The 69,884-nt window shown below is 51.0% G+C and overlaps 1 protein-coding gene across 1 annotated transcript; it reads left to right on the top strand.

The window, feature by feature from the left end:
- The first annotated feature begins 31,242 nt into the window (after window positions 1–31,242).
- On the top strand, window positions 31,243–69,396 carry SMAD6 (SMAD family member 6). The gene is made up of 4 exons (XM_058846764.1): window positions 31,243–32,269; window positions 34,778–34,834; window positions 36,525–36,602; window positions 68,586–69,396. Exons 1-4 carry the CDS (start codon window positions 31,513–31,515, stop codon window positions 69,125–69,127), a joined length of 1,434 nt encoding a protein of 477 aa, XP_058702747.1. The 5' UTR covers window positions 31,243–31,512; the 3' UTR covers window positions 69,128–69,396.
- The last annotated feature ends 488 nt before the right edge of the window (window positions 69,397–69,884 follow it).

Genomic DNA, 69,884 nt, shown 5'->3' with positions numbered 1-69,884 from the left:
GACAGAGCAGCACTTATCAACTCAGGCTTGTTGTTGAGACAGAAGGGTTTTTTTCATTGTCATTAAACCCCTGTGAGTGTGAGTGTGTGTGAGGGTAAAATCCCGTGTGTGGAGCTTTGAAATCCGAGTGGGCTCCTCCAGGCCGTGTTTACGCTACGGCGTAATTCGTAATTCGTGTGTGTGTGAAAGAGCCTCCACTTCTGTTTCAGCAACATTGCAAGGATGGAGGTAACACCCTGTGACAGCCTCTCTGCCTGCTCACAGACACCTTTGGGGTGTTTGTTCAGGAGAGACTCCTGCCTGAGCAAAACCATCCCAAAAACTGCCCCAAACTCACACATCAAACCCCTTGTGTGGGCATCGCCCTGCCAGAGCCTTCACTTGGTGAAAGCTTTGGATCCTTTCCTGCTCAATTCTCTCCAAAAAGCGTCCTCATGTCCCTTGACCGCTCAAACACGGAGCACACCACACTGTCAGGGATGTTGGGGTGTCTTGGGGCAGGAATGTTGCTGGAATTCCCGGCACCTGCCTTCCTCTCTGAAATATCCTCATGGGAAAAGAGAATCTCCTTGATACAAATGACCCATTATCTCCAGCAGAGCTTTATAGAGCTATAAAGCAATTTCTGCCCTTTCCAAAGTGACGCGTCAGTTGTGAAATGGAAGTTCTGTAATGGTGTAAGAGAGACCTGAAAACACAGGAACAACCATCCTGACGCCACCAACAATTTTGCTAATGGTCAGTTGTGCAAGCAGGAGAGAGGCAAAATTACATCTGACTCCAAATCCGAGCCATCTCAAAATCTCTGCCTCCCCCACCTCCTTGAAAGAGCATCCTTAAGTGGGTGTTTAAATAGATTTAATTGGAATGATTTGAAATTGCTTGGAAAAAATCACCCTGCAAGAGCTCCAGATCCCAGTGGAATTGTATCCTTAAGAGTGGAAAAGAACAGAAATTCCCCGAATGCCATGAAAGGTTTGGGAGCTCTCTGATATGGGGAAGGGATTTGGGCAAACTGTGAAAACCTAAGATGGGTGGACAGCTTAAAATCCTTTTATATTTGGGATCAGCCATGGAAGTCAGCTCCCATTCAGCAGTGACTGCCTTCCCTTTCCTCTTCCACTTACATTAATGGATTTGAGGGTTTCCAAGTGTCCTGCGCTATTGATTGCAGATTTTAACGAGCTTTAAATTACCAAAGGGATTTATGGGTCAGGTGCCTTTGGTGGAGGAATTGTTCACAGGCTTCAGGAGCTTCAGGAGCTGCTCCCAAAGCCACACAGGCAGGACTCAGGAGCCTCTGGCTGCCAAGTGCCCGAGTGCCCTTGCCTTGCCCTACTTATCTGAAGAGGCTGTCAGCATGTTCTATAACCAGTGGAAACCACTTTAGAGCTGGAGCCAGACACCGAGGTGCCGGGGTCCACATTTCATTTCTGTGCCTGGGAAAGTTGGGAAGCAGATACGGCCAGAGCCTTCTCCCAGCAACATTTTTCTGCCTATCTGGTTCTCAGCCCTGAGCTGGCATGTCTGGAGATTGACACAGGCCCTGCTGTTTGTAGATACCAAGGTTTTTTCCTAGGAAAGAGAAAACTGTGGCTGTCAGAAATTGCTGCAGAAGATGAAGCTGTAGCAGTTTTTAGTGCAATCTGAGAATTTTAATTGTATGTTTGCAGAGAATTTCAGCTCTGCTGTGGGAAGCATGTCCCAGCACACTCGAAACCCCAAAATCCAGCTAAACTTCTGCTTGAAATTCATCCCATTAGCAGCTATTTGGGTGAAATGACATCCAGGAAGCATACTGGAAAGCTGTTCCACGCTGGTTCCTTTTGGACTGTGTAATTAAACCGCTTGTTCATTAAGAAGTGGCGCTAACAAAGCTTGGTTTTGTTGGGATTTGTAGTCTCTGGCCCTATAATAATCCCATGTGGATGATTTCCCATGGCTTGCCCATCACAGTCCCTGCTGCTCCCATGGAAGGTGCTGGTCACTGCCTGAGTGCCCTGCTCACATTTTTGGGGGAACAAATCCCTGGCTTGTCCCACCACAGGGCAGCTGCTGTGAAATTTGGGGTCTCAGCATCTCTGTTCCTCCCAGTGCTGGAAATTTGGCTCAGGAGGTGAGGAGGAGGCACCAAGAGCCTTGCAAGTGACCCAGCAGGGTGATGGATTCTCTGGCAGGAGAGGTGAAACCTGCTTCCCTATAGATATTCCCAGTTATTTATGGCTGTCTGGGAAGAGCTTTTCCTCCTCCCTCTGTGCTGATCTGAGCGTTCTTGGCTGGGATTAGTGGGATTCAGAGGTGCAGGGTAACAGGAGCCCACCAGGAATGTTGTGTGAGCGAGGGATCCTACACAGATACAGACATCTCACCTAAAGATGGAAAAACAGAGCTTTGAGCTCTGAATGCTCTGTAATTCCAGATATTTGGACTTCCTTTGTCAGGCAAAGTGATATTATTTTAAAGGAGGGAGAATGTTTTCCTAGGGACAGGTTATGCTCCTTAAAAAACACTTCAGATATTATTACTTTACACAGATTCTTGCTGGGGAATAAACAGAGTTTAAAAACAGCCAGAGCTGTTAAAATTTATGGTATCAAAATATATTCTGTCAAAATATTTATACCATAAACTAGAATCATTAACTGTCCCCTCATCCTGCTCCTGGGAAAGGAGGGAGAGGAATCTGAGATGTCTGATGTGTAAATTCCTTCATTTATCGCCGCTTTATTGCCTGGCAGAGCAACAACAAGTGGCTTCAGAGTTTGAATGGATATGGATCTGAAGGAATTCCTGTTGCTGAGCAGTGCTTCTGTGGGCTAAAGGGGTGTTTTCCAAGTGACATATTTCCAGAGGCACCTACACACATACTTCACATCCCAGCCCACATGCCAGCGCATGTTATTAGCCTGCAATTACTCTCCAGGAGTTGAGCAAGCAGATTCTGCTCCCATCGAGTTGTGTGGCAGCAGGAAGGGACTTTCTGAAGCTTTTGTTTGTGGAAATAGAGGCTGGAATATGGATTTGCTGAGCCTCTGATGCTCTGATCTCCTTGGTTCTGCTTTTCCTATGAGGAAAAGCTGAGCAAAGTCCTAAAGCCGGGGACAGATCCTCGAGACCAGCACGTCTGTGAAATCTCCTCTCCACTTTTTTGTCCTACAGCATTTAATTAGAAGGTCCCAGGGGTGTGTTCTTTAATTCAGAAGCCCTGACTGTGTGATGCTGATGTGTCAAACACAGATGGAGATGGAGGGACAGATACCCTGAGCTCTGCACCCTCCACAGCCCTTTTCCCATGGGCTGCAGCAGGTCTGCAACAGAGGGACCACTTTAATTCCCACTGCCACCACCAGCAGTTAATTTTCTTTTGCCACCAGAAAAAAAAGCAAACAGTACCTCAATCCTTCATAAAAATTAATTGTCTTATTTCCTGGAATTATTACTTTCTCTCTTAACACTTATCTATTCATTGCTTTTGGATGGAAAGCAGCAGATGGACAGGAGTGCATTACACACATGATTTAATGCCCAGGGTTACAGTGTCACCTCCTTTTATTATTTCACAGGAGTTGGGGTCTAATTGTTAATATTTGTGTTGGTTTGCCTGCCAGTGCCTGGAAAAAAAAGGCATCTCTGGAGTTTATTTTTCTTGGCAGAGGCAGTCTGTACATACAATGCATCTTTAGTTTTTGTAGGCAGTTGAGAAGCAGCCTGGAAAGGGTGATGCTGAGTCCTTGGTGAAGGACTGCCCAGGGTGAGAGCCCCCAGCAGGGTGTTGCTCTGGACCCCATTTCCAGAGGAGGTGTTGGAGCAGGGTCCTGTGCTGTGCTCCCAAACCCCTGCCAACCCCAACTCACAAGATTCCCTTAAAACTCCAGCAAATGTACATCCTTTGAAATTGTAACAAGGGAGTTCATTTCTCTGCCTTCTACCTTTGGCATTATTTGGGTTCCTGGGGTTTTTGCTTTTCTCTGGAACCACCAAGGCCAGAAAATGACTGGTGAAAAAAAGAGGAAAATCGAGATTGTGGTACATTCACAGGTCTCCCAGGACTGAGGCCTTACAAACCCCATCAGCTATGAGGATATGTTTGTAAGAGTTGGCAATGACCAGCTTTTCATGGCCAAGTGTTTGTGCAAGTGAAAGCCCAGATTTTCATTCGTCTGAAAATTATATGGTGCGATAAGGAAACGAAGTGCATGAAAAATATGGCCAAGCAAAAGCAGCCTCCAGCTTCAGAGCTGGGGTGAAGGCATGTGAAAATGTGTTCCATTAAGTGAGTGAAATGATGGGTTTCATGTAATGCAGGGGGGGTTTTATCCCTTTCTATTTTTTGGGGACATAAACATGGAGGAGACGTCAGTGCAGTCAGGGTGTGCAAGGGAGGTACCTGTCAATAAATAAAACTTAATATCTCAGAGCAGTGGGTGATCTACCTCGTTTGTCCATGTTATTAAATGAAAGCAGAAAAAAAAAATAATCTGCTGTTTCTGTATGAAATCCTGTAGATTTTAAGGGATTATTCAGGGCTGCAACCTGCAGCAGCGCCGCGTTCCTGAGGGTCACAGCAAGGTGACAGCAACAAGTGTCCCAGCAGAAAATGCCACCACTGGAGTGGCTAACCCCAGGAATATTGGGAGAGGGGCTTTTTGTCAAAGGACAAAGGTAGAAGGAGTGCTGGGGGGAGACAACTCCTAAACAGAGCTGATGGAAAATGCTCTCCGGGCTCGGGGCCAAGGGCAGTGGGCCTGGCTCCTCACTATCTGTTTGACCATTTGCACCAGTCCTGGGGGGATAAATGAAACCACTGAGGTTTGATAGTGTGCTGCAAACATTCTGTTCCTATTTTGCAATGTGTCAGCCTTTAAAGACACCAGCGTGGAGCTCAGGGCAGTGGAAACATCCCCACAACACCAGAGCTGTGGGCTCCAAACAGCAGCGCCGGTGACCCTGAGGCCATGGGAAGGAGCCTGCAGCTCATCTGGAGATGTCTGCAAGGGGCTCCTGATGCTCCACAGCTCAGGAGATTTGGGAGCCATCAGACAAAGCATGAGGCAGAGGAACTGGGAGCCATCAGACAAAGCATGAGGCAGAGGAACTGGGAGCCATCAGGAATGAGTTGTTCCCATCTGTGCCACGAACAGCGCAAGAGAGGGGAAGGGACATGAGGAGCTCTGCCTCTCTTCTTGTCCCCTTTTCCACCCTGCAGGCATCTCTTTTGCCCTGGGGCAGCCCTGCTTGCTCCTTTGCCATGGGAACAAGCCTGGGACAGGCTGGGGATGAGCCTGGGAGAAGCAGGTGAGGATGGGAGCTCGCCAATGTGCTCCCATCGCTCCCTCTCCTCCCATACTGGGAGAGGAAATCCTGGGGCTCACAGAGACAGGAGCCAAGACAAAGCCCAAATCAGCAGCTCCCACCAAGCCTGGACTGCTGAGAGTCACCCAGACCCAGCTGGCAGCCAGCAGCCGTCCCTGCCAGCTCCCAGAGCCCCTTTGCAGAGGTGTGGGGAGCAGGTTTGGCTGGCACGGAGGGAAGGAGCAGAGAGGTGTGCTGGGATTTCACTGTCACTGCTGTGCAAAGCCAAACTCTTTTGTTTTTTACCCCTCAGAAATATATAAATAATGCTCTAGGCACCCAGGGTGTGAGTGTCCTCGGGCAGCAGATGTGTCAGGAGTTAGGGATGGCTCCTCTGTAGCAGCAGCAGTGCCAAGGCTGTGGTTGTGAAATCCAAACTCACATGAGCCGAGTGTCACCTCTGTGAGAGGGAGGTCAGGTTCAGGAACTGCCAGAGCACAGGGGCTGCAGGATGGCCCAGACAGCCTTGAGCTCTTCCAGCCCAGGTTTCAACTTGCCCGCGTTTCCGAACCGCTCCCGCTTTCAGCAATTGATACAAGCCCGACTTGTTTCCAGCTGAGCCCGTGCCTGGGTTAGAGGAACCATAAAAAATGTCAAGCATGTGAAAAACAAGGGGTCTCAAGGGAGCTGTCTTGGGTAACAGGAGCACTCCAGGCAGGAGATAAACTGGGGCTGTGCTGAGGGTGCAGCATCACCTCACCATGACCATGGGCAGGGCAAAACCCTCAGGGACATCCTGTTCAGGAGCCCCCAAAATGTGTGGGCAGGTTCCTTCCAGGGTGGATGGTTTATAAAAGGCTTCCCCTGCACAGGGATGTTCCTCCCTCTGGGTTTGTGGGATGTTGGTGTTAAGAGGAAAGCAAATCTCCTTGACAAGATCTGGTTGTGGGCTGAGCTCCCATTTTTCATATGAGGAGGCTTTGTGGTCCCAGGACAGCCCTGTGCAGGCTGATACATTTTCTGAAAGGATGTTTGAGCACAGATAAGAGTGTTTCCAAAGCTATTTGTGTCCCAGCCAAAGAACTCTGCAATGGGAGCAGACCTGCATTTTATCTCCCAGTGGGAAATGAGTAAAATTAGTTTTCTGGAGGGACAGGGTGAGGCTGGATGTTTAGAAGTCCAACCCCTAAGTTACACATGGAGATAGCTGGAAGCTGGACTCCACTGGCCAAACTTTGTCTTTCCTCTGCCCTAAACCATCCCAAAGTGAATCAGTAGTTTCAAACACGATGGAGGTAAGCAGAGATCACAAAGCAAGGTTTGGACAGCTCAGGGTGGTGCTGGGATGCAGCAGGTGGGAACTAAATCACTGCAATATAAAACAATCCTCTGAACATTTATCCAGGGTTTTCAGTGGACTAAAACCAGATTTTAATGAAGGATTTGTCTCATTTTTCTGTTATTATTTTCCTTGCTCAGCACAAGAGGGATCTGCGTGGCAGTGCAGGGCACTGGCAGGGTTCCAGCTCACCTGCAGAAGGTGAGGGGTGCAGGAGACACAAAAGCATTTATTTAAGTGTAGGATGAACCAACTGACCTCCAAAAGAAAATCTTTCTTTTCAGAAGCACTGCAGGGAACTGTGTGTCCAGATCTCTGGTCAGGAGAATTTGAGCTTCTGATTCCAGCTTGGAGAGCTGAGTCATGTGAAGGCTGCAAATCTGATTCTCCATCCGTGACCAGACTTCCAGGCTTCAGTGGCAGGCAGGGTTTGGCCTGCTCCAGTCATCCCAAATCCATCTGCTTGTCTCAAGTGAAATCTAATTTGGCACTTTTGTGAGATTTGGCCATCGTTAATTATGCCCTCAATTAATGGCATAATGTAGGCTCCGAGAGCTTCTGAACTTGAGTCTGCTCTGCCGAGTCAGGGCTTGGCTTGGAAAAATGTTGTGAGATGCCATTCCTGGAGAGGATGTTTCAGCGGGCACTTCATTTAGGACAAGTCCTAATGTGCATTTGGCTCACAGAAGAGCTAATGGTTGCACAGACTATTTAAACATGACCCCAGAGATTATAGGTTGGCAATGTGTGCTGAGCACAACTATCTCCTTCTGCAAAATGAAACTTAATCACGCACCCAAAAGCAGAGAAACATCAAGTTTGCCCTCCCGTTATTAACTCGGATTTGTTACTTTAAAAAACTGCCTCTTACTTGATTTTTCTAGTGGGATTTACGAAGCAAAGTCCTCCTACTCCCCTTGGAAAAGCAGGAAAGCATATTAAGAGCACTGATAAAAGGTAAACAAAGCAGGAGACACAAAGTTTCTTGATATGCTCTAATTGAGCTGGTTTCCTTACTTCTGCTTTGAAAAGGAACAGCCATGAGGCATTCTTGAGAGAGCCAAGTGAACTGCTGTTATCTCAGAAAGGTCTCCTTAATGTCTCGCTCGTGGGGGCTCCAAGTCTGCTCCGGCCATTGCCTGGAAGTCTAAGAAAAGAAGTCTACTGGCCTCTGTGATAAAGCTCCCATTTTTAGGCCTTGGGAAGGATGGGGTTGTTGACAGTTCATTCCTGTGAAAATTCAGCGCGGGCCCGGTCTCGGGATTGTAAATGGAAGGAATATATGGCAGCACTAATGCAAAAGGTATGTGATTAGATAGTCCTGGCTGCTATCTGCCCCAGCGTCCTGCTGATAGGCAGCTCTCTGCTGGTGCTAAATGGGAGCCATCAGAGTTGCCAGACTGACGCCAGGCCCTTCATCAGCTGCCTCCCAGATAAGGGGGGGAGGCCGCAATCTTCACGTAGCGCCACGTTTCCCCAGTGGGTGAACTTGAGCGTTCCTGGCTGCATCTTTCACAGGCATCTTGAGGGGCCAGGAGAGGGATAATTTCTAGTTTCATACTGCAAGGAGTCCAGAAGCTCAGCGTGAGGGATCCTGTGGCGGCCGCACACGGCTCCCGCTGCCTGCTCGGGCCGGAAGCGTCTCCTGAGCGGTTCTAGACACGGTGGCAGCAGAAGACCTTGGATGGTGCTGGTGTTCCTCGAGGTGGGAGCCTGGCTGGTCACAGCACACCCCATGGGATAACCCCCTCAAACCCCTGCTCACAGTAGAGATGAAAACATGAAAACGACCTGCGGTGAAGGACCCACCCAGGGGTGCTCCAGGAGGGCATCACCGGGTCCCTGCTGGAGCCCTGGCAGGTCAGCAGCCCCCAGCACTGGTGGGCTGAGCCCTCCAAGGTCTCTGCAGGGCACAGTGAAGGTGGCTTCAGCACGGACCTGATGGAGCTCCAGGCTGCTCCAGTTTGAGCTCTGTGGTGGCAGTGGAGCAGGTCCTTGCTTACCTGTAGTGCTGGAAGGGTCTGGTCCACAAACCTCTTGCACAGAGCCAGAGATGCCCTTCCATGGCCTCCCACCCACACAACACCCAAACCTCTGCAGGGCTAAGCCAGCAGAATCAGCTGCCTCACCCTGTGTGCCCACCACTGCTTTCTGCTGCTGCTGGAGAGCTGGGACAGAGTCCCAGCCTGTCCCTGCCCTTTGCTTGGGGCACGTGGGAGATGCTCCTGGTGCTCCAGCTGTCTCTGCACATTTCCAGGGATCTAGGCAGGCTCAGCAGAGTTTTTCCCACCTTTAGCTTCCCTGCGTGCCGTAGCTCAAGTGAATGATCCTTCTAAAGTCTTTTAGCACTTGGCAGTGGGTGATGACCTTCCTAAACCCCCCCAGTGAAATGCACTGCAACCAGGATCTCAGCTACACTGGTTCCAGTTAGTCCAGAACACGATCCAAAGGCACCCATGATTTATAGGATTAAATGCCAGCTGTTTCTAGGAACGTGCTGGAAGCACTTGGTAGACCTGAAGGCTCCACAGACAATTGCATTTCCTCCTTAAGCCTTATCTTTTTCCACACCCTAGAAAAGCCTTAGAGCTTATTCATTCATTAAAACAGAGGAGAACTTTCCTCTAATCTGTTCTGGGTGACTCACAGGCTGTCAGAGCTGCCATCGGGGGCGTGACCAGACCGTGGGGATGTTGACCCAAGTTTCCTCTGGGCTTTACAGCTTGAGTGCCCCAAACAGTGTTCCCATGGCAGGGTGCACTGCCACGTGTGTGCTAAGCAGGGGCTGACAGCAGAATGGGAGTTCTTTGGGTTTGAAGGAACCGTGGGCATCCTCCTGTTGGTCCCGATGGTCTCTCAACCCCACATGTGTGACACAGCCCAGCTGGAGAGCTCAGCTCCCTCAGAACCATGTGTGGGCTCCTGTTAGTCATTGTTTGCAAGGATTTGAGTGATGGCCAGCACTGATAGAAATGTCTACACAGCCCTGGAGATTCATAACTGTCGGCACAGAAGAGCCTCCTACAGAAAATCCTTAGCCTTAAATCCCTAAATCCAGGTGCCAGGCCTTTATTGGCAGCTGGGGCAGGGATGCCAGCGCTCTCCTGTCTGGCAGCTGGAAGGCTGGACAAGACACAAAGTCAGATGTTGCATCAGGTGTGAAATTCAGTTTAACTGAAGTGATCTTCAAACAGAAAATAAAAATAGGGGTGACATTTGCAGCAAATACTGCACTCATGACATCCCTGGGCTCACTGCGGTGCATTTACGTGAGCATTGTTTAGTTCTTCTCATCCTTTGTGCTTCCTCTGTCTCTTTTTAAAACTGTCTTGGTTTTCTTGTCTTTTCCATGGAGGAACTACAGCAGTAATTTTGCAGTGAGGTGACTGTCAGATTTCACATTCAGTCTGTTTCTGATTTCTTTGAGCTGCCAATTTAACGAGGTGTGTGCAGCTAGAGGTGTTGGAGAGGGTTCTCCAGTGGGTACAGCTCAGCTGCAATGCATTGCTTAATGTAAAAAGGAAAGAAAGGAACATAATTTGGGGGATCTGATGGGAGGCACTAGCTCTGACATTCCATGCATCACCTCCTCCAGCCAAAAAGCCAAAAGAGAAAGGAAAAAGAGATACAAATTCATTTTTTGCACTCCTGCTGAGAGCTGCATTTCTACATGTGCTAAACCAGGCTTTAGAAGCAAGTTTAGAATTTCAGCTTTCATTTTGAAGGAGGTTCCAACCACCTCTGTGAGGGACATCCTGTTGGATGCTTTTTCTGCTGCAGGGAGCTTGAGTCCTTCATTTCTGGGAGCCAATTTGAAATCCAAGTTTAAACATGCAGACCACTGTTTATTTCAGTGAATCATGCATGCTTAGGACCTGATCCTGCGAGCTCCAGAACATCTCCTGGGAGATCTTGAGAGCTCTCCTTGATACTGCAATTATCCCTTTTCAACTGGAAGACTAAGGCAGCAACTGTGTTGCTTGGAGAATTGCAAGGGAGGGCTCGGTGGTTTGGGTTCTGCTGATGAAAAAACCCATTAGGGGCGAGCTCACCCCGTTAATTGTCCCGGTAGCATCTTGCAGCGTGGACAAACAAGTGGTTACATGAACAGCAGAGGCAGCTGGACACACAGCCATGGGTTGTTGCTGCTTGTTTGCTCACTGTTTATATCACAGGCCAGTTTAAGGAGCTGACTTGAAGACCGTCACCTTTTCCATCAGCAGAACCCACCCACGGTGGGGATGATCACATCCACATTTTCTCCCATCACACTGTCCATTTTCTGCCCAGTGTGAAGCTCAGGGCTGCCAGTAGGAGGGATTTCTATGAGGTTTGAATCCATATTTACTTCAAATCATCACCTTTCCCTTTTCATTCAGACAGAGCAGATCTTGGTCTTACCCAAGATTGGATAAACCCAGCACAATCAAGGGAAATAAAGGTTGGATATTGGAAAAAGGTTTTTTCAGGAAGGGTGATAAAGGACTGGAGTTGTCTGCCCAGGGAGGTGGTGGAGTCGCCATCCCTGGCTGTGTTTAAAGGAAGACTGGATGTGGCACTCGGTGCAGGGTTTAGTTGAGGTGTTAGGGGTGGGTTGGACTCGATGGTCTCAAAGGTCTCCTCCAATCTGGTGATCCTGTGATTCTGTGATTGGATAAACCCTCCCATATGGAGGAATGAAGCTGAGGCTGCCCCGTCCCTGGGAACGTCCAAGGCCAGGTTGGACAGGGCTTGGAGCACCCTGAGACAGAAGAAGTCCCTGCCCATGAGGACAAGATGAGCTTTGAGATCCTTTCCAACCCAAAGCCTTCCAGGATTCAGTGATTCTGAGAGCTCACATGGGTTTATCTCTTTCCTTTACTGCACCTCCTGTTTGCTGCTTGGCAACTGGAATAATATTATTGCACACAGACATTAAATGAGGTCTTACCTGCAGTTAGGGTTTATTTCTCATTCCAGGTGAGCAGATCCAAGCCCTGCCATTTTGAAGGCTGCTCTCATTGCTGTACAGAGCAGCTGCCAAAAAGGAGGCAGCTTACAGCGCTGAGGGAATGAGTCACATTCTTACACACTCGACAGGATTAGACATTTCACTCCTTAATGCTTAAATGGAAGGTCATTAAAACAACCCTGTGGTTTGGGGAGGATAGCAATTCCATAAGTGGCTTATTTTGGTGGCAAGTGAAAAGCTTGGTTTGAATCTAAATTGGTTCTCAGTGTCGTGGCAGAGCGGAGCAGCACGGACGGGCTCCTCTGTGCTGGGAGGAACTGGCTCTGTTCTGGCTTTGTTGTGTCCAGGAAAGTGGGAACTTCCCTGGATTATAGCAGGGTCCTGCTGGAGCTCAGGAGCTGCAGTGCCCCAGGCACTGAGAGCCCTCCTCCAAGAGCACATCATCGAGGGATTGGGCAAAACAAGGGATATGGGAAATCCTGGGGAGAGATCAAGGCTGGAGGGAGACTGTTACGTTTTACCTGGGTTAGTGGTCACCACCCTTTCCAGAGAGAGCTTTTAGAAAGCCAGTGGTACCTCCCCAAACCTCTCAAGGCAGAATCTTTTTTTATTGTGATAATAAAAATAACTTGCCCCACAAGGGGCAGAAATACTGAAGCTCTGGTTTCTTCCCTATTTTTACCTTGTGATGGGATTTCTGGGTGACAACAACTTCCAATTCCAGCTTTTTCTGACGCAGTATTTCCATCCTGCCAGTAAATTCTTTGGTGTCACATCTTCTGGGCTGTAGATTTGTCCTTCCCCAGCAGTGGTGCTCAGAGGCTGCTCTCCTGCCAGCTGGAATGTTCATGGAGCCCCTCACCTGTGGCACAGATAAATTAGGTGGTGACTGACCCATGACTTTAGAAGCCCCTGCCATAGCTGGGGAACGTGTGCAGGTGGTCACAGCCACTGAGAGCAGCTACACAAGCTTAGAAGACCAGGTTAAAACATGGGAAGTGTGTTCTGGATAAGGCCATGCTGGGTATGATCTGGATTTCCAGCCTGAGCCCAGGGAGGAGGCAGGACAGCAGCTCTGGGTGACAGCTGAGCCAGCATGGAAAGCCTTGGGAAGTGTCTGGAAGCAGCAGCGCTTCAGGCTGGGCTCACCCAAGGTACAAAACACCTGCAGCAGGTTGAGGTAAAGCACCATGAAAATCATTTTCACAGCCAGACATCCCCGTGGAGCTGAGATCTGTCAGGCTGTGTCTCCATCACGGTCACTCCACTGGGATGGAGCTGTGAGCAATTCCCAAACCCAAATGCATTTCTCCTTCTAATGGAGTGGTTGAAGCTGAGGGCTGGATGATGAAACGTGTTTCTCTTTAATCTGCCTGGATTAGGAATGTTTCATTGCTCACTGGGAAGAAGCTGCAGCAGGATAAGTGATGTTAACAGCAGCTAATCAGATGGTGCCAAAGCAAGTCCCTGCACATCAGGCAAGAGAGGGGAACACGCTCCCAGTCTGCCAGGGGAAGCACAAGGTGTTCTGAGGGCCAGGAGAAGTACAGGTGATCATGGGGAAAGTGCCAGCCCTCATCCTGTGATTTATTTAAACAGTGATTTATTCCAGGATAGGCAGGGAAACAGAGGTGACCTCTCAGAGTTGTTTGGGGGCAGGTTAATGCCAAGGAGAGGCAGTTGTTATAGGGAAGGGAAGCTGCCAGGCTTTCTTGATGCTGGAGATAATGAAAGAAAGTTATTTCTTCTATTTAGTTATTTGGAGATTTTGAGTGAAAGACCTGCTGTTTTTAAAATTAATGAATTTTAGGCTCAAGTTTATTTTGGGAGTTGGGTGGGGGGAGGTTCTGGTTTGTGGTTTTTGAGTGCAAGTTGAACACTTGACTTGTGTTGTTTCTTGTTTCAGATCTCTATTAATTTTATAAATTTTTAAAAGGAAAGTAATTAAACCCCCCTGATCTCTGGGAGATCCATACCAGTGTGGCACCTGGGCTCAGTGTTCAACCTTCTCTGTCAGTCTTACAACCATGTGTCAGTTTTGTGTGCATCCCATTCCAGAACTGGTGCTAAAATCTGGTTTTGGCTTCTCTAACACAGATCCAGAGCAACTCCATTGGCTTCAAGTATCACTTGGAGAAAGATCTGGCACATGGTCTTCTTCCTTTTGTGTTTCCACGGGACTTCTGGTCCCATCTCTAGGTTGGATGCTGTTCTCATGTATTTTAAATATCCTCTCACCCCCCACCAAAGCAGCTCAGCCTCTTCCTGTGATCCCTGACTGTTTCCTGCTGCTGGACACCCTTGGTTTTATCCAAAGTGGCCTGAGAGTCTGATCTTGTGCCTGGAATAAGATTTAACATTGAATGGGGAGCACAGATTTAATTGTGTTTTTATCCCCATTGGCTGCTTGAACTGGGCCTCGGATATTATGCTCCCAAATAATGGAGCTGGTTTTCTTTTTAAAACCTAAAGTTTACATTCTGCAGAACCTGGTGAGTCCAGCAGAGAAACCCTTGATACCAAAGCACTGTCTTCTCCTCCTGCTGAGCTCCCTGTGCCTTAACCACCCTTGTCCCCTTTGTAGGACCATTTATTCATGAAACAAAACTGATGGAAGCCACCAAAGAGCCCCAGCTTAGAGAAATTCAGCCAGGGCCAGCACGGGCAGGCGGGGCTGTGGTGGCTCCCAGAGCCAGCAGTGACGTGGTGACGTGGTGGATAATCACCACATGTCCCTCAGAAGGTTCACAGGGATGAAAAGGCTCTGTGCAATTGTAGATTTTATTTTTTCCCCTCTAAGGGCAGCGTTTGGCGTGGGCTCCCCCAAGCAGTTCAGTTTATTAATAGTCTGTTTCTGGAGCCCAAGTGACTCCATAGAGGGGAGTTATTCCATGCAAAACAAAACAGGAAAAGAAAACAATGTCCAACTCCTCCGTGCTGGAGGGGTGCTCAGAGAGCTGCATTGTTCCACCTTCTCACATGAAGCAGAGGAGACCCAGGACAGAGCAGCCCTGGCAGGAGGAGGGTGCTGAGGTCAAGCCCAGGGACAGAGGGAGCATTTGGGGACGAAATGTGACTGACTGCTGAAAATGAGTCTGTTCCTGGCCAAGTCACTGCTGCCAGTGTTCAGAGAGAATCCGAGGGGAGCTTCCCAGGCAGAGCACAGTCTGTTACTGGTGGGATCCCAGTGCTCATTCCCTCGGAGGGAGCGGGATCTGTGAATTCCCATCGCCTCTGGCCGGCTGTGTGCTGGGCACTGAGGCTTGCCCCAGGTCCAGCAGTGCAGGGGAACATTTCCCTGTCTCTTAAACCTGAGGTTTTATGGGGCTCCCCATTTTGGAGCCAGTGCACTCCTTCTGCTCCCCTCTGCTGTTGGTTTGATCAGCACTGCTGGTTCCTCACCTCAGCCAGAGCTCAGCTGCTTCAGACACAGGGAGAAGGTGGAGCAGGGGCACAGGAGGGACAGAAGATCCAGGTGGAAACAACACCCAGGAACAGGCAGACAGGAACAGGCTCTTCTTCCAGGGACTGTGAAGGTTAAAGGAGACCTCTCACCTCAGGGAGGATGAGGTTGGAATTGTTTACCATCACAGAATCCCACAATGGTCTGGGTTGGAAAGGACCTTAAAGCTCGTCCCATTCCACTCCTGCCAGGGGTGGGGACACTTTCCACTGTCCCAGGTTGCTCCAGCCTGGCCTTGGACACTCTCAGGAATGGGGCAGCCCCAGCTTCTCTGGGCACCCTGTGCCAAGGGCCTCCCCACCCTCACAGCCAGGAATTCCTTCCCAATCCAATCCAATTCCTTCCCAATCCAATCCAAAGTCCATTCATCAAGTACAGCCATTAAGCCAGTTGTTCCTTTTTGCAGCTGATGTTGTGGGGTTTTGTTTATGCTTTCCAAGTCTTCTTCCCTGGCAAATAAAGCCACGTGGGATGGCAAGGACATGGAGAGGGGAAGTAGGATTGCTCCAGCTTTGTATCATGAGCAACCTGGTGGGAAACACAGGAGACAGTTGTTCCTCAGGAAAATACAACATGGAACTTTTCCCATGGCAGGGAGAAATGTCCTTTATCGTGAAAAGCCCAGCATCATCCAGCTCCTGCCTTCCCCCTCCTCTGCCTAAATATAAAATATCCCTCACGTGCCTCGTTCCGCTGGGATTCTGCAGCTCTCTGAGCGCTGCTGCCTTTTCTCACTGCCATATTTCAGCATGTGCCCCTGTGACAGACAGCAAAGCTCCTCCCAGCAGCTTTAGAGCTTGGGATCGTTTTCCTACAAGAGGAGAATAAGCTGTAAACACCCCCTGAACAAGGCTGCTGAAACCTGGGATGAGTTTGGGGAATTCCATGAATCTTGGTGACAGTACAAGGTATCTGCTTAATGACATCTTTGACTTCCAGCAGTTCCAGAAAGTTTATTGCATTAAATCTGGGATGAAAGTGGATCATTGGCAGCTGCAAATTTTTGTTCTAGTTCTGAATAAACCAAATTATTTTCTGGGAAATGAAGACTTGAACAAAAATGTTGGTTGAACGGATGGGTGGATTTGCTCTCCAAATTTTAGTTTTAAAATTAGAATGAAGTGTCAGTTAGAAATGGAGATGATTTCAACTCAAAGTCAAAATGCTTCATTCTGAAATTCTTTTCATTTCTTCTCATTGAAATTCCACATCCATATTGAAATGAAGTGACCAACCTTGTGCTGGGGCACGTCTGAGACAGCTAATTTTGAATTTTTGGTTTAAAATCACTCATCTGGGTGGAGGAGCACAGGGCCCATCACAGCCAGGTCTGAGGGAGGGTGAGCTGGGCACCAGGTAGGCTGGAGTTAAATTAACTCATTACCCCACAGCTCCTCTCCCTCCCTTTGAACAGCACAGAATTCCTCCTTGTTAGTCACTATTTATACAGTTGCACACAGATTCTTTCTTAAGCATTCACATATTTTTATGAAGTCAGAAAACACTTTTAAGATGCAAAACCCCCGATGGTTTTAATGAGTTTAACAATAAACAGGCAGAGACTAAAGCGTGGCACAGTGCTGGGGTCAAACCCACACTGAATTTCCACTGGCCTCAGCTCAGAGGAGCTTCAAGCCTGTGCTTTCACTTCCAAATCACGCTGGGCTGGTGAAAACAGAGTTTTACTCATGCTTCACACATAAATGGGGAATTTTGGAGCGCTGGGGGTCACTCAGAGCCCCGTGCTGGGTGCTGGGTGCTGCTTTGGCTGAGTTTTTGCAGAGGAACCCATCAGCTGAGGTTGCTGCTGGCACCCAGCACTGATCTGGCAGCAGAAAAGTTTCTTCACATGCCTTTACATTTAACTGGGGCAGCTTAATTGTTACTCAATGAAAGCCCAAATCTGCAGCAGAGGCATCGCTCCACGCCAGGGAGAGGAGCTGGGATTGAAGAGCTGGCAGGGAGAGACCCTTCTGCAAGGGCAGGAAGATCATTCAGAAATACCCATAAAACACGAGACAACTCTTTAAATATTTATTAAAAACAAAGTTTGACTGTTAATTCCCCCTCACACATGACCCGTGAAAGAGATTGTAGAGATGGGGAAATGAAACCACAAAGCCAGTAAGGGATTTGCCTGAGGCCTCAGCCATAAATCAGGCTCTCAACTGGAGAGCAGCTCTTCCTGCTCCCTCCTGACTCCATCTCCTCTCCCAAAAAACCACAAAGGGCCGAGCCTTGGGCTGTGTCCCCTGGCTGCCACCTGGGAGTGGTGGCAGAGCTCAGAGATGAACCCTGCAGCCACACAGGGAGCACGAGGGAGTGCCTGGCATCTCCTGGTTTATTCCCAAATCCTGCCATCAGGAGACACCCAGCCTTCTCCAGCTGTGATGAAACAACTGGGAGATGTTGTCTCCAGCTTGGGAGTGCTTTCCTGGCCTTATCAATGAGAACACACCTGAATTTTATCCAGTGTTCTAGATTATTAGTGGGAGAAATGATAGGTGTTGGCAGGTTTTTGTTTAAAAAGAGCGTTAAAGTTTCTTTTTGGAGTCTTTCTGATTTTTCCCATCTGTTCTGTGATTTTTTATTTGGGTGGCTCAGTCCCTACCTGTGCAACCACGAGGCCACCTGTGGACCAGGAGCCCTGGATCCTCTCCTGGAGACAAATCCATCTCTCTCCATCACCTTTGGCAAGTTGGCTGAGCCTTACCCCCAGCACCCCCAGCATTCATGAGCAGCCAGGCTCCCCAAACCTCTCTGAATTCCCCAAACACCTCTGGGGTCCCCAAACCTCTCTGAGCTCCCCAAACACCTCTGGGGTCCCCAAACCCCTCTGAGTTCCCCAAACCTCTCTGGGGTCCCCAAACCTCTCTGAGCTCCTCAAACCCCTCTGGGGTCCCCAAAACCTCTCTGAGTTCCCCAAACCTCTTTGAGTTCCCCAAACCCCTCTGAGTTCCCCAAACCTCTCTGAGTTCCCCAAACCCCTCTGGGCTCCCCAAACACCTCTGGGGTCCCCAAAACCTCTCTGAGCTCCCCAAACCTCTCTGGGGTCCCCAAAACCTCTCTGGACTCCCCAAACCTCTCTGAGCTCCCCAAACCCCTCTGGGCTCCCCAAACCCCTCTGAGCTCCCCAAACCTCTCTGGGCTCCCCAAACCCCTCTGAGTTCCACAAACCTTTCTGAGTTCCCCAAACCTCTCTGAGCTCCCCAAACACCTCTGGGCTCCCCAAACCCCCCTGGGTTCCACAAACCTCTCTGAGTTCCCCAAACCTTTCTGAGCTCCCCAAACCCCTCTGGGGTCCCCAAACACCTCTGGGCTCCCCAAACCTCTCTGGGGTCCCCAAACCCCTCTGAGCTCCCCAAACCCCTCTGGGTTTCACAAACCCCCCTGGGCTCCCCAAACCTCTCTGAGTTCCCCAAACCTCTCTGAGCTCCCCAAACCTCTCTGAGTTCCCCAAACCCCCCTGGGCTCCCCAAACCTCTCTGAGTTCCCCAAACCTCTCTGAGTTCCCCAAACCTCTCTGAGCTCCCCAAACCCCTCTGAGCTCCCCAAACCCCCCTGGGCTCCCCAAACCCCCCTGGGCTCCCCAAACCCCTCTGGGATCCCCAAACCCCTCTGAGCTCCCCAAACCCCTCTGAGTTCCCCAAACCTCTCTGGGCTCCCCAAACCTTCCTGAGCTCCCCAAACCCCTCTGAGCTCCCCAAACCCCTCTGAGCTCCCCAAACCTCTCTGAGTTCCCCAAACCCCTCTGAGCTCCCCAAACCCCTCTGAGCTCCCCAAACCCCTCTGAGCTCCCCAAACCCCTCTGGGCTCCCCAAACCCCTCTGGGTTTCACAAACCCCCCTGGGCTCCCCAAACCCCTCTGAGCTCCCCAAACCCCTCTGGGCTCCCCAAACCTCTCTGAGCTCCCCAAACACCTCTGAGTTCCACAAACCTCTCTGAGTTCCCCAAACCCCTCTGAGTTCCCCAAACCTCTCTGAGTTCCCCAAACCTCTCTGGGCTCCCCAAACCCCTCTGGGCTCCCCAAACCCCTCTGGGCTCCCCAAACCCCCCTGGGCTCCCCAAACCCCCCGGGTGCTGCGGCCGTGTCGCGTCCCCGCCGTGTCACACCACACAGATGTGCCTGTGGAGCCTCGGCCACTTCCTCCCGTGGGACTCTCCAGATAAGTCACTTGTGTATTAAAAGTTGTTTACCCCTTGCTCAAAGCAGGATGCTTCCCTTATCTGCAGGCAGAGCCAATTCCCCCAGTGCCTCCGTCATTCCTGGCTCTGCGTTATCTCCGTGCGCAGCGCAGACAGACCCTGCCCCGAGCAGCCCCCGGGCTCACAGTGCCCACTCCAGCGTCTTCAAAGGCTCAAAATTGCTCTGTAATTTGAATCTTTAACAACACGTGGAGAAATCTCTCAGAGCTGGCCTGTATCATGTCTCCCAGTGGCTTCATAAATACCACGCTGAGGAATTTGGGTTTTCTCGTGCGTGTGTGATGTTTGTGTTTGAAAAAATGCATTTTCTGCTTTCCCCTAGAAAAACTACTCCAGATCTACTGTGCAGCTCCTTTTCCTCACCCTTCCATCCCTGTCCCTTAGCTCTGGCTCACCTAGGGCAGGGTTTAGCCCCCATCCCTAACTCCCAAGCCCAAGGGCTCCAGTGGTGGAGGTCAAACCCCCGTTCCCATCTTCCTGAGATGCAGAAGCCACATGCAGAAAGTCAGGACAGGGGAAAAAAATCTAGATGGAATGTATTTATCTGAAAACAATAGTGTGGATGGAAAAGGCAGCGTTTCACACCAATCATGTGGTTGTTATTAGTGTTTTCCAAAACACCCAGAGGTACCTGATGTGTTAAGTGAGGGCAGCCTGGCCTATTCTGCTTAAAAAGCAAAAAGTTCAGCCCTGCACCTCAAACTGCTCTTGTGTTTCAGCTCTGCACTGAGGCCCAGCTGGCTGCCAGAGGAATTTCCCGTTCCCCCAAATCTGCAGTCACGGGGCTTGAGCTCAGCCCAAGATGCTGCAGCAAATATTTATGGTTGTGTTTCAGCTCTCCCTTTCCAGTCCCTTCCCTAAAGCAGGAGAGTGTCCTGGAAGTGTGGATGGAGCCTGGGCTGGTCCTGGCAGCTCTGCTGAGGCTGGGGATGCCATTCCCAGTGCTCTGGTTTGGGATGTCATTCCCAGGGCTCTGGTTTGGGATGCCATTCCCAGTGCTGAGCATGGGGATGCCATTCCCAGGGCTCTGGCTGGGGATGCCATTCCCAGGGCTCTGGTTTGGGATGATATTCCCAAGGCTCTGGTTTGGGACGCCATTCCCAGTGCTGTGGTTTGGGATGATATTCCCAGTGCTGAGCATGGGGATGCCATTCCCAGGGCTCTGGTTTGGGATGCCATTCCCAGGGCTCTGGCTGGGGATGCCATTCCCAGTGCTCTGGTTTGGGATGCAATCCTGCACCAGGTGCTCTGGCTGGGGATGCAATCCTGCACCAGGTGCTCTGGTTTGGGATGCAATCCTGCACCAGGTGCTCTGGTTTGGGATGCAATCCTGCACCAGGTGCTCTGGTTTGGGATGCAATCCTGCACCAGGTGCTCTGGTTTGGGATGCAATCCTGCACCAGGTGCTCTGGTTTGGGATGCAATCCTGCACCAGGTGCTCTGGCATGACCCTGCTCGGGTGGGGATGTTGGAGATGTCCCCACTGGAGGTCCCTTCCAGGCTGGCCCGTTCTGGATTCTGGGCTCTGTGGGGACCCCGTGGGGACGATGCTCACGGGCAGCAGGGCAGTACCGTGGCTCCAGCTCCATCCTTCAGCACAGAGCTGCTGCAAGGAGGGATTGTTTGAAGCTGCTCCAGCCGAGCCGGAGGGTTCATTTCCTCGGCTGAGGCAGCCCCAGAAACCCAAGATCCACTGATAGCCATTGAGCAAGGATTTCCATTTTTGGTGCGAGTTCAGACTTAAAATAGACAGTCTTGAGCGAGGAAGAAACTCTGTTGACAGAACATAGGGAACATTCCTCCAGTGTACTTTTGCAAAGGACTATCTCTGTCTTTAATCTCCGCTGCGTTTCCTGCAGGTCTCCCGGGCCCAGCTTCCCTCTCATTGTTCCTGGAGCTTTTGGAAATGACCTCAGGCAGTTTGCAGTGACTGGCGACCCACGGTCAGAATGACTAACCCAGTCTGTCTCCATCCCTTGGACATGTCCCATTGACTAAATAAATGACAGGCACTGACATGTGAATAGAAACAAAAACAGCCTGACAAGTGAAATCTTAACTCTTTGGAGCAAAGAGACGTCTGGACGCGGGTTCATCCTGCACAGGGAATCGCTGCAAAAATTCCTGACAACGGTAAAAGCCAGCGAGGCTCCCCAGCTGCTCAGGACACATGCAGATCAGGGAGACAAACGCCTCTAATATTGCTTTTAATTGCTGAAAATTGGTTTGTGCAGCTTTTTATCTCGGCACATCTTTAATTAAAAGCGCAGCTCGGTGTTTATGCGGCCGTTTGGGTGTCTGGGCTCAGTGTGAATAATTCCACTGAGCTTTACAAGGGGCACTGAGGACAGAGCCTGTCCCAGGATCCCAACCCTGTACTGGACCCACAGCTCACCACAGGGGAGCCTGGAGATGCTTCCTGCCATTCCCATTCCCACTTATTGCCCAATAATCACCTTTGGAGAGGTGATCCTGGCTCCCCAAGCCTGCATGGGCCTGTCTGCACCGTTGGGAGGGAATACATTGATTTATCCCTCTCCTAAAAGCCACCAGCGCTGCTGCTGTCAGGTTTCAGGGACAGAATTCCTCATTTTGCCCATCTCCCTCCATTCCCATCCCAGCTAAGTGACTCCAGAGTTTGGGAACGTGCCCCAGCATCCCAGCATGAGCCATTTTTTTATGCTTTTTTGGTGCTGTTTATACACCAAACTTGCTGTCTTTGAAATCTAACAATAGTTTTACCAATAAGAATAGAATTATTGTTAATAAGCTACATTTGTGGATTATTTTTTGTTGTTGTTGGAAAAGCAGACAAGTATTCTCTTTAATATCATCAATTAAATGCTGTAATTACAATAATTAATAATGCTGTTTAGCAGTTATTAGCACTGGGTGCCTTGTTAGGATGTCTGTGTTAGCTCAGGTTTAATAATGAACTTCATATAAACCCAAAAAGAAGAAAATAATGATATGGGGAGTGGTTGTAGTGCTGTGGTCTGAGGGCTTCTTGCTTTAATGTAAGTAACAAATAATTCCCTCTGGCTCTCAGCATTTGTGGATAAAGCCATAAAAAAGGAGAAAAAGAAAAAAAAAAAAGAAAGAAAAGAGGAAACCTCAGCTAATAAAAATGCCACCCTGGCTTTATGGCCTCAGGAGGAGCGTTTGTTGTTTGGCTAATGGTGATGGGAACAGCTCCTGTTGGGATGTCCCTCTGTCCTGCTGCAGGTGTCCCACCTGTCTGGAGAGCACAGGGACAGGGTGCCACTGGGCCACTGGCACTGCCATGGGCACAGCCTCAGCTGCAGGTGGCTTCAGGAGAAGCAGGACTTGCAGACAAAAATTTTGTGCTAACCTGGCTTGGGGAATTTATTGTCTTTTTTCCCTTGTGCTGAGCTGGTGCTGAGCAGCTGCTGTCTCTACCACAGGGCTGGTGGAGCTCAGTGAGGAGGGGGAAGGTCCCATGAAAAGTGGGACAGGAATTGCTGGGATTTGGTTGCTGCAATCCCTCAGCTGGGCTCTCCACACTCCTCCTCTCTCTCTGCTGTTTTGGTCCTGTGCATCCATCATTTACCAGCTGAATAAAAAGAGGCTGGGAACTAAACCCCACTCATTTCTATAAAATCCCTTTTCTGTCAAGTGCCTGCTCAGTGCTCCATGCTCTCATTCTCACCCCAGGTCAGTTTGACATCCCTGAGCCGGGCTGGGTCCAGCACAGGCTGGATTTTGGGAAGGTTGGGCAGTGAGGTTGTTCCAGCCCCCCTCAGGAGGTAAATAAAGGTCAGAATTCAGCTGGGACTGTCTGGGGTCACACAGGTGCTACACCAAAACACCAGCAGAAGGGTTTAGTGTCAGAAATGCATGTCCAGCTATGGAAATCCCCGAGGATGAGGATGGAAAAGGCTCTGCAGAGGGCACCTGCACCCCAGAGCTGCCCAACATGCCCACGAGTGGCCGTGCTGGCAGGCAGGGAGAGGAGCTGCTGGCACCCTCAGAGCCTTGGGGAAGGAGCTGCTGCTCCTCATCCTCTCCCAACAGCCTGGAATGTCAGAGCCAGCGCTTTCCTGGACAGAGTTTGAGGAGCAGAAGGGCCAGCCCCAGGGGTGCCAGCTCAGAGAGGGGTTTGCTCATTCCATGGTGTGGCAATGGAGTGGAGAAGATCCTCTGGAGACCTGACTGGATTCCAGGCACCATCTGCCCTCCCAGCAAAGCCTGCTCCTGTGCTGGCTGTTGAAACTGGCTGTTTGCTGGACCAAACTGTGTCCTGGGCTCTGCTTAAGGGTGATTTGCTCTCAGTAACACCCAGCGGTGCCAACGACTTCAGGGTCAGCTCCTCTCCTCCCTAATCCTGCTTTTTTCTTGGAAAAGCAGCCCTGGGGATCCTGCAGCAGCAGGGACACTCAAAAGGCAGTTTCAACACAAAAAGAGATGTAGCTTTGGTACTTCAGCAGCGAGTGCCTCTGGCTACCTTTGGTCCAGACTCAAAACAGGGAAGCCAATATTCTCTTTTTCCCATAATGATTTTCATATCCCCATTTAGAGGCTGTGAGAAATTTGGGGAAGCATCAGCCCAGCAGCCGTGTCCCAGGACCAGCTTTAGCAGCCTGTCTTTTTCAATTTTCCCTTGCTGCCTCTCCAGCCAGTGACTCAGTCCCTATTTCTATTCTCTCCCCACTTCTGTTCCTGCTTCTCCAAAGTTTTGGTCAGTGGCAGCAGCTTTTGCTAATGTCTTGTGGCTGCTTCTCTTGGAGTTATTATTGGAGATGCCTACGAAATAACAGTGCTGCTCTGTGAGACGCTGCTGCACCACTGCAGAAAATATTTACCAGAGCTGTGGTAAGCAGCTCTTTACTGGAGTGACTGGCGTCTGCTCTGAAGCTGCCCAGACGCCACTCACTCCAGCAAAGAGCTGCTGCAACAGAACAAATTGCCCAGGGCAGCAGATCTTGGGCAGGGAGAAAAGCCAGCAGCCCAGTCTGTCTGTCTTTGTGTTTTCTAAGGGAGAAAAATTATCTTTTTACAAGCCTGCCCTAGTTGGCTCTGGCCAGCTCTTCCCAGAAAATACCATCATAAATAGGAGAGCAAACTACTGCAAAAAGGGACAGGTTGCCATTTAGGGCTGACCTTTCTCAGATTTGCTTTGGTGTCTTCCTCAACCTTCCTTCTCCTCCAGCCCCACTGTGTTTTTAGCTCCTGCTTCCAGCAGAGCACCACTGGACACAGCAAACATCAATTAAAATCCATTTTGGACATAAACATATACATTTACATATACACCCTTTGCTTTCTGGAGCAGCTCCAAATAGAATAATCCTTTTTTTAATCCTAACCCCCTGGGGAACTTCCAGTTTTGTGTTTGCAAATTGTATGGGTAAACATGGAGAGGGGTAGATTTATTTTTTTTCAGGACACTGGGCTTGGCATATTATACAGTTTGTTGCTGGATCAGCGTGGTGGCAGCACACAGAGCTGTTTTTCTTACTTAAATAGTCCTTTTCCAGCTCAAAAATGACAATTCACCAAAGCCAAGCCAACGAGACTGTAAAGGGCAGTTTCAGAACTGGGTGTTATCTGCCTGGAAGAGGCTCCAGAGAGGCAGGCTGTCTCCACAAGCTGCTGAATAAAAGGTGATAGGAGGACAAACTCCTGCTGTTTGTTAGGGGGGAGTGATTTCTGGATGAGTCCTCTGGTTGTATTTCCCTTCCCATCTGAGCAGAGCAGCTGCTTCATGGCACAGAGCTGGACAGGAGGGGTTTGGGGGCTGCTGGTCCTTCTGAGGCTGGGGAAGGAAGGATTGAGGCTGAGGTAGATGGTCCAAATTCCCAAATTCCCAGATTCCCAGATTCCCATGCAGACAGAGGCTGGACTCAGCATGTGCATCTCTCTCCTGCAGGAGCCTCAGAGGCTGCACCATTTTTGGAGTTGCTGAAGGTGACTTTTCCTCCCCATCCCCTTCATCTTAGAGAATCCCAGATTCTGCTTTGTGTTGGAAGGGATCTTCAATCTTATCTTGTCCCACTCCCTGCCATGGCAGGACACCTTCCCCTATCCCAGGCTGCTCCAAGCTCCATCCAGCCTGGCCTTGGGCACTCCCAGGGATCCAGGGGCTGCCCCAGCTTCTCTGGGCACCTGTGCCAGGGATTCCTTCCTAATATCCAACCCAACACTGCTCTCCATCAGTTTTAATCAATTCCCCGTTGTCCTGTCACTCCAGGCTCTGGTAAAAAGTCCCTCTCCAGTTTTCCTGTGGGCTCCCTTCAGGAGGATCTTGCACCATCCCCTCCTCTGCTCACCCCACCGTGGGATCCACTGGAGTTCCCAATGCACCACGAGGTGAGGAGTCCTCCTGGATAAAGCACCAGGCTGAGGCTCAGCAATCAATGCCTTCATCCTCTCCAAGCTCATTCCCTTTGCTCTTCAGTTCAAAAGGGCTCCGAGAATCCCAGCCAGGGGCAGCAGGAGGGGCACTGGGAGCTCTGCTGGCAGCCCCTGCTCACAGATCACCTTCCCATGCCACAGCCAAGGGCAGCCTGGGCACCCCTCCTGGAGCCCTTCATCCTCTTCTGCTTTGCTGAGCTGAGCCTGCATCTCCTGGAGGTATCCAAGGCTGCTCAGAGAGGATTGGACTTCCCAGATGGGATTTTCAGCACCACTGGGAATGACAGGAGATGCTTCTCCTGCTTCGTGTTTCACCCTGTGACTGACCCTGTGCCCCTGGCTTGTTCTGCCATGGGGAAAAATGGAATTTAATCTTTTATTCAGGAGAAAAGCCTCACTCCTGAGGCTGGCACTGTGTCTGGATGAAGGCACTCTTCCTGTGCTACAAACCCTGAGACACCAATGCTTTCCTTGGATTGCAGCAGGGCTTTTCTGGGATGGCTTGAGTTTGTTTTCCTAAAAATGAGAGCAGAGCACAGGGGATAATGCTGTACTCGTGGCACTGGCCTGACTCGTGCTTCAATCCTCGTTTGTCCTGAGCCAAAGCAGGGAACTGAACCCAATATTCCCCATCTCAGATCAAGGCTCTCATCTCCAGTGCTAAAGTCAGACTCTTTCCCCCTCAATAACTGCTTCATTATATTTTATAAATTGGCCCAGCTCCACTTAGAAAGGATTTAAAGAATCCATGTCCCTGCTCCAAGCAAGGGACCATTCCTGGGATGGGACCAGCACGGATTGATGCCATCACCCACCCCAAGGACCTCTGGGGAGATGATTTTACCTCTGTGGGTTTGACTGGAAACACAAACTTGCTCCCAGAAAACTTTTCCAAGCAACATTTCGTGGAAACTGGTACTTTGCTACCAAAAATCAAAATAAAAAAAAAATAAATTCTGGTTTTGCCAAAGTGACATTTTCTGACCCAAGCAAACATTTTGTCAAAAAGCTTCCCAACCACTCTGCTGGGAATGTGCTCTTTGCCATCAGTCCCCAAGGCTGGAGTGCCGGGGTGTTGAAATGTTACTACAGCCCTGGAAACTGTGAGTCAGCTTGTCCCCACCCACAGCAGATACTCGTGGGAAGGGCCTTGAAAAGCCTGGAAATTCAGCAGCTCCTGCCTTGCGGAGTTTCCATTAACCCGTTCACTTGAATTCCTGGTGATTCCTGGTAAATTCCAGCATGTGGCCAATTTCTGTCGGATTTTGCCTCTTTTTTCTCCTTCCTGATTGTGATGAATTTTGGAGGATATTTCATTTCAATCCATCCCTAAACAATTTGGCTGCTGTGGCCCCAGTTCCACCCCCAGGGCAGCAGATGCAGCCTCAGCACGGATCCCGTGGGATTCGGATGGGATCGATGGATGGAGAAACTTTGATCCCAGCTGGAGAAAAGGAGCCAGAGTAAAACTGGTCCCTGGGCTGGGATGTAAATGCACTGAGCTGGGCACAGGGTCCTGCACTGATGGCCCAGGTTCACACTGGGGGTGATGCTGCTCCTCTGCTCTGGAGCCAAGCTGGGACAGCTGGGAATGTTCACCTGGAGAAGGCTCCAGGGAAAACTCAGAGCCTGAAGGGGCTCCAGGAGAGCAGGGGAGGGACTGGAGACAAGGGATGGAGGGACAGGACACAGGGAATGGCTTAAACTGCCAGAGGGCAGGGCTGGATGGGATTTTGGGAAGGAATTCTTCCCTTTAAGGGTGAGCAGGCCCTGGCACAGGGTGCCCAGAGCAGCTGGGGCTGCCCCTGGATCCCTGGGAGTGTCCCAGGCCAGGCTGGACAGGGTTTGGAGCAATCTGGGATAGTGGGAAGTGTCCCTGCCATGGCAGGGGTGGCACTGGATGGGCTTTAAGGTCCCTCCCAACCCAAAGCATTCCATGATTTTATGCCCCAGGAGAGTTGCAGAGTGTGGTTCCATCCCATGGGAAGGGTTTTGCCAAGGCTGCAGCTCCTCCAGGATGGGGCCACAGGCTGAGGGACTGAGGTGAGATCACATCTCTGCACCAAGGGTTTCAAGGTGCCAAGGAGGTCTGGGAGTGTGGAGTCCAGCAGTTGGGAAATTCTCCATGGAGAAAAACTCTTCAAACCTAATTTTTTATATACTTTGGATTTATCAAAACGCCTCATTCTGATTTTAGCTTTTTCCATTTTGAAGAGAGTCCAAGGTCCTATCACAGTGTGTTACCACACAGGGTATAACATTTGCAAGAGTAAAATGAAAAGTCAGTTTGAACTGGAAAATCATGGCAATGTCACGAAAACAAAGGAAACGGGACATTCTGATGTTGTCAAAACCTTTTTTCTCTGGTTCCTTTCAAAATCAGCTTCCAGCAAAACCAGCAGGATTTTATGAGGCATTTTCATTTTTGGCAGAGCCCCTGGCTCTGGCGCAGCAGGTTTGTGGTTCTCTGGTTGGGCTCAGACACTCTGAGCCCCCAATCCTGGGGGAAAAGGGGGTGCAATGTGTCCCCCAGCCCTCCCCACCCCTTGGGGGTCCCCATCTGCCCCCATTTGCAGGGCATTAAAATAACCTACAACATTATTTAAGTGCCAATTATTAATTCTGTGTTTTAACCCCTGCATTCTTCTTTTTGACCAGGAATGTTTCAAATACTAAAGATTAAAAATAAAGAAAGCAGCAAATGATGATATTAATTTTCCTTGCTGAGTGCCACAGTTGGGGTTTGGGTTCTACTGATGCCTTTGAGGGTGCTGGCAATGACAGGGCTGGTCCTTGTGTCCCTTTTTTCCCCATCCCAGCTGCAGTTTGGCTTTGGGAAGAGGTTGGTGCCCTCCTGGCCACCCACGGTCCTCTTGGACCCAGGAGGGTTTGGCTTTCTGTCGTACCTGGGAGATCCACGGCAGATAACACTGGCAGGATTTCAAAAGCTTCTCTGCCAAGACCTATAGGAGTTGTTCCAGAGCATCTCCCAGGAATGTTTGCTATTATGACAGGCAAAAAAAAAAATAATAAAATAAAAAAAGGGGGAGGGGGTAAAAAAATAAAATAAAAGGCAGTGAAAGAGCACATTGCTGTTAATCACTAGAAATCCTTTAATAACCAACATTACTATAAATTATACGTGCATTGTGACGGGCACAATCGAGGGCTCTGTTTTTGCTGCCCACGTTGGGGCAGGAACAATGTGCTGTTGTTGCAGGAGCTGGGATGGATGGCATTCCGGGTGGAATCCTGCATACCTGTGCCCGTGGAGATGCTCAGCTGCTCCAGATCCCATGAAAGCCCCATTGTTCTTCCTGCCATATTGCACACTCCATGATTATAGAGCGTTGGATGAGCGGTGAGACGTTGCTTGTTGGAATAATAACCTATTCTTAGCTCTGGCAGTGCTATATTTAAGATTTATATATATTTAAATGTTGGTAATTGCATATTTGGGATGTATTGTAATTTGGGTGACAGCTTGGAAAGACAGTGTTGGAAGGAAAAGCATCAGCTGCGTTTAGGGAGGTGAATCCTGGGGTCATGAAGGGCAGGGTGATCCATGTGGATTTCAAACAAGTGTTGGAATGTCTCTGGAGCAGCCTCAGGATGGGCAGGGATCCTGCCAGGGTTGGAGATCCATCCCTGGAAGTGTCCAAGGCCGGGCTGGACGGGACTCGGAGCAACCTGGGATGGTGGAAAGTGTCCCTGCCCATGGTATGGGGTGGAACCAAATGGGCTTTGAGGTCCTTTCCAACCCAAACCACTCCATGACTCCATGAGATCCAGGAAATCCCAGTTTCTACTTCCATGTCTGAAGCCAAATTTATTTCTCTGTAGCCCTTTTGTGCCTTTTCCCTGTGAAACAAAGGCATTTTCCTCCCCACAGTGGGGTGGCTTCAGTGCAAACCATGGCACACACCTATGGATTTTAAGTGGAGTATTTGATGTTACACTGATTAAGTTTGCTGTAAAAAAAATTAATGGTAGTCTTCATCCAGTAGATTTAAAATTATGTTCTTGGCTGACTTGGGGCAGGTTTGGGGAAATGTGGACAGAAATATGGACAGAAATGTGGACAGAAGCATTCAGGTATCACCCAAAAGATTCCAAGAGACAAACTACAAACATCCAGGTTGTCCAGGATCTGTTGCTAGAAATAATTTCATTGGTTTGGGTTTGGATGTTTTTTCCCTTAACTGATCAACTGCTGGGGGCTTAATTGCCCAGATTAATTTTCGCTCATTAGCGAAGACTCCAGGCTGGCCCCGAGCTTTTCCTCCAGCAGATTCCCACCGACCCATCCCAGGGGTGGGGGGAACTTCCCTGGGGATGGAGCGAGGATGGGCAAAGCCGTCCCAGGGGGGTGGCAATGGCTATTTTATGGCAATTTATTTCTTTATCCTCTATTCGGGGAAGGGTTATTTGGCACGGATCCCACCCAGGGGGTGCCGCTCCCCAAGGGCACTCCGTCGCTGCGGCCGCGCGGGGCGGGACACGATGCTGCCGCTCCCCCGGCTCCCGGCGGCGCTGCCGGTGGCCCCGGGCGGTTCCGTGTCCCCGCATTGCCCCCGTTCCCCGTTCGTTCCCCGTTCCCGTTCCCGTTCCGGGGGTGGCGGCGGGCGCGGGGACCGCGCGGCGCCGGGGCCGCCGTTCATTCACGGCCACGCCGGGGTGGGAGCGGGGCGGGGCCAGCGCCGAGCGCCGGCCAATGAGAAGCGGCGGCGCCGCGCGTCACGCGGCCGCCAGCCAATGGGAGCGCGCCGGGCCTGAACTTTTGCCACGGCGGACAAGTTGATACATCGCGGGGGTGTGTCCGGCGCGCGGCCCGCGGGGGGGGCGCGTTAACCCCCGCGCTGCCGTGACCTACTTTCACAGCGCCCCGCTGCCGCCGCGCCCCCCCGCCCCGCTCCGCCGCTCCCCGCGGGGCGATCCCCCCCACCCCACCCCAGCCTCATCCCGCCCGCCGGCGGCGCGGGGCCGAGCGGGGCCGGCGGCGGGCGGGAGCGGCGGGCGCGGGGCGGCGCGGGGCGCTTTAAGCGGTCGGAAACCCGAGCCGGTGTTTGCGCAAGGGCCGGTGCCGCGCGGAGCCGCCGGAGTGTCTAGACTGGCACATGATGGGCGGCAGCCAATGGCGGCGCCGCTCGCGAGGGGCCCCGCGCGCGCGCCCCGGCCACACAAAAGCCGGCGAGGGGCGGGCGGGCGCGAGCGGGCGGCGGCGGCGGCCCCGGGAGCCGCGCACGGACCCGCCGGACCGGGGCCGCGCCCTGCGATGCGGACAAGGGACGCGCTGACAACCGGCCTGCGCTGCTGCCTCTGCTGCTGCTGCTGCTTCGCCTTTCTGATTTAATTTTTTTTCCTCCTTTTTTTTTTTTTTTTTAATTTTTTTTAATTTTTTTTTTTTTTAAATACTATTTTTGGCTGAAGGGATCCGACGCCTCCGAGCGGCCCCCGGCGCCGGTTCCCCGCCGGGCGGCACCCCCGCGCCGGGAGCGCTTCCCCGCTCCTCCCCACCTTGTATGGTGGAGCGGCCGCGGTGCGCAGCCGAGCGCTGCCCCGGGCTCCCCCCGGCCCTCGCCCCCGCCGCTCCCCGCCCGGGCCCGCGTTGGCAGCCGATGTAGGGCACGGCGCGGCGCGCCCGAGCCCCAGCGCCGCCACGGGAGCGGCCCCCGCGGCGCCGTCTATGCCCGCGCCGCCCCGCCGCCCCCCCCATGGTGCGGCCCCGCCGCGGGCCGTCCGAGATCCGCTGGGCAGCAGCGCCGCGGGGAGTCCGGGCTGCTCCGGGGCTGCGATGAGATAGAGCCGGCGGCGGAGCGAGGAGCCCCGCGGAGGAGGGCGGGGGGCGGCGGAGAGCGACGCGACCCCCGGCCGCCCGTGGGTCGTATGTTCAGGTCCAAACGCTCAGGGCTGGTGCGGCGACTTTGGAGGAGCCGCGTCATTCCGGACAGGGACGGCGGAGATGGGAGCGCCAGGAGCGGCCACGACCTCGGAGCCACCGGCAGCTGCAAGATCGCGGAGAAAAGCCCCTCGGCGGAGCTCCGCGCGGTAGCGCGCAGCCTGCTGCTGCGGGAGGCGGAGGAGCGGCGCGGGGCGGCGGGCGAGGCGGCGCCGCGCGGGGACCCCATGGCGGAGCGGCGCGGGGCCCGGCTCCGAGCTCCCGGCTCCGCAACGGAGAGCGACGGCCGGACCGTGACCTGCTGCCTCTTCTCGGAGCGGGAGCCGGGCGGCCCCCAGCCTCCCCCCGCCGCCGCCCCCGGACCCGACGGCGCGGCCGACGGCGGCTCCCCGGAGCGGCGGGGCCGGGAGGCGCGGGCGCGGCTGCTGGTGCTGGAGCAGGAGCTGAAGGCCGTCACCTACTCGCTGCTGAAGCGGCTGAAGGAGCGCTCGCTGGACAGCCTGCTGGAGGCGGTGGAGTCCCGCGGGGGGATGCCCGGCGGCTGCGTCCTCGTGGCCCGCACCGAGGTGCGCCTGGGGGGCCTGGCGGCGCCCCCGCACCTCCTCCTGGGCAAATTGTTCCGCTGGCCCGACCTGCAGCACCCCGCCGAGCTGAAGCCCCTCTGCGAGTGCCAGAGCTTCGGCGTCGCCGACGGACCCACGGTCTGCTGCAACCCCTACCACTTCAGCCGCCTCTGTGGGCCAGGTGAGCAGCGGCGTGTTGGGTCCTTCCCGCCTGGCCACAAACACCCACCGATTTGGGGGTTCGGGGTTTCTGACCCCTTCCTGGCTTTTTCCGAGCCCTCGTGGGCAGCGCTGCCCGGGCCCCGCGGCGTTGCGGGGATGCCCGGGGGGACGCGCCTGGTCCGGGGTCCCCTCCGGGCATCCCCCCCTCTCTCGGAACCAGCGCTTCCAGTTGTGCGTAAAAAGCCCTTTCTCTTTATTGTTTTTTTTTTTCCCCTTCCCGCGGAGTTTCCCCGCTCTCCGGGAGCCGCAGGGGCGATAATCGGCGGCTCCATCCCGCTGGCGCCAGCCTGGCTCGCTCGTATCGGAGCCGGGCGGTCACCGCCGCCCGCTTAAAGCCGCAGGCGCTTCGGGGGGGGCTGCGGGGATGTCCCCGCCGCGGGGATCCCCGCACCCGCCACGACATCTGGGGCTCCTGCATTTCTCGGGGGATTCTCATTTTTTTGACCGTGGGAAGAGGTGAGCGTTTTCAAAGCTTGGGTTTGGTTTTCTTGAGGTTTTTTGAGCAATACTTGATCGTGCGTCTGTGTCAGCAGGGAATAGTTACATGGAGCAGAGACGTGTTGGAGTTTGAGGTGCAGAAATCGAGGTGATATTGTACAAAAAGTGTAATGAAACTGGACAGCTGGATTCCCACTGCCAGAGGGCAGGGTTAGACGAGATATTGGGAAGGAATTGTTCCCTGGGAGGGCAGTGGGGCCCTGGCACAGGGTGCCCAGAGAAGCTGTGGCTGCCCCTGAATCCCTGGAAGTGCCCAAGGCCAGGCTGGATGAGGCTTGGAGCAGCCTGGGACAGTGGAAGGTGTCCCTGCCCATGAACTAGTTGATTTTTAAGGTCCCTTCCAACCCAAACCATCCTGTGATCCTATGCTGACTGTCCCTTTTTTTGGCAAGAATTTGGATTTTATTATTTCTTTTGCAATCTGGGCTCCTGCCTCGCTTTGCATCACTTCTTTCAAAGAAACTTCTCTTCTGGGCGTGCTTCTCCCGAAGGTCGCTAGAGGCTGGAGGCAGCTTTTTTATTCCAGATGGAGTTAAGCTGCGTTTTCAGGAACGGGGCATTTATTTTAGAAACGGGAGAAGTTTCCCAGTCTCTTTCCTGCAGCCTCGCTGATTTTCCCAGCGGTGAGCGGCTGCCAACCCTGTGCTGGGAGTAGTAGAAAGCAGAGCTGTTATCAAGTGGCTCCTTATCACTTTGATAATGGGTGACTGTGCCAGGACCCCGCCCGCGCTGGGCGCTGGTACCAGGAGCCAGGAGAAGGCCTTGGTGCCCTTTTCCACAAGTGGCTCCCTGCAGGATCATCCTGCTGCTGTTCCCACCCCTTTGCTGAGGGCTGTGAGGGCTCTGGGGTGCTTGGAACGAATCCCTGGTGAGGGACCAGCACAGCCAGGTCCAGCTGTTACATCCACATGGGGACATCAGCACCTTTATTTATTTTTTTTTTTTTTTTTTTTTTGATTTAAGAGCACCCTGCTCCCTTAGGGGAGATGGAGAGGCTTTTCTGAGAAGCAGTGAATGACCCCAGAGCCGTCACACAGGGGATGCTGAGGTTGTTTTTGATGAACTCAGGACCGGGGGGAGCTGAGGGCACTCCCGTGTTTCCCTTCTCTGGGGTCAGTGTGGTGCCTCTGATGGACTTGACAGTAAATTTGTCACTGAGCTGGGTGCTGATAGAGCACAGCTGGCTGCACACTCGCTTTTGGCAAGTTACAAGAGAAATCACTGTGGTGTTATGGAAGGGGAAAAGAAACCCCTCTAATCAGGGCCTGGAGATGATGAAGGACCTTCATCGACCTTCCTCGTGCTCTTGACCCTTCCAAAAACAGTGAGAGGTGGTTGGATGACCTGATACAGCCAAGCACCTCTGGGCACTTGCTGAACTTGGAGCACATGGCTGCTTAAAGCCGAGCTGGGAGCTTTGTGGGGTGGATTCAGGGTGAGGGGGATCACGGTGGCCTCTGCTCCTGAGCTGCTTCTGTGCCAAGGCCTTTTGGGATGGACCAAAGTTCCTTGCATGACTTGGTGGCTGGAGCCAGCCTGGCTCTGGTGCCAGCCCAGTGTGCCAAGAGGAGCCTTTTTATCACCCAATCCTCCTTTTGAGTACTTGTGAAGTGTTTGGGGAGCACCCTGTGTGTTGGAGTCTGGGATGGAAGGTTGTCTCCCAACGCAGATGATGTAAATGTGGTTCCTGGGGAGCAATTTGATGTTTTCTCTGACTCAGTCCGTGGGTGTCCAGGCACAGATGTGGGGCAGAGGGGTGTGCAGCATTTTCAGTAGCAAAACCCACTTTGAAAGTTGTAGGTGGAACTCCCATTCTTCAAAAATTAGGAAAACCTTGGTCTCCAGTTGCTTCCAAGTGTTCTGTTTTCCAGTGTTTATAACCTTGGAAGAGCTCCTACCCCAGAAGAGAAAGTGAGAGGGTTTGTTGGTACACCGAACACAGCACTAACCTGAACTTTTGTTTCTCCAGAGTCTCCACCACCTCCCTACTCTCGGCTGTCTCCTAATGATGAGCAAAAGCCACTGGGTACGTGTTTTGTCTCTTTTGATCTCTGGGGTTCTCCTTTCATGGTGCAGCCCCGCTGCTGCTTCTGAGACAGCCCTACCTGGCACGTCAGGCAAAAACCAACAAGTCGGGGTTTTATGGCTGCTCATTATTTCTGAGCAAGCATCAGCTGACGGGTTTTAAGAAGTAAATGGATGCCAGTTTATCCTACCAAATTACCGTGTAGACACATGCATATTTTCCAAAATAATATGAAGCTCTATTTTTAATGAAGGCGTAATGAAAGGTTGCCAGCCGTCGTGTTTTGTCTGCGTGTGTAATCTGCGGGAGTGGGAGCTCCTGGGTGCCATTTCCATAAAGGCCTGGCTGTGCTGCTCCATGCAGGAACCAGCTATTACCCTTCCTCTGCTCTTTACAAACAGATGGAAAGTCTTTGAAACTCTGTGTCATTTCTGAACGGGGTGTTACTTTTCCTGGGGAATTAGGAAAGGTTTTCCAAGCAGAGCTGCTGAAGGCAGCTTTGGGGTGGAGTGCAGGGTGCTGGAGAGCCCGGCAGCCTGGTCCTGTGTGCTGCATGTGGACCTGCAGATGTTTTGAGCTGCATCCGCACCATCCTTTCTTTCTCAGCCCTGCTTCTTGCTCAGTTAAATGGGGAGCACAGACATGGCAGCGTTGGAGGGAAGGGAGGAATCCCACATCCCTCTTGGATTTCTTGCTGGCATCGGTGCAGCTGGGGGCTTTCTCCCTTTATCCCGTGCTCAGTGATTTACTGGGCTTAATGACCAGGGGGAGCTGCTTTTGCTGCCATGGGGCAGGGAGGGGACAGATGGGGTTTGGCAGGGCTAGGAGGGGACAGCAGTGCCTGCCTGTCCCACCCAGCCCTGGGGAAGGCAGGAGCTGCCCCTGCCAAAGGTGAATCCCTGCCCTGCCAGGCCTGGGAGCTGCAGCAGCCTCAGCCATGTGTGCACCCTTCATCACCACAGGGCTGTGACCAGAGCATCCATCCTGCAAGGCCAAGCTGCCAGCTGGGGGCTTCCTTTTCTTTTTTTCCTTTTTTTTTTTTTGTTAGGTGTGGAGGCAAAAAAAAGAAAAAAAAAGGAGTTGTCCCTCCCTGTGCTCCCCCTTCCAAGTTAATTCCCTTTAAAAACTGCTTGTGCTGCAGGGAGAGATGATAGTGAGTGACACGTGACTTTATTAAAACAACAGCCAGGGGTTGAAATTTGCTTCACTGGCTTGTTTGATTGGAAAAATAATAGTTAATCTGTGAGCAAACAGTTGAGCACTTAATTAGAGGGGTGTAAGCAAAAGAGAATAACAAAGACTCTTAACTTGTTAAAACAAAGTTTCCTTCGCTTCAGCAAAGAGGAAGGAAGGAAGCAAGAATAAACAGCTTCAAGAATTTTAATGGTGATAATTAAGTATAGTAACTCTGACTTGTTTAGAGGCTTAATGTAACTTTATCCAGTAAGCACCAAGTTCCTACTTGTTTGATCAACTTAACTGGAGTTATTTTTGTGGTGGAGGCAATTCAAACTTTGCATTTGCGTGGTGGAGCTACAAAGTTAATCTCTGCTTTCTGGCTCTGTGGAGAGTTTCTCTCGGGGAGGTGGTGGGAAGTGGAGCAGCCAGGGGTGCTCACGTAGCGCTGGCAAATGCAGCAGGACTAAAAGTGCTTTCTTTTATTTATTTTTTATTTTTTTTTTTCCCCTAGATCTATCAGATTCCACGTTGTCTTACACTGAAACAGAGGCTACAAACTCTCCCAACGTCACGCCCGGAGATTTCTCAGGTTGGCAGCTTTTGGTGGTGGGGCAGGACAGCAGGAGGGGATGGGGGTGCTGGTCCTGCTCTTGGTTTGTGTCCTGGAGAAGACAAAAAGAGCAGTTACTTGAGCTGGTTTTTAAAGACGGCTGTGCTGTGCTAAGATGCTGTTGGTGGGATGGGCAGGGAGCTTTGGGAGGTTGCCACAGGGCCACGTGTGTCCTGTGTGGAGGCCACCTGGAGCCATCCCAGGCTGTGGGGCTGGGCTGTGGCAGTGTTTCCATGGCAGGGACAGTGAGTTGTTGCAGTGCTCTGGCAGTGTTTCCATGGCAGGGACAGTGAGTTGTTGCAGTGTTTTGGGGTTGGCTCTGGCAGTGTTTCCATGGCAGGGACAGTGAGTTGTTGCAGTGCTGTGGGCAGTGTTTCCATGGCAGGGACAGTGAGTTGTTGCAGTGCTCTGGCAGTGTTTCCATGGCAGGGACAGTGAGTTGTTGCAGTGTTTTGGGGTGGTTCTTGCCAGGTCCGTTGGGCTGGTGTTACCTGTTGGGTCCTGGCCCCAGGCTGCAATCCCTGCTTTCATGAGCAGGCTCCCAGCTACGGAGCCATTGAAGATCCCGAACAAAGCTTGGCTTAATTAGGTCCTGGTTTTTGCTCTGCCCCACCCTGCAACCTTTCATTCATTTTAATGGGGCTCTGCAAGGCCTGGGGTGGTTTTAGCTGACAGCAGGTAGAGCTGGGGCTTTCCTTGGCTCGGCAAGGGGCTCTGGCTGCAGTGATCATTCCACATCTTCCTCCTCAGTGTCTCCATCATTCCACATCTTCCCCCTCGCTGTCTCCATCATTCCACATCTTCCTCCTCAGTGTCTCCATCATTCCACATCTTCCTCCTCAGTGTCTCCATCATTCCACATCTTCCTCCTCAGTGTCTCCATCATTCCACATCTTCCTCCTCAGTGTCTCCATCATTCCATATCTTCCTCCTCAGTGTCTTATCCCAGGCTGGGGGCTCATTGTGTGGGACAGGAGGGGCCTGGCTGTAGGAGCAGGTTTCGTTTCTTTGCCTGGTTCACGGTCTGAGAACTGGGATGAAGGCAGACAAAGGTGGGTTTTGATGGAGCCCCACGTGCCTCCTTTGGTGGCTGGGATGGGGCTTGGACACCTCTGAGCTGGGATGGGGCTTGGACACCTCTGAGCTGCATTGCTGGATTGCTGAGCATGTGGATGGAGCCTGCTGTTCGTTTGGGGGGATGCTGTGAGTCAAGGGAGGGACATTTGGGACATTTGGGGTACTGGTCCCTTGGTCGTGGCTTTTCTCTTCATTTTCTTTCCCTGCAAGAGTTCACGGTCAGTTCAGTGAGAACTTTGGTGAGACTTGGGCATTCCTCAGGATGTTTAGGCCAATCAAAACACACAATTAGGGTGTTCAAACAGCACAGGGGCTGTATCATGGCACGGTGGCACATTTCCCTCTGGGGATTTTCCCTCCTCCTGGTCCTTCCAGGTGCCCCTGTGGTGCCGGCCGTGGTTGGTGTGTGCCGGGTCTGGTGTGTGCCCACGGGCTCCTCTTGTGCTGCCAAGTGTCCAGAGCAGGGGCACAATTGATGGCAGAACTCAGATCATTCAGCCTTGTGCTCTGATAAATGTGTTTGTGATTCCTAACAAACGTTCCTAGGGCTGGAGGTGCATCCCTAAAGCTCCCGGTGCCCGTGGCTTTTGTTGTAACTTGATAATTGGCATTAATTCCAGCGGCCAAGTTGGAAAAGTGGGATTCCTGAGGATGTAATGGTTCAGTTTCTCTCATGGCTCAGTCTTTATGGGACATCTGGTGGGTTTGCTGGAAGAGAAGAGAGATTTTAACTTTTCCTTGAACAATATAATGATAACATGTGACCGAGATTGTGCTGAAACCGGATCCCTCCTCTCCCCCTGTGCCGTTTCCAATGGTGTAACTTTTAATAAGAGTCTGGGGCTGGGTGATTTATTTTTCCCCAGTGCTCAGGATTGCTGAAAGAGGATAAGAGCCCTGCTGAAGTTAACCCATACATGTCATCACGGGGAAGTACAAGGGAAAAACCCACTTAGGCTCCAGTCTACCTGCCACGTTTCAGTTTGTTTATTCTCCGTTTCAACTCATTTAATAGCTCTGCTTGAAGTGCAGGCCTGTGGGAGTGATACACAAAGCACATGGTCCTCCCTGCCCCCTCTTGTGTACCGAGGGAGCTCAGTGTGCATTTAACTCGTCCTCCAGAAATAAGTACATTTTGGGTCTAGCGTCAAGCCACTGCTATTTATTGGTCCACCTTTGATCATCAAAAAGGCTTTTCCTACTAAAACCACAAAATTCAATTTTGTGTAACAAAGAGAACCATTCTTCTCCTCTTGCTCCTTTGCTTGATGAACTTCTAAACAGGAGGCTTTAGCATGAAGGCAAAAGATGATCTCTGTTGTATGTGTAAATTAAAAAAAAAAAAAACAACTCTTTTTGAAGTAGAACCTTTCATGGCTATAATATTGCCCTTAAAAAGAGGGAAAGTCTTCAGAGAAGTGTCAGGCTCACTGTGAGGTTCAGAGGAACAGTCAGTGCTAACTGGAAGCACAAGTTGTGGGTAGTTTGGTGGATATGACCTGGATCCGTGGATGATACCCCAGAGCCCTCTTCATCTTGTGCTCAAAGCATTTTGGAACAAAGTTGTTTGTCCAAGGATCAGTGTCCAGCCACAGCTTTTCCCTCGGAATGGGGATGCTCCTGTTTTCCCAGTGAGGTGCAATGGCCTGGGAAGATCTGGGTTGGTGGGAAAAGGCGCTTGGAGGTGTCTGATGCTGAAATTTCCTCCTGAGCTCGAGCAGCGCCACATTCAGGCTCGTGAGAGCACGAGGAGCGGCTCCATCTTCTCCTCCTTAGATTAATTCCCGCTGGGGAGCGGAGCTGAGGCAAACCTGCTGTTTTTTGAGTGATATTTTAAAGCCAGGTGGTTCCCTGGCCTGGGCTGAGCCCGTCTGTCCCCCGGGAGCCGGCGGAGCCGTGGCCGGTCCTGGCGTCACCGCGGCTCCCAGCCGGAGCTGGGGAAATACCAGGGAAAGGGCAAAATCCAGCAAGGCAGGAACAAAAGCTGGGCCTCGTGACTCATAATTGGTGGAACATTTGTAGTAATTTTTTTTTCCCTTCCCCTCAGACTTGGCTCCTCCAGCACATGCCAGGAAGCTGCTGTACCCGTTAGACTTGCCAGGCGTGTGGAGCGCTGGGCTGGGATGGGGAGCTGGGGACGTGCTGGAGCAGCTGCCATGGCCTTTGGGATTGCCTGCCTTCCTCTGAATCCCACAGGATTCACCAGCCCTTTCCTTAAAACCCATGGAATAGCCCATTCCTCTTGAAAAAGCCCCATGACGAGCGTTGACCAAAGTTCTTGTTAGTGGTGGCTTCAAATTCTGGAGGTCCTGAGGGGAGGACAGGTGGGACAGCAAAAGTGGCTTTGCACCTGTAGCTCTCTGTGCTGATTTGGCCATCCCCAGGGAAAATGCTGGTTTATTTTTTCCAAAAATAGTTTTGTTTTGTTGGGTTTTTTTTAAACTTTAAAATCGCTTCCTATGTGCTAAAACTCTCCAAGAGTTTCAGCTCTGGTGAGCCTGTGTGTAGCTGAAAATGTGCATCCTGAAGAAGAAATGTTCAACTGGTGGTTTGTGGGACGAGGGATGAATTCCTGTCCGTGCTCCAAAGCAGCAGGAAGGTGTTTCCCACCTGGAAGTGGAAGCACAGGGCTGAGTTTATTCCCAGCAGCTCTGCTGATGCCCAGGAGGTGCTGGGCTCCTTGTGGGGGATGAGTTCTGCTTTGGGTGACTGATGGTGATGGAAGAAAGCTGGGAATTAACAGAGAGGAGAAACAAACTGAATGGGCAGGAACTTACTTAAATGATTTCAGATTTATTTATTTTTTTAAGGCCTGGGAAGATGGGGAGGTTTTTGCAGGGCAGTGCTGGGGCTGGGGGCACTGGATTTGGGGAGCAGGGTCCCTGTACCAGCAAAGGGAGGAAAATCCACCCCAGTTGGTGACTCAGCCCTGCTGAGGCACTGCCACAGCTCCAGGCAAGAGCCAGAGGGTTTTTTCTGCTTCCAGCAATATTTAGGATGAACTTAAGGAAGCATATTTTAAAACCCACTGAATGGAGAAAGTGAACGTCTCCCTTCCTCTCCCCCCAGAAAAAACAGGCTGCAGGATTTATGCTAACAAGGAAATTTATGAAGATCCTGTGTGTTAGGAGTAGGAAAAAAAAAAAAAAAGCCCATTAAATCTGTCAGGCGGATGTGTGTGTGGCAACTGGGCAAACATTGCCCTTTCCGGGCTGGGGGAGAGATTCTGGAATTACCTGTTAATAGAAAAAAAAAGGGTATTTTTCTCATTCATAGGGCAGCAGTTTCTTCTGGGGGGAAATGTTGGGTTTTGAGGATGGATTCTGGCTTTGCTGTGTCTCAGTTCCAGCTCTGGGCTGGGGGCTGGGTCTGACCCAGCACCACCCTGGAGCCTTTTCATCCCTTCTTCCCCCCAATCCTGCAGAAAGAAATCCTTAAAAAAAAAAAAAAAAAAGATACAACATATCTGTGCATCCAGCTTAATCACAGACAGATGTTTATTTGGGCCAGTAATGGTTTTGGTTTCTTTTTTCCTTTGATATTTAACTGTAGGTTTGCTGGCTTGTCTTCCCCTGTGCAGTCTAGAACAATCAGGGTTTGGCTAAAACCTCTCCTGGTCAGAGGAACGAGCCTGTTGCCAAGAGCTACTTCTTTGATGCAAAAAAATACATCCTGGAGGTGCTTTGTCAGATGTTTTTATATTAAACAGTTTTCCTCCATAGTTTCAGTTTGCCAACGGGAAATAAAGTGCATCTATTTTCCAGTGTGCTTCAGAGAGGAATTCTCTGCTCGCTGTGGAGGCTTTTCCCACATGGCTGTGGATGTTGGAACCCCAAGGGAGAGCTTCAGGGCAACAACCTGCCCTGATGTGCAGCTTCTGGCCCTGCCTGGGGCTGACATCAAAGGCAGCTTCTCCAACTGCAGGGGTGAATTATGGATTAATCCCTGAAAGGGAAGGTGGGGAAGCTCTGGGAGCCAAGCCCTGGGCTTTCAGTGCTGTCCCTTTCACAGAGCTGCAGGTGTGCTCCTTTATTTTACATCAAGGTGTCTTTCTGGGGTGGTGATAAAGCCTCTGGAGCCAGTGGATTTATGGGGGGGGGGCAGTGGGTTTTTCCACAGCCCATCTGTGCTTGGCATGGTGGGGGGCTCAGTGGCAGCTCCTGGAGTAGTTCAGCCATTCCTTTGGAGCAGAAGGTGAAGGGATCACTGATCCTGTAGCTTCATCCATAAGCAGAGTAACCCAGCAGAGAATGTTCCACCTAGGAAAATCATAAGCAGATGAAGAAGTTGCTCAGAGCATTAAGCAAACAGCAATTGAAGAAAAATTTTAAAAAAGTCAGATGACTTGCCAATGGAAGAGAATCACGCTGGATCAAGGCTGGAAGGAGATGTTACCTCCATGTGGTTGTTTTTCCATAAAAACCCTGTGGGATAACTCATGTTGGGCCCCAAACCAACAGCTGGAGCATTGAGCTGTACCTGAGCAGGCTTCCCCAGAGCTGTGGGTGTCCATGCGTTGGTGGCAGTGACCTTCACAGTGCCACCTGTACCCCGTGTCTGGCAGGAGGACTGAGCTCTGGCAGTGGATGTGCAGCTGTAGAGGTGTTTCCAGAGCCAGGGACAGCTGCTTGTATAAAATACCCCTGGGTTATGGGCTTGTAGTGCAGGGCTCAGCCAGCACTGGGAAACTGGGGAGGGGAAATTAATTTTATGATGGCTGAGGGACCACTGAGGAATTTGCTGGAGGTGGGAAGAGGTGGTTTGTGCTGAAGGTCTCCTGAGGAGGAACATGAAGGTTCCTCTGAGGTTTTGCATCCTGTGCAGCAGCCTCCAAAAACAGTCTGACAGGAGGGCAGGTGTCTCCTGGAGTGGGAGGTGGAGAATGTCCCGTTGTTGCTATAACCACCCAACAGGCCACACTTTAGAAATGAGGACAATCAGAGCTGTCCCTAAAAAATCTGGGCAGCTGGAGTTGGCCCTTGCTCAGAAGAAGGAAGGAAAAAAATCCAGAGTGGCTGCTGGAGGCTCAGGATCATCTGCCTGGAGTGGCACAGGCTGCACAAGGAGTGGAAGAAGATTGGTCTCACCAAGATTGGGCCCCGTGCCTGATGCAGAGATTAAAGCTGCTTTGCAGATGATGCCTCTGTTTGTGTGTACACACAGCTCCACAACTCCAGAGGAGAATTTTCCATGAGGGAGCCGGGCAGGACGATGCCCTGAAGTGAAGGTTCAGTATTTGGGGAGCATGGGGAGCACACCTCCTTCCCTTGCAGGCAAGACACTGAAGTTCTCAGTATGTTCCAGCAGAGAAGGAGAGAGTTGCTTTTTCTCCCTCTGTTACCTGGAACCAGGATGGATTTTCACAGCTAGTCTGGATGTTTTCAACCCAGAAGTTCTTGGAGAAAGTACAGCACCCAGATAAAATATGTTTTTGTCTGTGTTTCATTGAGTAGTTATGATGTTTGGCCTTGAATCACAGAATAATCACATCCCTCACTTCTCCAAGCACCTAGGCATCACTCTTAAAAAAAGAAACATCAGGAAGTAAGCAAGTTACTTAAAAGTAAATTAGTTTAATCTTTGTAGCCTAAACATTACATTCTTGCACCCTATTAGGGGTTGGATATGACTTTCTAGGTAGTAAAAGTTCCTTTGATGTAGCTCTGGTTGTGTCCTTTAACCAGCATGGATCCGATGGATCCGGCTTTGTTTGAACTTTTCCTTTTTCCCTGTGCCTGTGTTTTGCTTTTTAAAGGGATTTGCTGAATACTGGACACAGTGTATTTATGACCTTTGAAAACGGTGAATGTTTTGAAGGAGGAATTTTGGCTTCTTCTAGGGGACCTGTAGAGAGAGGCTTGTGTTCACAGTCCCAGTAATAGATTTTTTTGTGGCACTTTGATGAGTGAGAGGTGTTTATAGGCTTGATTCATAACTGAGTTACCAAGGTTTTCCACGGAAATAACTTATTAAATGTGTGGCGCTCACCGGAGCGATTGAAGTCTGGAGATTTGCTATTCATCAAAGGCACCTCCTTTCCCGGCCTCCAAGACCTAACTCAGCATTTTACCTCTGGAGGATGCTCAGACCCAAAAGGGCTGTGTGGTGTGGGAGCTCAGGCTGGCTTTTAGTAAGAAATTTTAGTTTAAAAAAAAAAAAAAAGCAAACTGGAAGGAGGAGGGGAAAAAAAAAACCCTCAGAAAAAACATCCCCCCTGTCGTTGGGAGCTGCTGATGGTGAAACCTGGTTTTCTGGAACACTGCTTGTTTGTGTGGATTTTGCTTCTCTGCTCTACAGCTGAAAAGTCCATCCCTTCAGTGCTGCTGCCCGGGCTTTGAAGTGTCCCCAGCCCCTGGAACCACAGGTTCAGTTTTACTGGCAAAGGAGACTCGGCTCTTTGTGCTTTCCAGGAGCCTGGATGGGCACGTGGGGCTGGGATTCTGTGATTCCCAGCTCTGCCCCGTGTCCTGCAGCAGCATCCAGGGCTTGGGGGGTGATGGAGGAGGGACATGGACTCCCTGAGGGTTTGGGTTTGGGTGGTGCCTGTCCCAGCTCTTTCTGTGCCTTTCACTTGGTTGATTCATCAAATCCTGGTTTGGGTTGGGAGGGAGCTTAAAGCTCATCCCTGCCAGGGGCAGGGACACCTTCCACTGTCCCAGGGCTGCTCCTGCTCCAGCCTGGCCCTGGACACTGCCAGGGATGCAGGGGCAGCCACAGCTGCTCTGGGAAACTGTGCCAGGGCCTCCCCACCTTGTGGAAAGTCCTTCTCCAGCGTTCCTGTAGCCCCAGAAAATGGGTGTTCAGTTGGAAAAAAGCATCCCCCCAGGGGCAGAGTGCTGGGAGAATGGAGATGGAGGGGAAAACATCTCCAGCACTGGGGTCTGGGCTTGGGATGCTGAGGGCTGTGGGATTCCTGTCTGGGTGTGTTTTTTTTCTGTAAGAACAAAAACATTTCACGTGGAAATGCCTGTCTTGGCTGACCTCTTGCAGGGCTGCTGGTGCTGGCTGGTAATGGCCTTTGCAGCTCCTGCCACTGTAGTGCTGCACTGTGCTCCTGTCCCACCACCCCTGCCCCAGAGAAGCTTCTCCTTCAATGAGAAGATGGTTCCTCATCCCAGGGTTTGGATATGGGAAAATACGTGGGGAAAAAAACCACCAGCATCAGAGGATGTAAACAGAATTTAACCCAAAGCTCTTCTCATCTCCTTAATCAGCCCCGCACCCCAGGCTTCCCTCTCTTTATTTCTTGTCATATTTTATTCTTTAAATGTGTAAAGAGTTGCCTCTGATGGCCCAGAGCTGAAAACCCTCACAAAATACAACCTGGCCCTGCCTCTCCACAGGGATGCAGTGTCTGGCAGGGATCAGGCACAGGCCGGGATGCTGCTCCCTGCCCTCGGCATTTTGCCTTTCAGGTTATAAAAGCCCATGTATGAAACCTGCCAAAAAGTCAAATTCCCAACAGTGCAGGAGAGAGGGATGTGTGGAGAGTTTGTTTTGCCCTTCACAGCAGTTCTGTGTTCCTGGGGGATGCAGGAGGTCTTTGCTGAGGCTTCGAGGAGCCCACGTGCTCCTGTCCTGAGCATCCCCCACCCTCTCCCAGTGCAGTTCCCAGAGCAAGTGCTGGAGCAGAGCCATCCCTCCCTTCCTCGTGGCAATTGATGGAAGTGCCCTGGTGTCACATTTGCTGTCCCAGCTGGACACTGATGCTCAGCTGGACCCACTGCAGCTTGGCTTGGAAGAGCTGCCCTCCCCTTCCTGCGCCTTTGCTTTATGGCTTTGGAGATGTTCCTCCTCCTGAGTGCTTGGAGCAGCTGAGAAGGATCAGGCTGCCTGTTCCTCCAAGCTGGGACTCTTCAAGCTGCTGCAGGGGCAGCTCTTGATGCCAGGGATGCTCCAGGCAGGATTTCTCACGGTGGTTCCATGGAAGGGTGGGAGACACGACTGTGTTGGTTTTATCTGCGTATTCCACGAGCAGAACCCGCCAGCAGAAAGGCTATTTTTCAGCTCTTTCCATTTATTAAGCTTTCATTTGCTGAGATTTTTCCATGAGAGAAGCCAAAGAATGTTAAAGACTTAAAAAAATAATAAAAAAGTGCCAGCTGCTTTGTGCTTTCACACACAGTGATGCAAAGTGCTGTTGTCTGTTTAATCAGGGAGAAGAGGAACCTGCAGTGCTGGGTGAGGGCCTGGCACAGAAATTGTGTCTGACCCATCCTGGAAGTGTTGGATGGGGCTTGGAGCAGCCTGGTCTCGTGGAAGGTGGGATGGGATGAGCTTTCAGGCCCTTCCAACCCAACCCATTGTGTTTCTGTGCTAAGGCTGAGCTGTGTCTGTGTTTATCCCACCTGCCTGCTGAGGCTGGACGTGCTGTGCAGAGCACATCCCTTTTCTTCCCTGCCTTTCTTTTCCCCTCCTGGCTGCCCCACAGCCCAGCCTGTTCCTGTTGCTGAGCGTGGTGCTCGCACAAGGCTCCGTTTGTGCGATCCCGCGCCGGGAAAAGCCAAGTTTGTCCACGGGGAAGAATGAGGCACTTGATTCATCCCCCCCTGCGTGAGGCTGTGGGGTCTGGGAGCATCCCTGTCCTGCACAGGGAAGGCAAACACAGGCTGTGGTGGCTGGGAACTGCCGTGGTTCTGTTTTCCCTTATTCCTGAATAAATGGTGCTCCTTTGGAAGCGCTGCTGCATCTTCCCCTCAGCTCCGTGCCAAACACAGTCATTGTGCCCTGATTTTTTTTTTTTCCCTCTTTCTTTTTTGTATTTGTTGCTCTTTGAATCTTAGAGCGAGCTGTAGATAAAAATGAACTGTATGAAGTTATTTTCCAGCATTCGTGACATAACCCAAACCAACACCTTCCAAAAACACCTGGAAGTGTTTAAGGCCCAGCTGGATGGAGCTCTGAGGAACCTGGTCTGGTGGGAGATGTCCCTGCCCATGGAAGGAGGTGGAACAGGATCATCCTAAAGGTCTTTTCCAACCCAAACCATTCCATGATTCTGTGATCCATCCCCTCATCGTAAGCAGAGCTTTGCCAAGTCTCCCTGGTGCTTATAAAAAGCTCAGGCTCCAAGATTTGATCTGGTTGGGTTTGTCTGGTGCAGCAGCTCGGGGTATCCAGCTGTGGAGAGAAGGAGCAGATGTGAAAATGGGCAGTTTAATGTCTCAGACCCAATCCCTCCCTATAAATTGTGATCTGCAGCTGCCAGCGAGGGCTCGAGCTGTTCTGCCACGGCTCTGAGCACAGTAAAACTGAGTCCAGCAGGTTTTGATTTTGGCCTTTCTGCTGAGGTTTTATGAAGGTCTGAAAACAGACACGGTTTCCAGCAAGGCTGTGGGTGCCTGGGCTGGGTGCAGAGCAGTCCTTGGTGGCAAAGCCAAGCCCCAGTTTTCCTCAAGTGTCGTGGAGTTGCTTTCTGAGATCTGCAAAAAAAAAAAATACCCAACAGAACACAAAAAAAAACCCAACAAAACTTTATGAATCGACCAGGAAGGCAGTAAAAATTAGTAGTAACAAGCTCATTTCAATAGAAATGGGTTTGGTGCTCTGCTGGCTGCCAACCATTTATGAGACTGGCCGGGTGCCGGGTCCAGCGCCGCATCCCTCACCCTCCTGCTGCTGGAAATCATTTGTGACTCCAGAAAAATAAATAACACTGTTGTGGAGCTGCTTTTATGGCTGGGGCCTGAGCTGGGTGGCAGCTCTGGAGTTTGCAAGCCCTGGCTGGGGGCTCTGTGCTCCATCTCAGGTGGGTCCCCGTGGGTTTGCAGGTGAGGTCACGGGATGGGAGTTGAATCCATGGCGCTCTGGATCTGTTCCTGGATCTGATGCCAGGGGAAAAGCTGGGTCAGTGTGGCTGTGCCAGGTCAGGGGTGCTGCAGGGAGCGTTGGGTGTTGTCCCAGCAGAGGTTTAGGATGGATATTCAGGAAAATTCCTTCCCCAGAAGGGCTGTCCAGCCCAGGGCAGTTGTGCTGTCACCACCGTGCCTGGGGGGATTTAAAAGCCGTGGGGATGTGGCACCTGGGGACAAGTGGAATGGTTGGAGCTGCTGATCTTAGAGGGCTTTTCAGACCTTAACCTGGGATTGCTCCTGTCTCTGGTGGGGACATCCCAGCCACACTGAGCCAGGTGCTGGCTGCTGTGGAGGACCAGACCCCAGAACGGGCCCATTTCTGCTTTGGCTCATCTTCAAATGCCACAATTTAAATTTCATTTGACTCTTCCATTTGCACCGGGCCTGTTGCAGTGCTTGCACAAAGGGATGAGTGTGACTGAGGAGACTTCCAGCCCCAGCAGAACAAGGGAGTTCCTGGGAGAATACAAAGGTAAAGATCCTGTGAGAACAGGGAGCTGCTCTTCCCCCATTGCTGAGTTATTTGAATGGAAGGAAAATGTCAGCAGAATTAGGTTTTTTTTAAAAAAAAAAAGTCACTCACACTTCACAGGTTACAGACTAGGAGCACACTGGGCAGCTTCTTCATCACTGGAACAAGAAAATTGGAGTCATTCTTTATTCCCAGTAATTACAGCCACATATTTTGAAATATCCATGTCTTTTCCATGTTGAATCGCCAGTACAGACCTTCAGAGCCGGATTGAATTCAGCTGTGCTTGAAAGGGTCGGTCATTTGAGACTTCCAACATTAAAAGATCTTTGCAAATTAGTTTTGCTCTTGCCATGCTGAATTTGTTTGTGTAGAAAACCTCAGTAGATTTGGTATGTGCCTGTCTTTGAAGGGCTGTGCTTCAAAGGCTGCAGCTCTGGGTGTTTTATGTGCTGAGCTCCGCAGTCCCCCGAGCTCCGCCGCTGCCTCGCTGGGAAGTGTCAGCTCATGTTAAACCTGCAGGAAGGAAAAGCTGAGCGTGGCTTTTCAAAGCCTTGAAGGAAACTGGATGCCCAGGGCTTATTCCTGTAGGAAACGGGTGCTGGAGCTGCCTGTGCTGGTGTGTGTCATTGGTACAGCGCCAAGAATGGTCCTCTCCACTGGGGGAGAGGAAAGCTGTGTGAATTTGGAGAATTAGGGATAGCTGGTCCCCAAAAATTCAGCTGGGATCTTATCAGTGAGAAGCCAAACACAAGAGGTTCAGTTGGATCATAGCTAGTACTCAAAAAAAAGGTAAACAGTAAAAATAATATTGTGAATTTTGCTGATTCTTGGCTTGAAATCTATTTTTTTTTCCCCAAAGAAATAGAAGCTCAGAATGGAAAACAAGAGAACCTGTCTCACATCCTGGATTTTTGCATGTTTAGATCAGGTCTGTCACCACACAGGTTTGGTTGGAGTGGGGCAGGAGCCCTTTCCCCTCCAGCCTGGTGTATCCATGCACATCCCAGCGGGATTTGGAACCGATGCCTTTAGAACACAGAAACGGGGGAAAACCCATAAAATAGAAGGTGCTGATGGAAGGGCTGAAGGGCTGTGAGCTCCCAGAGCCCTGGGCTGCCCCAGAGAGGGGCTCTCACTGCCAGACAGGGCTGGGGAAGGTTTTTGGGAGCATTGTCCACGTGTGGGAGCGTCGGGTGTGCCGGAGGGCAGGAGCTGCCCAGGCTGGCTGTGTGCAACAGGATCAATCCAGGTTGAAACGAGGACAAACCATCCAGCACCAGAGCTCTGCTGAGAGCCAGCAGATAATCCCAGATCAGCCTGGGGCTGCCTTGCGGAAAGAAAGCGCTCGTTTCTCTCCTCTTCCCCCTTTTCTCCCTCTCATTGAGATTTCGACACAATATTATTTTAATCCCGATCCTCTGGCCCCTCCTCCTCCTCCTCCTCGCTCTGCCCTTCCCTGCAGGCTGCAGAGGCTCTCAATGAGAACCAGCTGCCTTCCAAAGCCGCTTCCCCTCGCGCCGGGGCCGGGCCAGGGCGAAGTTGGCACCGTGCGGGTCGTGGCTGCCTGGCTCTCCCCCAGCCTCCAGAACGCTTTTCCTGCTGGCTCTGTCCTCTCTCAGTGCTGTTTGTACCCCTGGGATGTGGGGCTGGCTTTGGAGCCGTCCCACCTCGGAGCATCACCGGTGTGCCCATGGGGTGGGGCACCGGGAGCTGCTGGGATTTGGGATGTGCCACACGGAGTCCCGGCTCCCCAGCACATCCCAGCCACCTCCAGCCATCCCAGCACGGCCTTGCTTGGGTTAGAGGTTGTTAAAACACGGCTTTATTTGTTTCTCTAGCTCCTCTGTGGGTCAGGATGCCTTGGTGCACGTCCCTGGGGCCGAGTGTTTGGTGTGTGTTGAGCACAGCAAGCATCCACTGGGATTTGGAGTCGTGTTCAAACACCCAGGAAGGTTTCAGGGATTCAGGGGATGCTTCCAAGACAGGCAAGTGAATGAAAGTGGTTCAGGCATTACCAACTCCCACGTGCCAGCTGCAGTAAGTACCAAACCACTCACATCCAGCCTTCAGTGCCCCAGGAGAGTGGTGAGGGTGAGCACAAGTTGGTTTATTTAACATTTCTCCAGTGCCTGGGTGAGTGCAGCCACCTGAGGGAAACAGCACAGGCTTATCTCAGAGCTTTTATTCCTTATTTCTCCTTTAAAGTTGTGCCTAGTGCTTGTGTCACATGGATAAACTCAAGTAGTGTGTAGGGTGTATGAAGAGCAGGCAGCAGAGATGTTTTTCCAGAGTGTGCTGTGTCTTTATCCTGGATTTAGTGGTGGCACAGGGATGATCCTGTGGCTCCTGCTGGGACTGGTGCAGATGTACACTCTGGAGGTTTGGTGGTCTCCAAAAGGCAGCAGGGAGTGTTGAATGCAGATCCACTCCCAGACTGGGAGCATCAGCTTGGATACCTTGGATTCATTCCCTGAGCTCTGATGCAGAAAGAAATTCTCACCAATTCAGCATTTCAGAGCTTCCAAAACAGGGTTTTTCTGACTAACTCAACCCAGCAGCTCAGTGGGAAAGTGAGGATGAGAAAACACTTCCCTACACATGCCAGAATTCCAGCGTGGCCCTTGGAGAGCTGTGACCATCACACCCTTCCCCAGGTGCCACCCCAGCCTGGTGGCACTCCCAGAGCCAGGGGAGGGAAATCAAGGCTGGCTGTTTGGAAATGCAGCGCTCCCAGAGCGGTGCCTCTCCGTTTGAGTGAGGTCGTGGGTGTTTATTTGAGGGAAGAGCAGCTCAGCCAAACATCCTGCTTTAAACTCCCCTCGGAAAGATGCCTGCAGCTATATTTGTGTGTGCAGCCCTCCAAGTGCCGGGCTCTGGGCATGGATGGGATTTGCAGGGAGGGTTTAGGAACAGCCTCCCGTGTTTTGGGGTTTGTGCTGCATTGAAAGCTGGGATTTCCTCAGCACTGCACTGGAGAGCTGCAGCACATTTCCATCAAGATATGCCCAGTGTCAGGCAGGGAGCTGGGTGTCCTGCAGGGCTCTGAAAATCCCACTTCCCCAAGCAGAGTGTTGGAGCCCTGAGTTTTGAGTCAAAATAAAAACCAGTGGGAGCTGCCAAGTTGGAGGGGGGGAGCCTTGGTTTTGGGTCTAAACCGCTGTGGTTTTTTCCCCCCCTTGCTTCAATCCCAAGCACAGCCCTGCCAGAAACTTGGCTCAGCTTCCCCAGCAGAATTAGGGATGTATTTATGTTTCGGGGTTTGTCAGGAAACCTGAAACCAGGTGAGTTTGGCTCTGGCTGGGACAGGGATGTGCCTAAGGGAGGGCACGAGCAGGGCTTATTTTTGTAGACATTTCATAGCAACAGGGCTAAAATAGAGTTGTTGCTTTGCCTTCTCCATTGCACTGAAAGGAGACCCTTTTTGTGCTGAGCAGAGCCCCTGTGGTGGCTGGGATGGGGCTCTGGGTTGGGCCATCCCAGAGTCCTTCAAACTGCAGGAGAAGTTTGTGGCAGCTCTTGGTTTTAACCATTGATTCTGAAATAATGGGCTCATGAACAAGAGTTTTAACTTCACCCTGTTCTCCACACCACAGTATTGTGCTTTTCCAGCCCCAACATCCTTCAGTTATCTAGGTGTAGCTTAATGCCACCACTTAGACATCAATTCTGTGTCTGCAGGTAGAATACAGCAATGTATTTATTCTCACAATCCATTTCCAGCTCCATTTCCTATCCACAGTCATCCAGGCAGTCACACTTTACCCTTAAGATTTGAATTCCCTTCGTGAGATGTTGTTTTTGCACGTGATTAAAGACCTAACAATGTTTTGGACCATTTTGATGGTTTTTGGGTAGCAATTCCTGCACTTAATCTCAGATTAATACAGATGTCCATGTCTGAGATGGTTTTTTTAGATATTTAACTACAGGGAGATATTTAGATATTTAACTGCAGGGAGAGAGAGACAGCTGAAGGGTACAATTTATCTTCTCTCTACAGAACAGGGCTAAAACAGTGCAGATAAGTTGTGCCCCCATCATTCCCTAGTGGGGGAGTGCAGGTGGGAGTGTCTGAGCTTGTTCCCATGGATTTGGGATGCTGTGATTTATCCTGAACCAGCAGAGATAGAGGATTTGGGTGGTTGTGAGGCACTTGAAAAAGAAAAAAAAAAAGAAAAAAAGTCTATTTTTCAAAGAAGGAAGTGTAGGATGTTGGCCACTGGAACAACCAGCAAAGTCCTCCGTGACTTCCACCAGCACCATCTCCGCCGCTTCGTGGCGGCCTGGGAGCGTGATGTCATGGGCAGAAAATAGCCCCTGTTGTTATCAGAGTAAAAGTTGAATTTCTTGTAATCCTGGCCTGTGCTGCCGCCCCTTCCAGCCCTTCCTCCCCGCAGGAACCTGCGAGCACACCCCCAGCCCCTTCCTGATTGTTTTTCCAGCCCCATTACACAACGCGCGTTTGTTTGCATTTGCAAATGGGTCCCGAGCAGTGTCAATAGCTGGGGATGCACACAGAGGGGAACGGACTTTATTTGGGTTTTAGGGCCTTCAGAGTGAACGGTGCCAAAATAAATAGGGAGTTTTATCCTGGGCCGTGTTAACCAAACAGCCCTGGGAGCTCCTGGGGAGAGGTTCAGTGGAGAGCAGCAGGGATGGAACCATCAGGGATCCCGGAGCAGCGAGCAGGAATTGGGACTCATCAATGTCCCCTCCAGCCTGGGCTGTTGTTTTTGTTCCTTAATGATGGATTTACAGGGAAATAAGGACATCAGGGTCGGCAACAGCGTGCTGAGTGACCGAGCCCAGTTATCTTCTGGCTTTGGAAACCACGTTGTGTTTATCGAGCTCTGCCTTGGGAGAAATTCACATTTTCGTTCCTCTGCTACTGCTACGTTGTCCTGCAGTAAAAGCTTCTCCAGCATTTCCACTCTTAATTGACTGGTGGCAGGTTTATCCCCATTTATCCTGGATCTCTCTGCAGTTCCTCAAAGCTTTGTGGCAGAGCTGGGAGAGGCCAGGTCAGAGCTTCCTTGCATTGCTGGGCTGGAGCGTTGGGCTTGCTGGTTGCATCAGTTGTACCTTCTCAAAAAGCTCAAGGACTTCAGGTTTTCCTCTTCTTGGGGCTGTTTGAGGCAGTGCCATGCTTTGTGTCCCCATGAGCAATTCTGACTTTGTCACTGACAGCCCCCTGGAACAGCCCAAGAGCTGCTAAAAAAGATAATTTGAACACCCAGGCCAATTTCTGTTGATTTTCAGCTGTCTAAATACAACCAGTGAAGTCAGTGGAGTTACTTTGAATTTCTGGTCAATATTTGGAGCAGAAGCTGGCTGTGCTCATGTGCAGTATGGGAGATTTGCTTGTAAAAAAAGAGGAAAATATGTTGGGAGTTGGAGAATAAATGGGGGGTGGAGAATAAGACTCAGGCTCCTCTGTTCTTCCTGATTTTTTACCATCCTGAAAGAACTTTCCCTTTGGAAAACAGGTTGCCTCAAGTGGCCCTGGTGGCTTGCTGAGGGCACTGGGTTATGACAATAAATAAAAGCCAAGGGCGCTTCTAGAAATGTGAGGAATGTGGAAATGTTTAAATGATTTAGTACCAGAAAACTTTTATTTAAACATTTAATCGAAGGACACGCTTTCATCTTTAAAACATCAGTGTTTGAACTCCCTTCCAAGTTTTTTCCAGACTTTCTATGTACTTCATCATATACAACAGCAAGCTGTGCTTTGCAGAGGGAATAAACTTCCAGTTCTTCCCTGATTGTGTTTGTTGCTGTTGCCTCAAACACACCTGAGTTACAGCAGAGAAGCTGTTTTAGGGAAATTGTTATTTTCTGGGTTAAATAAGGTCTCATTTATTTGAAGAATTGGAGCTTGTGTCCAAGCTCAGTTTCCCTGTGGAAACCAGCCTGGATACAGATGTGTCAGTCAGGGAATTTTCACCTCTGGGAGGTTCCTCTCCCCAAAAAGCAGCAGGAGAGAGGCTGGGATGGGTGGGTGGCACTGGTTTGGTTGCAGTCTGGACTGCTGAGGGATGCAGGATTGGGCTCTGACCAGTTGGATTTGACTTAAAAAAAAACCAAAACATTTCATTCTGAAAACGGATGAGCATCAGTGGATTGTTTTTGAATTACATAATCTAAGAGCTGTGCTTTGAAGAGGAAAAACCTCAGGGCCCCATGCACACCACCACCCACTAACCATCAATACCTGATTGTTTTCAGGAGCAGCCCCACCGAAGTCAATGACTCAGAGCACGTAACCAGCTCCCTTTTGGGGTGAGCCGAGGGGATTAGTAATGATTTTCCTGAGATTGTGACCTCAGGGCCCCTTGGGTGCAGCATTAGCATTGGAAATGTCCCTGTTTGTGTTCCCAAAGCCTGCCGTGCTCTGCTGGGGAGATTTATGCTTCCTAAGTACATTGTAAAAGTTTTATAAAGTAGCTTAAATATTTACACAATAAGCATTTAAGGAAACAGTTATGCCTCGAAAGGAGCTGCTGATCCTTTGGGTCCATCAGACCCACGGACTTGAGGGGGTTTTTAACTGACCTCCAGGAATTGCTTTTTTTTTTTCCACCTAACTGGCTTTTAAGCAGGCAAACAAATGGAAACTCATACACAGGAACCTATAAATAATGTTAATGACCTGGCTTGTATCCTCAAAAGTCAGGAAATTTAGGAACACGCCGGTGAGCTGGCCCTTTGCTCACTGAAGGGTGGAAAGCGTGGCAGGGAGGATTCCTCCTCACTATCCCACTTATCCCTGCCCTCTGGCACTGGAACCATTCCCTGGGTCCTGTCCCTCCATCCCTTATCCCAAATCCCTCTCCAGCTCTCCTGGAGCCCCTTCAGGCCCTGCAAGGGGCTCTGAGCTCTCCCTGGATCCTTCCCTTCTCCAGGGGAACATTCCCAGCTCTCCCTGGATCCTTCCCTTCTCCAGGGGAACATTCCCAGCTCTCCCTGGATCCTTCCCTTCTCCAGGGGAACATTCCCAGCTCTCCCAGCCCGGCTCCAGAGCAGAGGGGGCTCCCTTGGAACATCTCTGTGGCCTCCTGGAATTGCTCCAGCATTTCCATGACCTTCTTTGCCTTGCTCTTCCCCCAGCAGCACCACCTTTCTTCTGCTCCCAAATTTCCTTTTGCATGGCTCCAGCAATGCTGCATCTCCAGGGAACTACGAGGGGCCTGTGCAGTTTTTATTTCTTGCTTCATCCAGCACCAGGCTGTGAAATTCCCTGGAGTTCCCCCCTCGGGAGCTGCTCCATCCCACCGCAAGAGTGCCATCCTGGACTGGTTTGGGTGGGAAGGGACCTGTGAAGAGCATCAATTCCAGCCCCCAGGGATGTGCTGAGGAAGGTGGGAGGGTCCAGCCCCTGCTCCTTTGCTTGCTGTGCTCCAAGGAGAAGCATCCCAGACCCCTTGGATGGCCATTCCCTCTCATTTCAGGCCAGCAGGGAATGGGGACCCCCTTGGATGGCAGGGGGTGGGTGCTGTGCTCCCCTCCCCACCAGCACCCACCTCCCCTTTCCTTGGCTTCCTGAGGCACTCGGGGTTGGGTTTTTTCCTCCCGCTCGCACGGCAGACGGATGTTTAGATCCGAAAGGAAATGGGATTGCTGTTTGCTCGGCTCCTCCTGAAGCAAACAGCCCTTCAAAATAACTCCTGTGGCGTAAGTGCCAGGAAAAACAGCGAAGCCAAAACCTTGTAAGCAAATAATTGGCCTTTTTGTGAGAGGGCTCCTCTTCAGCTCCAAGTTTGCAGATCAGAGCTGCTCTTTTCACGTTTTGTTTTGAGGTTTTGCAATTCTTCTCAAAGCAAACAGATGCAGAATGTGCCAGATGGGGGGGTTTTACTGATCCCAGAGTGCCGCTTCCAGGTGATTCCCCTGGGACAGGCAGAGCTTTTTGGTGGGAAATTGGAGTTGCTGCAGTTGTGGAGCTCAGGGTCCGAGTGCTGGGTGTTGTCCTGGAGGAGGTGGCCCCGGAGCGGTGCCCTCGGGGTGTCCATCCCTGTCCCTGCTCCCGCAGGGATGGCTCCTGCAGGGCCCTTGGCCGGGGCTGTGGGAAGAGCTCGGCTTCCCCACGCAGCCCAGCCCAGCCTGCCTGAGTCACCCCAGGCAGGGAAAGCTCTCCGAGGGTTGGGAAAAGCGCCTGGAAACTCCCTGCCTGCCCCAGGGCTCAGCTCTGCACCCTCCTTTTGGGAAAAAACACCCAAAACCAGCCTAAAGCTTCCCAGAGGGGCTCCCCAGGGCCAGCACTGCTCACATCCTGCGCCTGCAGGGATTTCTTTGGGATGCACAAGGCAGGAGCCCAGTTCCATGGCACCCTCAGAGGGGATGGGGTGGCTGCAGGGGAGCGGGATGTGTTCAAAACACACCAAGTGATGAAGTGTCAGCCACACTGAGCTGATGCTCAGTCTCATCCCGGATTTCAGCTGCTCATTTTCCAGGGAAAGGAGTGGAACGGGGGCTGCAGCCTCGCTGGGGTGTCCCTGAGCCCCCTGGGCTCTGAGGGATTTATTTATGGACACCCTCACCCACCAGCATCCAGCTGCTCCTGTGGTGGAATATCCAGAATTTTCCAGGGTTGGTAGATGTGACACAGAGGATGCAGAGGTGGGAGCGTGTCCTGCTCCCTCTTCATCTCCCTGTGGAAAAACTCGTTTGAGTAACAACTGCAGACACCGAGGTGAGGTACAAGGGGAACAGGTACTTTTTTTAAACTTCATTTTCTTTTTTTCCTTTGGAAATGCAGCCTCTCACAGCCATGCTGTCACAGTTAAAATAAGGTTTAAATTACAGGGCTGGCTGTGGCTTTTTCCCTTTCTTTCAGAATTTTTGCCAACTTGCAATTTACTTAATGAAATCCTGCTATTTCGTTTAACGGGGATATTTTTTGCAGATGTTGATTTAACCCAGCTTTATAAAATATGTGAACTGTGCAGTTTCTTTCCTATTTTTAACAATTTAAAGATTTCTAGTGCAGAACTCTGTAGAGTTTATAACACCAATATCTGTTTGTACCATGTAAGAGTGGGGTTGAACGATGAGGCTTCCACATCATCCACAGCCCCATCAGAAACCGTGTGAAATGCTGCAATAATGGACAAAAATTACCCAAAGCAGGAATTTGTGTTGCTCATTGGAGCTTTTGTGAGTGTATTTCTGGAAAAGTATCTGACCCTGGTTTTACACCCCAGTTATTCTTCAGGGGTTTTGCAGAGGGATTCTCTACATCCATATGGATTCTTTATATGTGTGATATATATGGAATGAGGAAAAAAAAAAAGTGGGTCTGGTTTAGGCTGGTGACAAGCTGCCTTTTTAATGTGTAATGCCTGGTGTTTCCCCCAGTTCTCCTTACTTTATTTTTTAGAATAGATTTCCCTGGAGGGAGGGGAGGAATCTGATATTTCTCCTGCAGTGTTGAACTCATTATCCCTGAGGATGCCTTCACGTGCTCCCTTAATCTCCCTGGCCTTGATGTACAGAGAGCCCGACCTGCTCCCCTTCCTCTCCTTCCCGTTTCCCTCTCCATGGCAAGGTCATTTATTTGGTGCTGCTTTTGCAGTTTCTGAGTTCAGCCTTTGCTTTCAGCCCCAGAACAGCTCGTGCAGGAGCTGCAGCCACACAGACCAATCCTGAAAATGTTATTTTTTTACCTCGAAAATTCAACTCCCAAGGAAGATGAGAACTTGTTCCACTGGCTGTGTCCAAGCTATAACTCACAGCAGGGAGGGACAGGACACAGGCAATTGCTTCCCACTGCCCAAGATGGGATCTTGGGGAGAAATTCTTGAGGGTGGGGAGGCCCTGGCACAGATTTCCCAGCTGTGGCTGCCCCTGGATCCCTGCAAGTGCCCAAGGTCAGGTTGGACAGGGCTTGGAGCAGCCTGGGATGGTGGGAGGTGTCCCTGCTGTGGCAGGAGTGAAATGGGATGAGCTTAAAGGTCCCTTCCAACCCAAACCATTCTGTGATAACTCATTAATCCTTTTCTCCTAGAATATCCCAAGCAAAGCTGGAGCTGTCTGGGATTCGTATTAGTGCAGCAGGGCCGGATGTATTCCATGGAGTTCTCTGTGTATTTTGGCATTTTCCTATTTCCCCCCCCTCTTTTTTTTTTTTAAAAAAAAAAAGAAACTGTGGTTTGTAGAAATGAAAACAAGTCCTTCTTGGCCAGGGAGGGTAATTGGTGTGAGTCACCTCCAGTCTCCATGGGCAAGTACAGCATGAGGAATTTGGTCTGGGAGATGACACTGAAGGTTGGAGACCTGCGTTGCTGCCTCTCTGGGCTGCAGGAATGCTCTTCAGTGTGGTGGGTTTCATGCAAATACATTGATTTTCATCCCCAACCCCTGCTTCACACCCATTTTCTTGCTGTTTATCTGCACTTTAATAGGTTTTACAGCATCGTTCCAGGGAGTATCAAAATGTGACAGCTGGAATCAATGATTTCAGAGTTACAGCTGTAACAATTCTACAGTTCTAAGATGTGTTTGATCTTGGGGGATGATCTTGTCCCAGGTTTAGCAGAAATGGGTGCTGTGTGCATTTTCTGATTTGTGGGTTTTCCAGAAGAAGGGCCCCTCCTTGGCACACGAATGGCTCAGGGGCAGATCCTCCTGCTTTACAGGAGGTGCCAGCACAGCATCCTCGCTGCCTCCGCTGTGGATGTGAGGGACCAACCCTGGGGCTTCACTCTGGAGTTGCTGAAGTCATTGTTTAGTCTTTGCTTGAAGTGGGAGTAAGAGCCCGTGGATGCCGGCCACGAGCGGTTGTGAGTGGAGCCCCAGCAGATGTTTACACACCACTGCACGGAGCAGCTATCGGAAAATCTGGCGTGTGTGGGTGCCCACCCAGCCCTGGGCACCTTGTAGGAGCCATCCCTGTGCTCCTTTCCCTCTCTCCCTGGTGGGATTCCTGCTCCAGGCCCTTCCCAGGGCTGCTCACCCCAATCCCTCTCATCGCTCAGGATCCCCTCAGCTCCCCGCACAGCTTTAGCCTTTCAGCATGACCAGGTTGGCCAGCACACCGCAGGGATTTGTTTCCTTGCACAGGCCACCCAAAATCCTTTAATTCCCTGTAAAACTCCAGCAAATCCGCCACGAGCGGGGACTTGCAGGAGCCGTGGGCGTTGTGACACGCGGTGGCAGCCCCGGAGCCGCGGCTCCGCTCTCGAGGTGCCTGCGCAGACAGAGAGACTCGGGAGAGCTTTATCAGGAGCAGGATCTTGGGCTCTGGCCAGGGAGAACAAAGCCTGAATTCCCATTCCACTCTCAGCCCCTGTCTGCTTCCCATATATGTGAGGGCACTGATACCGTGCTGGAGAAAAGCGCCTTTTTTTGGGGTGGCTGGGGGAGAATTATCAGATGAGGTGAGATTTCAGCTGGAGCCCTTTTGGAGAGAGGATTGGGTTGGAATAGAGGACCCACAGCCGGTCTGGGGTCTGGGATGAACCCTCTGGCACAGGGTTGGGTTGAAAACCGGAGTTCCCAAGCTGAGGTCTCGTGTCTGCCAGGCACGACCAAGGAGGAGCAAAGCAGCTCATTCCCAGATTATGGAGAAAAATATTTGTTGGGCTGCTGCTTGTGGCCCCCTCTGTCACAGGTTGTTTTCCAGGTCAGAGATGGTTTCCTAAAGCTTTCTCAGTCCCTGGTACTCGCAGTGGAGAGACAGACGCTCTGTCCCCTCAAAGGTGCTGCTGTGGCCGCTGAGAAATCAGGGATTTGCTGCTCCTCACATCAGCTCTGGGAGCCATCAGCTCGCTGCCAGGAGTAAATCCCATGGAGCTGTGAGAGCAGGGAGAGGCTCTTGCTCCAGAGGGAATGGCTGGATGGCTCTCCAAATACTGATGGTGGTGTTTTGTTTGGTGTTGCTCCACTCTTTTCTGGCTAGGAAACTAAAAGCTGCTGCAGCCACAAGCCTGCTCAGGGTTCTGTGTGCTGTGTGAGCTCTGAAGCCCAAAGTTCCCATTTTCCTGGTGTTTTGGGAAGAGGATTTTCTGAAGGAAGCCTCATGAAGGGGAAGCTGAGCATTCCCCTCTGGAAATGGTACCTTTGGGTTGTTCCTGGAGGGAGCTGAGCTGTGATTTGGGGTTGGGCTGTGCAAGGAGGTGGTGATGGGCTGCCTGGCCTTTGCAGGACAGCTTTCCTGGTTTGGAGGAGCTCAGTGCCCAGGGATTATCCAACAGCTGGATATGAAAAGCAGCCAGTGCTGGGTCAGTGGTCCTGCTGCTGCCAGGGATATCCTGATGTTGTTAAGAAGACTGGAAAATGAGGAGGCTCAAGCAGAATCTCTGCAGCCCCTTCATGACATCCTCACCAGCTCGGCCTCTGGCTTCAAAACCAGCTCCAGCTCCTCAGTGCCCCCTCCACCCTGGCACAAACCCCTCCCTGGGAGGTCTCTCCAGCGTTAATGACTCAGGGTTAGTGCTGGTGTGAAGCAGCAGGGTTTGGTTTGGTGCAGCCAGAGCCTCTGGCCCGTCCCCCTCTGCAGAGGAGATTCCCAGGCTCGGCTCCAGCGCCCAACGTGCTCTTCCCGAGCGGCGCGATGGAGGCGGGAAGGGGTGTTATTCCTGTTTCTCTTCTGAGGGACCTACTAATTAGTTTCTGCTTTTAAAAGGCTTTGAAGCGCTCAGCCGAAACTTCTCTGGGAGTGAAAACTATGATTATTTATATTTATCCCATTTCCCAGAGCCTCGGCCCCGCCGCGGGATGCTCCGGCTCCGGCCGCTGGGCGGATTATCCCGCTCCCCGAGGGGATTCTGACAGCACCTACAGCTGCTCTGCCAAGCCAGAACGGCTTCCAAAGGTGGATGAGAGCCCAGGAGATCCCACTTGGCCATCCCAGTCCGTGCCCATCCCACTGGGATGTGGTTGGTGTGGCTGGGATCGCAGCCCCCGGATTGATGAGCGGCGGGCGCGGGGCCAGGCGGGAGCGGCGTGGGGAAAGGAGCCTTGGACATCAGAGCTGTGGCTGGAAGGGAATTCTGCCATCTGCTGATTTATGGGGTGATTTCTCCCAGATTCTCGGCGTTTTTCAGGCTCTGGGGGAACAAAAAAGGGATTGCACACATGGTTGGGTGGAGGACGTGAAAAATGTGCGAGTAGAAGTGGAAGAAAAGGGGTTTTTTCCCCCATTTTTGTCCTGGCTTCCCTCACCCTGCTGCAGAGGGCACTTGGGAACAAACCTTCTCCCCTGTGAGTGGAGCTGGTGCCTCGCCAGGAGCAGGCAGAAGAAAAAGCCAATCCCAACCAGCCAATGCTCGGAAGATTTTCATCAAACCTCCGGATTTTACAGAAAATCAAATTGTGATTTTCCCTTCCCCAACCTCTCCCCTTTTTGCTGGTGTTTTTCACCAGCTCGTTTTTACTCCATTTTACAGAAAATCAAATTGTGATTTTCCCTTCCCCAACCTTTCCCCTTTTTGCTGGTGCTTTTCACCAGCTCCTTTTTCTCCACCTTCTCCAGCTGCTTGGGGCACAGGGGTGGATGCTCATGGAGATGCCAGGCAGGACCCCAGGATTTTGCTGGGTTTGGATTTATCCAGGGCTGGTTTCCAAGAGGGAAGAAGTCCCAGCCAGGCTGTGCTTGATGACAGGTCTGATGCTTTCAGAAGTGGCAGCCAAGGTGGGCGGTGACGTTCGGGGCTCCTTTTGAAGCTGTGTTTACATCGTTGTGTTCCCTCGGACGTGCCAGGTGTAACACAGGTACCTGCACAGCCCAGGAGCTGCAAAAGCCATGGATTGTGCCTAAAAGCTCTGAGCAAGACAAGCTGAGCTTAATGGAGACTGTTGGACTCAAAAAAACATTTTAAAAACATCACCTAAATCTCTGAAAACCTTGGCTTTCAGAAGGAACACATAAAAATGTCAGTGAAAAATACCCGAGCTGGGTTTTTCCAGTTTTCACCCCTGGCTGAAAAGTCCTTTCTAAAACAGAGGAGCTGGGGGGAAAAACCCTGCTAAAATACCTTAAATTCATGTTCTGGACTTTGGATTTAATGGCCAGGGAAGGTCCATTGGAAGCAAACTCCTTGAGTTTAGCTTGAAAATAAGCTAACTGATGATGACTTCCAAATTTCCGGGCAGAACTAAACATGGCATGTGTTTTGCTTTGAAGGATAGAAAAAAAAATTAGCATGAGCTGATGATTTTGCAGAGTGGTTTCTTTTATGCAGAGAAAATTGTTTTCATCCTCATTCTTGGCATTGGCTCCTTGTCCTGTGTTGCTTTTGTTTCTTGGGCTGCCATGGAAATGTCCCCCTTTCCCCCCAGGCCTCTCCACACACCTCTTGCACGGGCTCTGGTGCTCGTCAGTCCCTTTTTTTTGAACTAATTTAATTAATTAACCCAGCGCAAGTGTTCCTCGGAGTTAATCATCTGCCGGGTTAACAAATTAAATCTGCTGGCAGAGGAGGCCGGGGAGCAGCAGAGCTTTGCTCTGAGGGGAAGGCTGGAGGAGGAGGAGGATGGTGGATGTGGTGGTAGGGAGGGCTCTTCTCAGCTGTTTTTCCGTGGTTTTTGTGGGATGAAGGAGCTGGAGCAGCGTCCATGGCTGCCCAAGAGCCACATCCAGCACGGGGAACGTGCCTGGGGAGGGTGGGGGAGATGGTACCCAGCAGTGACACCGGATTAGTGACAACATAAAATCAAAAATTCTTGTTTTATAGCTGGGATAGGAGCTGGGCTGAATCCTTGATTCAGTGGAGTAAAGCAGAGAGGGAGAGAGCCCAGGGGAGGCCCAGCTGGCTGTGCCATGGCTGACCTTGGCCATCGGCTGGTGACCGCTCTGTGGGGCCTCAGTGAACCAGGGAGGAGCTTTCCTTGGTGAGAGCTGGGACAGTGAAGGATCCTCTGTTGATGCTGGGCTTTAAGGAGAATGTCCAGGAGGAAAACCAGGGCTGCCCATCCTGCTGTTTGCACCCACCTGCCTTCTCCCCTCAGGAACCCACTGTCCTGCTTCCCTGGAGAAACCCAGCAGGACTTTGGGACTGTCCTGTCCTCACCTGGATTCTCACATGGAGGAGCTCCAGCCCAGCCTCCTGTGTCTGTTCCCAGCTGGGTTGAGGATGTTGCCCTAAATCCACGCGGTGGGGTCAGGATGGGGCTCACCAACCCCTCTGAGGTGCCCTCAGAGTGCCACCCCTGTCCCCAGTGAGGCTGGCCAGGCAGGAGGTGGCTGCTTTGTGTCCCCAGAGGGGCCCCCCGTGCTGGGGACAGCTCTCAGCCTCTCCCCAGCCCAAGGGGCCGTGCTGGGGTTGGTGCTGGTGGCAGGGGGGCTCTGGGGGGCACAGTGATGCATTCCAGCTGAAACTTGTAAGGCAGAGGTATTTTAAGTATATTGGCTTAAAGAAAATGGTTGTGAGCTTTGCTGGGGCAGATTGACAATTAATTTCTTTTTTTTTTCCTTTTTTTTTTTTTTTTTGTGGGGCCATAAAAATTCCATTTCTGCTGTGGAAAGTTTTAACCCCTTCCTTACCCTGGTGCTTGTTTCCAGGGGTATTAATGGGGAATTATTTTAACTAATGGCTCCCCAGTGAACTGTTAATAGATTTTGGGGAAATGTGTGTGTTCTTCGTGCTGGGCTTTTTATCTGGACCTTGTTCACAGTGACCTGTGTATGGCTGTGACCTTCCTGCCTCCCTGCTCCTGTGTGTTGGGCAGCATAAATACAGATCTGTGCTGTGGCAGAGGGGAGGAGAATGACTGAGCATGGGTCTGGTAGTCCAAAAGTGGAATAAAAGTGAATGGAAAGATGTTGAGGGAGGCTGTAACTGAGCTCCATGGCCAGTGGAGTGTGAGGCTGCCCTGTGACACAGGGGAGAGGGACATGGAAATGGGGACTTCTGAATATCCTGCTTCATTTCCAGGTTGCCCAGATGTGCATTCAAGTCTCTGTCACATCTGGGGAGTGCAGTGATTCTTCATCTGCATGGTCTTCCCTATGGGCACCTCTTAAATGTGTTGTGAGAAGCTCTTCCTTGCAGCCATGTATTTAGGGGATATTTGACCTGCTGGGAGGAGGTTTGGTGGCTTTGGAAAAGCCAAATGTGAATCAGAGACATTTATTTCATGTGTTTCATGATCTGCCCATGTTTTCCATGCTGCTTTTAAGTGCAACATCAAGCAGTGGGACTGTGCAGCGTTTTGTTTTGGAAAAAAGCATCTTTCTTTTCTCTTTTAAAGCACTTCTTTGAACTTTACTGGCATAAAACGCTGTCAAATCACAAATAGTCTCAAACCTCAAGTTATTTTCTTTACCTCCACACTCTGCAGGGAGCGACAGCAGCAGCAGTGCTGCGAACGCCGGGAGGATTTATAATGTTTGCTCTCTGCATTTATTCCCAGAGCCAGATTCCTTTTGCCTGAGCCACGCAGGAGCCTTTTCCCTTTAAATTCTGGGTTTGATTCTCCTATCTTGTTCCTTTATCTCTAATTGTTTGAATTCGCTTTGGGATGTGCTGCCGCGGAGGAAGGAGTAAACACAAGGCAGAGTTTCAGCCCCTCCATCTGATGGATGAAGGTGGCTTTGATGGAGCAGATAGCCCTGACGCCAGCCCCTCTGGAGCTGCTACAAGTTGTAGCTGCCTACAATGATAGTTGTTAAAAACCCCTCCTGTACCACTGCAGGACTCAAATATTTTCCTTTCTTCAAAAAGAACGCTAACAAGCCCGCCTCTGTTCCAGCAGAAGTGGGAGAGAGAGGGGAGAAAACAGAACAAAATGTGGATTTTCTTGTCTGTGCATAAAGGGCAACGCAGAAAAAAAGAGGAGGGAAAAGTGGAATATTTATTTAAAAGGCAGAGGAGGAGGTGGTGGTGTGCTGGCCGCCCCTGCTCTCTGCAGAGTGGTAGTGGCTAATAGCTGGAGGCGAAACTAATACTTGGCAGGGGATGAGACACAGCACAGCCCCCCCTGGTTTGGGGGCTTGCTGAAGTGCTTGTTTTATGTCAGGGCTGCGGGATGAGTTCATCTTTGCAGGAATTGGTTGAGTGCACTGGGAGATAAAAGGAGGGAGAGGAGCCTGTGACGGCTTCCTGCGGGCAGGGGCTGCCCAGATGAGCCTTGAGCTGTCCCCTGCCATGGGTTTATTTCCATGGGGCTTTTTTGTGCTTTGGATTCTAAAGACTTTCCTCTCCCCTGGCCAGAAGAAGTGGGTTGAGAGGAAACTTCTGACTTCTTGAGGTGCAGCCACCTGAAACTCACATCCTCCCCTGTTTGAAGGAGCACAGGACATCTCCAGGAGTGCTGTGAGCTGGCAGTGCCAGGCTGGAGCTGTGGCATCACAGAGATGAGGAGCACATTGGCAGGGGGATGCATTCAGGGATGGATGCAGTGAAGTTCCTGCCATAAGATGCAAGGAAGTGCTTTTAATAAAGCTGATTCAGATGCATGTGAAAAGCCCTTCTCCTGTTTTCACGGATGATTTTGCTTAGATATTTCCCAGTTCCTGGAAAGCAGAGATGGCACCATGGGTGTTGACACCTCCAGCAAAATATTTTTGCAGGATAGGCACTGTTTTCCTCCGACTTCACTTCCCCCCTTGCATATCAATTTACAATAAACCATGAGAAATTCCTATTTTAATGTTTATTGCTGATAAATGGAGCTGCTGGGGACATTGGAGGTTTGAAGTTGTCCCATCCTTCATCTGTAAGGGAAATGCAGGGGCTGAGCAGTAATTTCTCAAAAATGTAATAACAAAACCAACATAGCTAATGGGCATGGAGGGCTTTGAGGAGGTTGGGAGGTTAAACAGATGCAGAGCTCAGTAATTGCTACCAGCCTCCAGCCCCGGCACATGAAAGGCCCTGAGCTGGTCTGTAGCCCCCAGATCACTTGGGTGGGGCAACAGCAAAGCTCAGAATTTGGGGAGAGCTTTGGGAAGGCACTGGGAGCATCTGTAGGATGTCCCAGGGGAAAAACAACTGTGGAAACTGGATGCTGTGGAAGATGGATGAACACCTTGGTTTAGTGGAAGTTGTTCCTCTTGATGGTGGGGGGATGGACTGAGATGGTGTCCTCAGAAATGTGACCTGTGGTGGGTGAAGGGGAACAAACTCACATGGTTCCCCCAGAAATGTGACCTGTGGTGGGTGAAGGGGAGCAGACTGACGTGGTCCCCCCAGAAATGTGACTGTGGTGGGTGAAGGGGCTGCTTCAGGCTGATGAGCATTCCTCCCCCGTGGCCCTCCCCTCAAATTTGTATAGTTACAACTCCAGTTAAACTCCAACAAAGCCGCTTAATTCAAAGCTGGTTAATGGGGAAGGGAGCGCGGTCCCCTCCGGGGTAATTTGAGCCTGAAAAGAAGCGGGGCTGGAGGGCTGTGCCTGAAATCCGGTGTGTCAATGGGAGCTCTGGAGCAAAATAATGGCATCACCCCGTGGGTGAGTTAATGGGACGTGATGGCACGGAGGCACCGGGGTCAGCAGGCCGCGGGCACGTGAGGGATTGTCAGGGAGCTTAATGCCGGCCACGGAGCGCGGCTGGCTCGGAGCAGAGCTCCTTGCTGGAAATTCCACGGCGGTTTTCTGTTAACCGGTGTGGTAGGAGCAGGAATGATGTTCAGCAAGTGGTTAATTCGCCCTCTTTGGGGCTCCTTCTTTTCCTGTCTTCCTTCTGGAGACATCATAAATTGTGGAGGCATCATAGATGAAACAGATTTCTGGCAGCCTGCGTCCCTCCTGTCTTCCCTGAATGTAATTCCTAGAAAGAAGAGACGTTTCTCATTGTCTGGAGAGAGTTCCAACGGGTTTTTAGAAGGACATGTATAGTTCCTAGCAGCTACTCCCCCTTGGCATGAAACACTTCCTCACATTTCATGTTCCCCGTGGGAACATCAGCGTCGCTGACAGAGAATATTGCAGAGGAGACACCCGGTGGGTCACTCATCCAGGCACGTCCTGGACATCCCCTGGGGTCAGCTCGGCGCAAGTTGGGCTCGGGAAGTGGGGTTGCAGGAGCAGAGCAGTGCTGGGGAGCAGGCTCAAGATGCTGGGACAGCGTCCGTACCGGCTCCGGTGGGAGGAACTCAAATATCCAAACATCCAGCCCGCAGGGCTGGGCATTAAATTGGAGAGAGGGAGATGTGCTGAGCTCATGGGAGATGGTCAGCGTCCTGTGGGGTCTCCACTGGGCTGGAGCCACCAGTCTTGGTGGCATTTGAAATCATTGAAGACAGGATTTGGGTTGAGCACAAGCTTTGGGTTGAAGATGGACTCTGGGTTGAGCACGTATTTTGGGTTGAGCACAAACTTTGGGTTAAAATTCTGAGGTGAACACAAATTTTGGGTTAAATACAAGTTTGGGCTGAGCACGAACTTTGGGTTAAATACAAGTTTGGGTTGAACCTGGAGTTTGTGTTGAACACAAGTTTTAGGTTGAGCATGAACTTTGGCTTAAATTCCAGTTTTGGCTTGAACACAAGTTTTGGGTTGAGTGTGAACGTTGCATTGAACAAAGATTTTGGATTGATCACCATCTTTGGGTTGAACACAAGTTTTGTGTTGAGCAGCATCTTTGGGTTGAACACAGAATTTAAGAAGAGCACAAAATTTGTGTGGAGCACAAGTTTTGTGTTGAGCACAAGTTTTAGGTTGAGCATGAACTTTGGCCTAAATTCCAGTTTTGGCTTGAACACAAGTTTTGGGTTGAGTGTGAACGTTGCATTGAACAAAGGTTTTGGACTGAACACCATCTTTGGGTTGAACACAGAATTTGAGAAGAGCACAAAATTTGTGTAGGACACAAGTTTTGCATTGAACACCACCTTTGGGTTGAACACAAGTTTTGTGTTGAACACCACCTTTGGGTTTAACACAAGTTTTGTGTTGAGCACCATCTTTGGGTTGAACACAGAATTTGAGAAGAGCACAAAATTTGTGTTGAGCACAAGCTTTGGGTTAAACGCAAGTTTTGTGTAGAGCACCATCTTTGGGTTGAATGTGAAGTTTGTGTTGAACACAAGGTCTGTGTTGAGCACCGTCTTTGGGTTGAATGTGAAGTTTTGTGTTGAGCATCATCTTTGGGTTCAGCACCAGTTTTGGGGTGAACACCAGTTTTGTGTTGAGCACCATCTTTGGGTTGAATGTGAAGTTTGTGTTGAGCACCAGTTTTGTGTTGAGCATCATCTTTGGGTTCAGCACCAGTTTTGGGTTGAACACCAGTTTTGGGCTGAACATGAAGTTTTGTGTTGAGCACCAGTTTTGTGTTGAGCATCATCTTTGGGTTGAATGTGAAGTTTGTGTTGAGCACCAGTTTTGTGTTGAGCACCATCTTTGGGTTGAATGTGAAGTTTGTGTTGAGCACCAGTTTTGTGTTGAGCACCATCTTTGGGTTCAGCACCAGTTTTGGGCTGAACATGAGGTTTTGTGTTGAGCACCATCTTTGGGTTGACCGTGAAGTTTGAGTTGAACACAAGGGTTGGGCTGAGCACAAGCTCAAGTTGTCACTGAGCAAAGCTGATGGGTGGGAGGAGCTGTTTCCCAGCCCCCATGCCTGTGGTTTCCCCGGTGATCCCAGCACTCCTGACTCGCTCTCTCTCCCCGCAGACGCCAGCACGTCGCCCGATGCCGTGAAGAGGAGCCATTGGTGCAACGTGGCCTACTGGGAGCACCGGACGCGCGTGGGCCGCCTCTACACAGTGTACGAACAGTCTGTCAGTATCTTCTACGACCTACCTCAAGGAAACGGCTTCTGCCTCGGACAGCTCAACCTGGACAACAGGAGCGAGACTGTGAGAAGGACTCGAAGTAAAATCGGCTACGGGATTTTACTGAGCAAGGAACCGGACGGGGTGTGGGCCTACAACCGCAGCGAGCATCCCATCTTCGTCAACTCCCCGACACTGGACATCCCCAACTGTAGGACTCTGATCGTGCGCAAGGTGATGCCGGGCTACTCCATCAAGGTGTTTGACTACGAGAAGTCCTGCCTGCTGCAGCACACGGCCGAGCTGGATTATGCAGACGGGCCCTACGACCCCAACAGCGTCCGGATCAGCTTCGCCAAGGGCTGGGGGCCGTGTTATTCCAGACAGTTCATCACGTCCTGTCCTTGTTGGCTGGAGATCTTACTCAGCAACAACCGATAACGCCTCTGGCGAAAGGAAAACAACAACAAAACACACACACACACACACACAAAAAGTTGAAAAAAAAGAAGAAAAAAAAAAGAAAAAAAAAAAAAAAGACACAGACTATCCCAAATATCATCTACCTAGATTTAATATAAAGTTTTATATATTATATGAAAATATATATTATACTTGTAATTATGGAGTCATTTTTACAATGTAATTATTTATGTATGGTGCAATGTGTATATGGACAAAAAACAGAAAATGCACTTTGGCTTATATAATTCTTTCAATACAGATTTTTAAAAAAAAAAAAAAAACCAACAAAAATTATACAGCAAAAATAGGAGAAAGCCCTAATTTTGATGTATGGTTTTTTTAAATATTATTAATACCCAGACAAAAAGCTAATACCAGTCACTCATTGATAATAAAGTATTCGCATTATGGGGGGGGATTTGTCTTTTTTCTTCCCCCCCCAGCCGAAGTTGGCAGCAGTAATGAATGAGTTGGAAGGCTGCAGCTGGTTCCTAGAGGAGGGTGAGAGGCCAGGGAGCTCTGGGAGCAGGTGAGAGCAAGATCTGTAGCTCTTCTCACTCAGGGCTGTCTGAGCTCATGGTGAGGATGAGGGTGCACATCCACCTTTGTGCTGATTAATCTTCATCAGTGGGTCTTGGAGAAAAGCAGATTATTCCATGGCCACAAAGCTGCCCAGCAGGAGCAGTTTGGATTTCCAGCCTTACCCAGGGGTTGTCAGTGAGCCCTGCACGTC

The sequence above is a fragment of the Poecile atricapillus genome, chromosome 11 (genome assembly GCF_030490865.1).
Source record: "Poecile atricapillus isolate bPoeAtr1 chromosome 11, bPoeAtr1.hap1, whole genome shotgun sequence".
In the NCBI taxonomy this organism is placed as follows: Eukaryota; Metazoa; Chordata; class Aves; order Passeriformes; family Paridae; genus Poecile; species Poecile atricapillus.
Note: the sequence above shows the minus strand (reverse complement) of the source record. Positions and strands in the feature narration are given on the sequence as shown.

What these genes read in the sequence shown, in the direction of transcription:
- SMAD6 (XM_058846764.1), top strand. Translation starts at nt 31,513, where the DNA reads ATGTTCAGGTCCAAACGCTCAGGGCTGGTGCGGCGACTTTGGAGGAGC. An exon ending in CAGCCGCCTCTGTGGGCCAG is followed by an intron (nt 32,270 to 34,777) that starts GTGAGCAGCGGC and finishes TTGTTTCTCCAG; the next exon opens with AGTCTCCACCACCTCCCTAC. An exon ending in CACGCCCGGAGATTTCTCAG is followed by an intron (nt 36,603 to 68,585) that starts GTTGGCAGCTTT and finishes CTCTCCCCGCAG; the next exon opens with ACGCCAGCACGTCGCCCGAT.